The 72,089-nt window shown below is 45.6% G+C and overlaps 1 protein-coding gene across 1 annotated transcript; it reads left to right on the top strand.

Moving 5' to 3' along the window:
- Window positions 1-21,703: 21,703 nt before the first annotated feature.
- On the top strand, window positions 21,704-71,174 carry TNFAIP8L3 (TNF alpha induced protein 8 like 3). Its single transcript, XM_058540544.1, has 4 exons — window positions 21,704-21,854; window positions 22,967-23,053; window positions 35,890-36,369; window positions 70,368-71,174. Exons 1-4 carry the CDS (start codon window positions 21,704-21,706, stop codon window positions 70,928-70,930), a joined length of 1,281 nt encoding a protein of 426 aa, XP_058396527.1. The 3' UTR covers window positions 70,931-71,174.
- The last annotated feature ends 915 nt before the right edge of the window (window positions 71,175-72,089 follow it).

Below are 72,089 nucleotides of genomic sequence, written 5' to 3'. Positions count from 1 at the left end.
CCCATCACCAACTTGGGGCACAGAGACCCAAAGAGATAGAGCTCTCGTACAATCTTGCTTTACAACAGACCATCCCTTCACATCCTTAATTGTTACTTTGGGGCCTAGAAAGATAAGCCATTGTAATGGACGCTCCATAATGTGATTTGACCAACAAAAACATTGGTACACAAAAGAAGAAACCAGAGCAGATTTCTGCATTAGTTTCTATTTTTGTCGTGTTCTGCTTTTGTTTAATAATGAGGGGGAGGAGACTGAGTTTGAGCACTCATCCGCAGCAAGAATTTTTTATTACCAGGGCCTGCAAAACAAAATGAGTTTTAATTTCTTCCAATTTTATTTCAACTTTGCCAGTGGACATCTGTGCTCATGGGCTTGGAAGCCATAATACACGGCTAACACTTTCCAATAATTTTCTTTTGATTATTCTTCTGATAGTGTGAAAAAAAGGGCCCAAACATGGATGAAACATCACACGACAATACTTTCCCAAATCTCTGTGGCAAACTGATACTTTTCTTTTTCTACCAAGATAATAGGAGAAAAAAAGCAATTCATCGGAGTGGAAAAGCAGTGGGCTAGGCATCAGGGGACTCGGGCTCTCATCTTGGCTCTCCTACCTACTCTCTAGCTGTGTGACGTGGGGCAGCCGACTGCACCTCTCTGGGTGTCTGTTTCCAAATTGCGAAATGAGATGCTTAGACTACCTGATCCCTGAAGTCCTGCCCAGCTCTGAAATTTCCTGGGTCTCTGAAATATTATGGTGCCGGGAGACCTTCATAGTGTCAACGTTTTGGCTTTAGGCCTAGTTTGAGTTAACCCAGCTCACTAGCTAACATAGCGGAAAAAACCTGCAGTTAATTGTGCACATTTATGAGCATAAAAAAGGTAACATTTATGTCAGGGATCCCACACAACACATCACCTAAGTGAGGGCATCAGGCTAAGCAAGTAGACAGAGAGAGCAGTGGGGACAGTGGTGAACAGTGTCTCTGAAGGTGGCAGCTGTAGCAATGCAGGCCCATTGTGACCAGAGTTTGATTTTTCAAGAGAAGATAGAAGTTTAGATTGTTATGTGAGATTCCCCACCCCACCTTTTTTTTTTCTTTTGCTGAGGAAGATTGGCCCTGAGCTAACATCTGTTGACAGTCTTCCCCTTTTTGCTTGAGGAAGATTGTCCTTAAGCTAACATCTGTGGCAATCTTCCTCTATTTTATATGTGGGATGCCACCACAGCATGGCTCAATGAGCGGTGTGTGGGTCCACACCCGAGATCTGAACCTGCGAACCCCAGGCCAACAAAGTGGAGTGCATGAACTTAGCCACTATGCCCCCGGCTGGCCCAAGAGATTTCCCGATTTTAAAACACTACTGGGGGCCTGCCCCATGGTGTAGCGGTTAAATGAATGCACTCTGCTGCTGGCGGCCTGGGTTCGGAACCCTGGGCACGCACCAACGCACCGCTTGTCAAGCCATGCTGTGACCGTGGCCCATATAAAGTGGAGGAAGATCCGCCAGATGTTAGCTCAGGGCCAGTCTTCCTCAGCAAAAAGAGGAGGATTGGCATGGATGTTAGCTCAGGGCTGATCTTCCTCACAAAAAATAAATAAATAAAATAAAATAAAATAAATAAAACACTACTGGGACCAAAGAAAACATATTTGGGGGCCCCAGTTAGCAAATCATGCACTGGGTTCCATGCCCTTCTCTTTGCTCCCGGAGCACCCAGTACTTCCTCTGTCAGCAGACCATTCGTTCTGTTTACTCATCCACCGTCTCCTTGCTGGGCCGAGGACATCTTAAGGGTCATGGGTTCTATGTCAGTCTTGAGCAGCATATTGTGAATAGTCAGTGGAATAAAGGAATCTTATTATTTACAACTAAAGCCTCACAAAATACCACAGACTGCATGGCTTCAACAACTGAAATTTATTTCTCACAATTCTGGAGGCTGGAAAGTGCAAGATCAAGGCTCCAGCAGGGTTCAGTTTCTGGCGAGCTCTCTGGAGTCTTTTCTTATAAAGACACTAGTCCTATCAGGTCAGGGCTCCACTCTTATGACCTCATTTAACCTAATTACTTCCTTAGAGGCTTCTCCAAATACAGCCACACTAAGGCTTAGGGCTTCAACGTATGAATTTGTCGAGGGACAATATTCAGTCCACAACACTCACCTAATTCCAATCCACAAGAATTTACTGAAGGGATGGGGCAGGGACAGGACAGGAAGCTGAGACCAGAGGGCGAGGAGCTAAGAGACTCAGAAGCCCTCAGCCAGGCCTGCCTGAGCCTCTGTCCTTTCCCAGCAGCCTGCACTTCCTGGAGCCAAGGCTGCCACAGGAGAGCCCCCACTCCTCTCCTTGCTGATGCTCCTCGCTCCTCCATTCCCTGCTGAGCTGAGCAATGGGCTCTCCCAGGACTGTGGCCCTGAGCTTTCCTACAAGCTGATACACATACAAAACTGGCTGGGCCACCGCCAGCATCCACATGCATCATCTCTCTTTCTTACAAACCTGCCAGGAAGACATCACTACCCTCACTTTCCTATCGCGACAACTCAGGCCCAGGCAGGGGGAGTAACAGGTCCAAGGTCACATGGCTAGAGAGCAGCGGGGCTCAGATTCAAGCCCCGGTCTGCTTGGCAACGGGCCTCTGCCCCACCTCCTGAGCATCACTGCTTTCCTGTCACCCGCCTCTCCACCATGCCCTGGTGGCCCTGACTTAGAGCTTTCAGATGCCAGGAGCCAGCACCCGAACCCCAAATTGATGCCTACCAGGAGTCAGCCCTCACATTCCCCAGACTCCACCCTTTCCAAAGGAAGACACCTCATGCCCCAGCTGATCTGCATTTCCCCTCAGAGCCAGTCTCTGCATTTCCCCTCAGAGCCAGTCTCCTACTTGCACACTGCAAGTAGGAAGTGATCCACGGGGAGTGGCTTCTGGGGTCCCAGGAGGGCCTCCTCTCTCAGAAGCCGTTTCTTAACACTCTGCTTTCTGATGCTTTAAATTCTATTTTTTGAGCTTCCTAAGTCAAACCCGGATGGTGAAAGCTGTTAATCATCAGAATCTTTCAGGAAGCTTTTTATTTTTTTTATATATTGAAAAAGCTCATTGGTCTCACCCCGTTTATATAAGTAATAAATGTTTTTTGTAAAATTTTGAGCAATATATAAAGATATAAGGAAGAAAATAAAACTTACCTGAAATCCCACCTTGAGATAACCATTGATACATGAATGACAATAAATTCTTGCATTTCTTTAGGAATATATATTATATATACATATAACTCTTATGAAGTCCTATCATACATGCTGTTTTTTCATTGCTACCTCTTTAAATATAGTATGGGGGGGTTACCTTCTTACTCTACCTCTGTCCCCTTTTACCCACAGTCCTTGGCCCAGGTCACCAATGTTAACACCCTTTCTCTTATGTTCATCAGTCATAAGTACATACATAGACAGGCATAGGTTGATGATGGTGATGATGATGATGAGAGGTTTAAAAGGGAGATACGGATTATCCTTTGATTTATCCTTTAAAAAAAGGAATTATATACATTTCTCTGATTCTTGATTTTCTCATTTAATAATACCTCATGGAAATACCTCAGCCATCTTTTTTTAAACTGCAAAATATTCCATAACATTTATAATCACAATCCATTAAGCTATTCTCCTATTGATGGGAACTTTATGTCCTATTTTTGTCACTATGAATAACGTTGCAATAAATATCCTAGGACATATCTGTCCATACACACTGCTTTTATTCTATGAAAGAGATTCTCTGGAATGGGACTGCTAGGTTGAAATGACGTGTGTTTTTAATTTTAATTGCTGATGCCAGATTGCTTTCCACGATGTTGTAACAGCCTCCATCTCCACCGACAGCGCATGAGCATACTCGCCTGCTTCCCACCAGCAGTAGGTGTTACTGCTCTTTAATTTCTGTCAACTGGGTGGAAATTGATAACCCATTGTTACTGTTTTTTGCATTTCCCTGTCTACCAGAGAGCTTGAGCATCTTTTAATGTTCATTAGTCATTTGTGTTTGTGCTTCTGTGAACAGTTTGTCCTTATTCTCTGTCCATTTTTAATTGAATCGTTTGCCTTTTTTTAATCAGTTTGTAAGATATTAATCCTTTGGGGGTAGAGACAGGGTAACAGTTCACCTAACCTCTTTCTTCATCCTCGTAGGAACAGCCAGACTACATGCCCAGCCTCCCTAGTGCTGAAACCCGTCCATTAGACTGAGTGCTAGCCAGCGAAGCGCGGGTGGAGTACGTGTTCCACTCCCAGACCCAGCACACAAAACCGCCCACTGTAGGCCCCCCTCCTGACTGTCCGTCCCCAGCAACCTTGGAAGCCTCATGTTAAAGATGAAGGTGCACAAGTGCAAGGAGCCTGGGTTCCTGAATGTCTGCCTGGAAAAGAGCTGCCGCCAGCCGGGATCGCCCACCGCGGACTTCCTCTGAGTGAGAAACTCATTTCTGCTGTGTTAAGCTGGAGAGAGTGATGGGTTTGTACATACAGCAGTTAGTGGCGCCCTAACTAATACACCCACCACTTGCCATATGTGTCACTACTATTTTCCCCAAACCAGCATTTGTGTATAGACTTTGCTTGTAGTAAAATTTAAATTTTAAAATGCCTATATTTTCTTGTACTCCTGCATTTTATAGCTTCTATATTTTCTGTCTAAAATGGTCTCTTGGAAGCTTTTCAGAAATACAGATTCTAAGATTCATCCTAGACAATTCTGCTATAAGCAGACTGGAGTGGAGCCAGAAAATCTAGATATTTGTAAAGCTCCCTGGGTGATTCTGCTACTTTCCCAGGATTGAGAGTATTGTTTAGGGCATTAAGGTGGCAGCCTCTTCCACAATGGAAGTAACTCTGGGGATAATGACTGGCCTTATCACTCACTCATGCCTCTGAGAATAAGCTCACCTGTCTTCTAAAGGAGATTCCCAGAGGCATCTGGAGAGGGCCTAACCTGAAGCTATGCGTTAGCCCATCATTGTGGGGAGGTCCTGAGTTCAAATCCTGACTTCTCCACCTGCGAGTGTGTGCCTTTGGGCAAGTAGCTTAAATTCTCTGGGCCTCCTTTCTCCTTCCCTACAAAAGTAATTATAATTCCTACTTTGAGATATGAATAACAACTTAACTTTCAGGATCAAGGCAAAGATAAAGATACACATAAAAATTTTTAATCCTAACTCTGGCACATGAGAACAACCGAAGAAATTGTTATTACTAACTCCAGGTTGGAGAGACACTAAATATCTTGCCTAATTTACAATTTGCCTGTGGATAGTTTTGCTGGACATCTTCAGGCAACAAGCCCTTTCAATTAGAGAAATGCAAATTAGAAACATCCATTATGCTAATAAGTACATATATATATGTGTATATATTTAAAGAGCAATTAGCTTTACATGCATAGAAATATTCCAGAGACTCTCTGAATCTCTCAAAGCCTGCTTAGTTCTCTGTGTGTTGTATTAGCGTTTTTGTGTACATGTGTCTGTTTTGTGAAATGTAGTGTGTTTGTGTGTGTGTGTATGTAAAATCATTAGATTGAGTGTAAGGACTGGGAGTTCTTCAGAAAAAATTTTAGATGCTGTGACAATGATTCTTGAATAACTGCTCAGGGTGATTCCTGACTAAATCCACAGAAAAACGACTGCCAACATTAATTTAAAGAACTCGAATCTATTGAGGGCCTACCCTGTGCCAGATCATGTGCTAAGGGTGTTATTTGCTATCTCATTCCCTTCTCAGTTAAGTCCATGAAATTGTGTGTTACTGTTCCCACCTACAACATGAGGAAACGAGGGCTCAGAGAGGCTAAGTAAGTTGCCCACAGTTACACAGCTAGGAAAGGGTGGAGTCACGATGTGCACCCAGGCACCAGGTTTCTTTTGGGGATGATGAAAATTTTCTAAAATTCGATCATGGTGATGCTTGCACAAGTCTGTGAATATACAAAAAAGCGCTGAATTATACACTTCAAACCAGTAAACTTTATAGCATATAAATTATATCTCAATAGAGCTGTTTAAAAAAATAGTACTCCCACGTACGTCAAACTGGTGTAAAATGCTTTGCAGTTTAAAACGTGCTCTCACGTGCATCAACCTGTTGATGTCCAAATCGCCCCTCTTCCGCCTCCCGACACCACGCCCTTGCTGTGGAAATCCCACAGGCCTATGGGGAGGGGAGAGATGGATAAACAAAACCAAAACTGTTGTGTAACTTCTCAGGCCCAATGGTCAGCAAAACCACGGGGGCCAGGGGTGGGTATCAAAGTGAGGAATCAGAGTCGGAATATGTGGGAGAGTAGGGCAGCCAGGGCAGCTGGTACCCTTCCATACACACCAAAACCTCCACGAAAACCTCTTCAGTGCATTTACAATGTGCGATTGCTAGCCTTTGTTTAAGACTCAAATCTGATCTTGTGGATCCCACAGGAAGCCCTCAGCAGCTCAGCTTTGCCTTTAGGGTTAAGGTAAAGACTTTAGCAGGAAACCCAAATCCCTCAAGACCCAAGGTGATATCACACCCTACACTCTAGCCCCACTGGAGACTGCATCAAATTCTCGGCTGCAAGCACGCCCTCAAGTCTCCATGCTTCTGTGCACATTGCTCCTTATCTGCCTGGAGCAGAAACCATTTGTTTCTTGCCATCTTCCTCTCTCTCCACAGCCCTATCACCACGGATCCACACAGCCAGCTGCCCACTTAGCCACTCCACTTGGAGGGAGCCCAGGCACTGTTTGGGGTTGAATTGTGTCCCCCAAAAAGATATGTTGAAGTCCTAACCCCAGGTCCCTGTGAGTATGATCTTATTTGGAAATAGAGTCTTTGCAGATGTAATTAGTTAAGATCAGGTTGTACTGATAGAGTGGGCCCTCACTCCGCTATGACTGATGTCCTTATAAAAAGAAAAGTCATAGAGTCACAGACGCACAGGGAGATGCCATAAGACGATGGAGGCAGAGGTTAGAGTGATGAAGCTACCGCGCAAGGAATGCCAAGGATTGCTGGCAACCACCAGAAGCTAGGAAAGGCAGAGAAGAATCCTCCCCTAGAGGCTTCAGAGGGAACATGGACCTACCAACACCTTGATTTTTAACTTCTAGCCTCCAGAACTGTGAAAGAATCAATCTCTGTTGTTTTGAGCCAGCCAGTTTGTGGTACTTTGCAAATTAATACAAACACTTTATACTCATCAAGGTGAAGGGTAGCAGAATATGCCACCCTAAAATATGCCACTTTGACAGAAGGATTATTTTTGGCTGAAAGCGGTTGAGAAGAAACAGATATAAGAAAAGCTCTCTGCACTCCCTCTATTTGCCCAAAAGCAGGACAAGACAAAAGTTAATTTTTTTACCAGGAAGGACAAAGGTTAATCACCAGAGACAATTCTAGATGCTTATCAGCCCAGATATGGCGCCAAAGGAATCTACATAACAAACCTTACTAACTAGCCCCTATCTTCCATTAGTCCCCCATATATTTGCCTTCCCACAATTTGCTGCCCTAGAAACTCAGAATCCTTTTCCTTTGTCTTGTCACTTCTCTAAAAGTTTATTGTTCTTTTGTTAAGATGCCATATCAGCCCAAGTTCTAACCACCCCTTGCGTTACTCATCTCTGGGTGCTCCCATGTTTATGCATGACACACAAGTTCATAAACGTCGGTTTGTTTTTCTCTTGTTAATCTGTCTTTTGTCAGTCTAATTTATAGGGCCCTACCCTTAAGATGAGTAGAAGGAAAAAAGATTTCCCCTACAAAAACCAAATCTGATTTTGTGATCTTGTCCTCCGAACTGGCCTCTTCCCCTGCTTTAAGCACACCTTCCATCCTGTTACATTAGCCAGAACCCACTAGCAGTGTAGGCAACTTCCTCTCCCTCATGTCCCCATTTCCAATTCCTCACTGAGTCTTGTTAATTTTAGCCTCTAAACATCTCTGGAACCTGCCCCCTTCTCTCCAGTTCCACCACGTCAACCTAGTTTATCATCTCTCACCTGGACTACCGGCCTCTCTGCCCACAGTCTCGCCCCCTCCAATATTTCTCCACTCAGCAGCCACAATGACATTATTGAAAAAGAGCTCTGATCATGGGTCCTCACTTCTGCTTAAAACACTTCCTGGCTTCCCATTGCTCTTAGGCGGGAGATAAACTCCTTACTTCTCCAGCCACAGTGGGTGCCACCCTCCTTCTCACTCTGAGACTAGCTACTCTTTGACCTTTTGGGGGTTCTTTTAATACACCATACTCCCTCCCACCACAGAACCTTGTACAAACTGTTCCTTTGCCTAAAGGTTTTTTACGCCCCTGTGGGCTCCCATTCAAATAGTCCTTGTTCGTCCTTGAGATCTAGCTTGGTCACCACTTCTTCAGAAAAGTGTTCTCTGACCTGGCCTTTCTGCTGAGGTCAATTGTCCCTAACCAATGCTCTCCTGGCACCATGTCCCTCTTCTCTGGTATCAGTGAAGAGTATTTTCTCAAGATTATGTTCAGCAATGTATAACAGAAACCCATCTACAGTGGCTTAAGCAAGATAGAAGTTTATATTTCTTTCACACAACCAGAAGTCCAGATGTAGGAAGCCCAGGCCTGGCATGGCAGCTCCACTTTGTCATCAGGGACCCAGGCTCCTTCTTACTCCCCACTCCACCATCCTAACAGAAGTCTTCCAAAATCACCTGTGGCTCAACGCCTGCTGAGGTTCCAGCTATCATATTAGGATTCTAAGCACCAGGAAGGAAGATAGGCCAAAACAAAGTTCTTCCCTCCCTTTAAAGAGACCTTCCAGAAGTCGCATTTGACACTTCCATTTATAGCTCACTGGCCAGAATGTAGTCACGTGGTCATACCTAACTACAAAGGATGCTGGGGAATGTACCTTTCACCCAGGTGACAATGTGGCCAACTAAAAAGTAGTGGATGAGGGGTGGCCTCTTCTTATAAAATTATTTCAGTAAATAAATCAAAATGAAATGATAGACTATCACCATCTTGCAACCTCCAGTGAATTAATGGATCAAGACATTGAACTAATATAAGAGAAAAAGAGTGAAAAACAGACATTATGTGCCTACCGATGAAAGAAAACATACAACTAACAATCCAGTTAAAAAGATTAAATGTGAGTTTCAGCTAACCTCTGTCGATCAGCAAAATCAAGACTGTGAGAAACCCTATAGGTTAAATAGATCAGGTTCTTCAAAAGATAAACTTTAAGAAGAAAGGGATAGAGGAGAATATGCAAGTTAAATGACATAGTTTTTTTTAAAGAGCAACATAGTTTTTTTTAAAGAGCAACATTAAACTTTAGTGTCTAGGAATGCACAATTGAGGTCATAAAACTGCGAAGACACGCAAGCAGGTGATTACCGTAAAAGTTAGGATCTAGTTACCTTTGGAGGGATGGAGGAGGTCAGCACTGCGACAGGTACACAGAAGGGCATCTGGGGTGGCTGACAGAATTCTATGTCATCACCTGGGGGGTGGTTAGAAGGATGTACGCCTTGTAACTATCCACCAAGCTACCATTTGTTTTGTGTGCTTTTTCTATTTGTGTTTTGCTTTACAATGAAAGTGTTAAAATGAGCAAAGGAAATGTTTTTCATTAAAAGATACTGCAGCCTTCAGTTGAGAAGTATGCCAGAAGAAAATTCAAAAGGTCATCAAAGTACCTACTATAGTCAAATAAATAATTGAAGAAATTTTTCCTAATCTGAAGACACTCTCAACAAGGCTATGGAAAGGAAGTATAGGCTGCTACACAAGAGTAATCCTTATAGAAAATAGTTTCTAGAAGGCCTTTTGACAAAGAAGGCTCAATGTTTCAGCTATTGCCAAGATGTTGCTCAGGGCAACCTGAGCTTGGGCCAGGAAAGGGACTGTTTCCTGATAAAAAGGAGGTGGCTGCCTGGTGTAGCCAGAGTCATTCTGTGAGTCAGGGGACCTGAGTTCCCATTTTAGCTCAGCCATTGCCTCCCTGTATAACCTTGGGTGAGTCACCTGAACTCGGTGTCTCTATCAGCCAAACAGGGAGTGAGTGTTGAATGAGGTAATCCAGAGGCCCTACCAGCTCTACCTTCATATAATTTCATGATTCTAAAGCAGGACGTCTCAGAAGGTGGTCTGTTAACCATCTGTATTAGAATCACTGGTTATTCAAAAGGCAGATTCTTCGGTCTCACCCCAGACCCAATCAACCAGACTCTTTGCGGATGAGAACCTGGAATCTAGTTTCTCCAAGGACCCCATGTGTTTCTAAGACATACTAGTTTGAGGGCCACTGTTCTAAGGTACTGTGTAGGTAGAAAGAGGGTGGAAAAGACCTCACATCTCTTAAACTCCTCCTATATGCCAAGCACACCACACCAGGGCCTTGTGACTATATATATACACGTATACATATAGTCTCATATCATTTTATATTATAATTCATTTATTATTCAGAGCTATCTGTTGAAGGTGGAATCCCATCCTACAGATGAGGAAAAGGAAGCTCAGAGAGTTTCAGTCACAGAGCTAGTAAGTGATGGATCTGTCTGAATTGGAGGGCTTCTTCTCAAAAAGTTAGGAAGGGAGAGAGGGATCTAAATTCACTGAGAAAGCGTCCCAGGGTTGGAAAGATCCTAGTTGGGTGGCCCTGTTATGCTTTCAGCACAGGCACAGGCTATATAAAACTTTCTATCTTTCCTTTAATATTATAAAGAGAACAGGATGGGAGTCACGGGAGGGATGATGTGGAGAGAAAAAGGCAAAGTAAGATCTTCCCTCTGGTTAACTTGGAAGCTGTCAGAAGATACTTAAACTGTTGAAGTTTCTGGTGCAGAAAAATAAGTAGCCAGGAAGATCTTAAAGCCACATGGCCTAAATATGGAGAACAAAACAGCCAGTAATAGCTTAAAGCCACATGGCCTAAATATGGAGAACAAAACAGCCAGTAATAGCTTTTGATTCCTGGAGGTGAAGGAGGGATTTATAATAAAGCAGTACACTGATAGAGTGATTTCTTTCAAAGTTGCTGTAAAATATGATCTTTAATTATTTGGGATTATTTAATACATTTTAAATGTCTCAATAAAGAAAAATTGTTATAAAAAAGGATTGAGAATGTCATGACTGGAAGCAGATCTCAAGCAGACTTTGCCTCAGTACAGATCATGTGGCTGAGGCCCCACTGCCTGGGGTCAGCATACCCAAAACAGGAGGAGAGAAGATGATAGTCTTCTTAAAGGTGAAATCCGCAAATATAAAACCAGCAAAGTGCTAGTCAATGGCACAACCAGGGAGGAGAGGAGTGGAATGTGTTCCCAAATAGCTGTTAAAAATTTTTAAGTAAATCAAAGGATGGAAGGGGCTGCAGTGTAGGTAGTGCCAGCTCTCTGGACAGGGAGAACTAGAGCTCAGAGAGTCTCTGGCTGCCAAAGTCAGAGTGTGGGAAGTGACACAAATGGGGCAACCCCTAAGATCACGGGAAGGTTTGTAGCCTACTAGTGTCAGCCACTGAGCTAGAGGCTGGCAGGGAGGCACTTCTGCCCTCAGGGAGCTTGTCAAGCCACTGGGAAGCCAGTGACACACAGGAGAAAGTAACTAACAAGAGGAGATGCTGGAATGAGAACTACATAGCAAGATGAGGCAGGAAGCACTACGGGCGTACAGAGGAATGAATACCCTCATGGCCTAAAGCTTCCAGGGAAGTGAGTTTTCAAGAAGAGAGACTTGTGGGCCGGCCCCGTGGCTTGGCGGTTAAGTGCGCAAGCTCCGCTGCTGGTGGCCCGGGTTCGGATCCTGGGCGCGCATCAAGGCACCGCTTCTCCGGCCATGCTGAGGCCGCATCCCACATACAGCAACTAGAAGGATATGCAGCTATGACATACAACTATCTACTGGGGCTTTGGGGGGAAAAATAAATAAATAAAATCTTTAAAAAAAAAAAAAAAAAGAAGAGAGACTTGTAATCCAGACTCCATATGGGGGCAAGATGAACAAAGGCACTGAGGGCACACACCACATGGCATGGCGGGAGGACAGTGAGTCAGCTAGTCTAGTTGGAGAGGAGGGTGCCCACAAGGGATGTAAGGTTGCAAAGGGCCCACCAAGGATGGGGTAGAGTGCTCAAATGACAAGATTAAAGAGTTTGTAAGTTAACTTATAGGCAATAGGGAGGTACGGGAAGATTACGAATAACATAACCCTTATGAATCCCAGATCCATGTGTGCAGTCTCTATATGTAGTTACAATAAAAAAGCACAATCCAAACAGTAAAAATTAACAATAACAAAAAGAACTCCAGTCTTTTACTTCCATCTCTCCATTTCATACCTCCCAGCAACCTTTCTTGAATCTCTTTCTCCTTCCCTCTCTTCCTCCAAACATACTACTCCAGAGCCTCTTATTTGCTATATGGCCATTTGCCCCCATGCTTTTTTCTTTTCCTCCTCTGCATTTTATTAAACAAACCAATTTCATTTGATTTGGCCAAGTTCTTCCTCTCCCCCTTCAGCCTCTCTGCTTCTATCTTTCTACATCACAAAAGTCCTGCAACCCTTCTGACAAATGGAAACTCTCCTAATCATGGGAGTGGGGAGAGAAGGGGCAGGAATGGGGTGTAAGGAGTAAAGGTTGATGTGCAAAGACAGCGTTCTCCCAATCAAGAGGAAAGAAGGGAATATTCAAGTCTAAATATATTTCATCCCATCACTGTAAGATGGGCAGATGAGGAAAAAGTGGACTTTTAGGAAAATGTCTACAATTATTGATCTAATCCTGAAATGTTGAGTATTCGTAAAGATCCTGACTGTAATGATCCACACAGAGAGAACATGACACAGGTACACACAAAAACCGTGGTCAGGTAGATAGGATGCAACACTGCTTTGATGTTTGGGAGCCATTGGATGGATGGACAAATTAAAGGAGAAGAGGGCAAACGTGGGAGAGAGTGGTGAGTTGATAGATGGTGTGCCATCAGGGCCAGTCACGAAAGATGGTGAGTGATCAGCAACACTGACAACGAAAGCTAATTTTTTGTGATTTTTCTGAAGGTTAATGAGTCATGAGTCAATCATTTCCAAGTAAACATTTCAAGCTGCATTATCTAGGTCTTTGGGCAGTAATAAAAGTAAAAGAATTACATTTGTATTTTCATTCAAACTGTTTTATTTTTTCTACTTTAGACAATTTCAGGCTTACAGGAAAGTTGCAAGACTACCTAGTTATTTTGTAGAATGTCCTCAATTTGGCTTTGTCTGATGTTTTGTCATCATTAGATTCCGATTATGCCCCTTTGGTAGGAATGCCATTAATGCTGAGTCCTTCTCAACATCTTGTTTAGGAGGCAGTATATCTTCATTTGAAAATAAAATATAACATCTTAAATGGAGTGATTGTTCTGAGAATGATTCTGCAGAAATTATGTTTAACAATAAAAATAAGAATAAACAGCTCCTAAAGGAATCATAGTAGGAACAATTGTGAACAATAGAGTTGTTTTTCAAGATGACACCAGAGCCTGGAGTTGTTTTCTTTCTGTCTTCACAAATGTCTCTGTGTGTCTAGTCTCGAGTGCATGTAACCCCATTTGGCCTTTAAAACTTTTAAAAATCACGTAATTTAAGGTACAGAAGTCTTTATGATATATCCATAAAAAGTAATGCTATGCAGCCTTTAAAATGATGAAAAGGTAGCAATCACATGAATAGACAGGAAAAGATGTCCAGAATAGGTGTTGAAAAGAAGTGTGCAAAGCAGTAGGCATAATCCCATTTTTGTAACAAAACCACCAGAGAGAGAAATAGAGAGAGGAAAAAAAAAAAAGGAAGGAGGGAAGGAAAGAAGGAAGAATGGAGAGGAAAGAAAGAAAGAGAGGGAGAGAGAGGAAGGAAGGAAGGAAGGAAGGAAGGAAGGAAGGAAGGAAGGAAGGAAGGAAGGAAGGAAGCAAGGAAGCAAGGAAGGAAGGAAGGAATGGATAGGTCTGGAAAGATAACACACCTAACAGTGGTTATTTCTGGGATGTGAGATCATAGACAAATTTCAAATTACACTGTCATCTCTCTATATTTCTGAATAATTAGAATTTTCATAAGTATTATTGCTCTTATGATCAACACAAGCAATAAAGATGCTTCCATTTTGGAAAATACATGATATAAAGTGAGTCTTGGGAGCTTGGTGGCATCTTCTCGGAAGCACCTCTCTTCAACATCCCTTTTTCGTCTTCTGTCTCCTTACAGACGCCTTCACTGTCTATCTCCCTAAAAAGAAAGGGAGCTCCCTCCGTTTTCCTGCCTTGCACTTCACAATTTCTCTGCACTACTCCCAACATTGCCTGCTGCCCTCGTCTCAGAGGAGGGGGCCTCCTTTCCCCTCTTCCAGGCCCCTTTTCTCTGGTATCTTCCATCTCCCTCTTACCTCTGACTTCCTTCCCTACAGAGAGGTTCTGAACTCTCTCCTCTAAAACCCTTCCCCCACTCCCTCCCATCCAGCCACACTTCCCAGAGAGATGTCTACCCTTGTTAGCTGCATTGCCTCTCTAGGTCTCGGGGTCAGCTTCTACTCTCCCATCCGATAACATTGTGCTCTAACCCCCAGGTCAAATCTAATGGTGGCTTTTCCTGTCCTTTCCAGAAGACTCCTATGTGGCATTTGGTACCTGTGATGGCCTTCTTGAAACACCCTCTTCCATGGCTTCTGGGACAGGCTGCAGCCCTCCTTGCTCCTCTCTGACTGCTCATCTCCAAACCCTCCCAAATGGGTGGTTCTCCAAGACTCTGCCCTGAGCCTTCTGCTCTGCTCTTTGATACCCTTCCCCCAGATGATCTCACCAACATCAGAGACCAATCAGCTTCCCTCCAAACCTCCAAGGGCTCTCTTTCAGCTTGTAGCATCTAGTCTTTTCTGCCACACGGGAGAGACAATACTGACATTTTCATTTCCACAGACACTTACCTGCTAAGTCCAAGTAATTCTACTGCTGAAATGTCTTGTTATGGACTGAATGTTTGTGCCCTCCCACCAAATTCATATGTTGAAGCCCTAACGTCCACTGTGATAGTATTAGAAGGTGGGGCCTTTGGGAGATGATTAGGTTTAAATGAGGTCATGAAGGTGGAACAGCATGATGGGATTAGTGTCTTTACAAGGAGAGGAAGAGACACCAGAGCTCTCTCTCCTCCATGTGAGGACACATGGAGAAGGCAGCCATCTGCAAGCCAAGAAGAGAGTCCCCCAGCACCGAACCTGCCAGCATCTTGACCTTGGACTTCCTCTCCAGAACTGTGAGAAATAAATGTCTGTTGTTTGAGCCACCAGTCTGTGGTGTTTTCTTACGGCAGCCCTAGCAGACTAAGACATGCCTGTTAAGTCTCTTGTCCCTCTTCCCCTCATCCCGCTGTCACTGCCCCACTTCAGGCCGTTATCACTGCCTAGACTGTGACAAAATCCTCCTCCCTGAGTCTAATCACTCACCTTTACAAACATTCCCTCAAGCTGAGACTGGAATTCCCTCCCTGAAACACAGGCCTGACCATGTCATTCCTCTGCTCAAAACCAAAATTCAGATTTCCCAAAGGTCATTCCACAGGACACTTGTTCCATGGGATGTTAATAGCTGATAGGACAAAATTTTTAAAAAGCGGCAATGCCCGAATAAGTTTGACTTATTGAGAAACATTGGGTTAAACAAAGTTCAACAGGTTTCTTTACTGTAGAATTCATTGGAGTTCTTCATATGCTAATGGACACTTTGAATCTCCAAGAAAGAAGTTATAAGTACATTATTTCTCAAATTTATTTGACGCAAGAAGTCTTTTTTTTTTTTTGTGGAGGGCCCACAAAATGGAAGAGACTTAGGTCCCCAGGAGAGCAGTCCTGCCAGAAACACCAGTAATGGACTATTGGGTATGTGACAAATAAACTTTCCTTGTGTTTAGCCACTTAAACTTCAGGGTTGTGTGTTATAGCAGTTAGCCTACGTTGCCTAATACAGAATGCATGCAGGTTTTTATCTGCCAAAGAATTGATTATCTTTTTCAAAGATAAGAGAAGTTTTTGTCACAAACAATAATAGGCCACATGGATTGCAGCCTTATTAACTGTCAGGTACTGTGATAAGCACTTTTTGAGCATTATCTCATTTAATCCTCTTGACCACCCAGTAGAGTAAATACTGTCATTGCCACATTTCACAGATGAAGGAAGTAAAGCTTACAGCGGTTAATGATTTGGAGCTAGGAGGTCCAGGATTTGAATCCAGGTCATTTGCCTTCTGGATAGTTGATCTGATTCACATCGAAGTCCTGCCTCCTAAGCCCAGGTCATGGGGTCAGAAAAGCTGAGTTTCAGGTTCAGTGTGTTAGTTGCCTAGACCCAGAGATCATCTAGACGACTGACTCTCTTCCAGTCTTTTTATTTAGACCAGTGGTTATCAACCAGGGGTGATTTTACTCCCCCAGGGGACATTTGACAATATGTGGAGACATTTTTGGTTGTCACAACTGGAGAGGTACTACTGGAATTTAATTGGTAGAGGCCAAGGATGCTGCTAAAACATCATATAATATACAGGACAGCCTCCCACAACAAAGAACTATCTGGCCCAAAATGTTTTAGTGCCAAGGTTGAGAAACCCTGACTTAGACATCTTACATATTTTATTGAGAGACCAAAATGTCCAGAATAAATCCACACTCTTGTTTGGAATAAGAACCATGCTAGAAAACTCTGCTTTCTTCTTTAATACCTGAAAGAGCAGAAAAGGCAGTAGCCAACAAGTGACTTTTGGTTCTCAATGGCCACAGCTCATTGTGGGAGGGAGTCTGGCCACGGATAAGAAATTTGGTTTGGTACGACCTCAGGAACAATATATGGCGGCAGAAGAGAAATTCTCTTGAAAGAATGTCAAACCTTTTTGGTTTCCTAGTAACATAATTTTCCTCAGATTTCTCTTATATTGAATTTGCAGTATCCCTACACCTATTTTAAATCAAAGCAACAAAGGAAATTAAAAAAAAAGATGACAATAGAATCAGAGCTTCTGATTCTGAGGAGGGAAGGGAACCTAAAAGACATCTGTCCATCCCCTGCCCACCCCTCTGGTGTATGGTGCCCTGTTTCAACATCATATGACTGCAGAGCGGGGCTGTCACCATTACAAAAATCCCATTCCAATTCCAGAATATTCTTTCAGAAAATTTTCCTTCCCCTGGGCAGAAATCTGCATCTCTAAACTCTGCTTGTTACCTCCAATTCAACCCATTGTCCAAGGTTGGGGCTGGGGGGAATGGTTACAAAGAGGACAAGAGAGGATGGAAAGTGTCCTTCAATGAAAGCTTCCTGGGTCCCAGGCACTGCGCTTGGCACTTTACACACATTATTTCTAATCCTCCAACAATTTCTCACAGCAACCTCAGGTTAATGATCATGCACAGCCTCGCACCCCTGTCTATTGTCTCTTTTCCAGATGAAACATCATGAGATCTATTTTCACATGGAAACATCACTTTGGCACGCTGTTAATTCATTCATTCATTCATTCATTCATTCATTTATTCAGCACATATTTACTGCACATCTACCAGGTTTGTGCCAGATATCATAGGCAGGCTGGCTTCTCAGGAGAGTGGGACAGTCATATACGGTTGACAAGGGAAACCCTCAGTTTGGGTGAATATTATTATAATCTGCAGCAAAAAATTCGCAGGTCAGGACCCTAGACGGTAGCCTAGGAAGTCAGGAACCCATCCCAGAGGAAGTGCTGTCTAACTGGGAGGTTAAGCTGAGACACAGAGCGCTTCACCAGGTGATGGGGATGGAGAGTGTTACAGGCAGATGGAGTAGCCTGTGCAGCTACCACGAGTGCACGAAGGGCACTAAAAACAGGTCCACATGGCTGGAAGGAAGAGCGAGGATCTGGGAAAGGTGAGAGCGACGCTGGAGAGGTGGGTCCGGACTGTGGCGGGCCCTGCAGGTCATGTACAGGATCTGGGTCTTTAACTGAAGGACAGCGAGGATCACCAAAGCTGGGACAAGAAGATCAGATTCAGCTTTCAGGAAGCCAATCTTGAAGGCTGTGTGGAGAATGGGGCAGAAGGAGCAGGGGGGCCGGGCAATGCGGGTGGGAGGCCATATAGTCATCCTGTGTCCCGTAGTGGCAACAGTGGCAGTGGGTGTGTAAAAGACAGAGGACAAAGGGGTAAGCCTGACGGCGGAGTGAACTCTCCCTTGATCTCCACGAAATCTCCAGGGATCTTTGCAAAACTCACAAAAGGCTTGCCACAATAGGTGTCGTGTGGAAACTGGAGAGTGGCTGAGCTCTGCAACAGGGTGGATGCGAGAGAAAATGGGACAGAGGAGCCAGAAGCTGAGCGGACCACAAGACTGTCACATCCCAGGGCTTCATCAGGCTGTGGAAATAGGTAGGATGGCAAGGAGGGGTGGGATGTCTAGGGAATTTCACCTAGACTGCAAGGAGAGGGAGACCCCTGATTCACCTCTGAGTTACGTACGTCCAGGCCTTCAGTACAAGAACTCATTTGCAGAAAGAACTCCATTGCATTACCATCATCCCCTCAAAAAAAGTTTGAAAACAATGTCATCAAAGGGAATAAACTCCTAATGGTGGAATCTTAGTTACTATAGCAGGTTATTGGGGCCAAACTTGGTGGCAGAGGGAGTATTCTGGCACCTTCTAAACCACACTCCCACTGGCAGCTGACTCCCTTGTGCCCACAGATGCCACTTGAAGCAATGATCTCCCCACAGCACCCTCTGGGGATGGCCCGACCATCTCCCAGCTGGTCACGAGCCTCACCAGCAATCCCTGGAAGCAGGAAGACCCGAATGAAACAGCAACAGAAAGCAAATTACACTAAGCCATCTCTAAACGAACTGAGGGAAATCGTGTACAATTCTATGCTTTTGCCATTACTCCTGGAAATGGGGGGTCGACTTTCCCTATGAGTTTTACATCTGGAGACTGAACGAAAACAGACTTAAGCAATTGCACAGAAACTTCATAATCTCCTGGAAATCTCTTTAAAAATTATGTGAGGTAAACGTGGAAATTTTTCCAAAAAAACCAGTTTACTGAAAAATAATTTGCAGTTTGAATGTTATACAAAAAAAATTTTATATCATGTGCATTTTCATTTCAGGCTCATCTTGTTGAAATAGCACTGCCTTTATTTAATTTTTGTTTTGTTTTGTTTTTAAGCACATAGCTCAGCAAGAAGAAGCCTATGTTCTGCCTGCTAGCAGAGTTTTTTGGTACTTGTCTTGCACACTCCCCATCTCCCCCCACCTCAGTCTAGCTAACTGACTCCTTCCTACTGAGAGGGTCCCAATTCTCACTGTGTTCTCAGCAAGCCCGAGACCATACTGCACAGAAAGAGGTGCTCAGTAAGAACCTGCAGATCTGAAGGGAATTGTGGGGGAAGGCAGTGGCACGCCTGTCCCAAAAACAAGATCATGGGGCAGCTGTCTCAAGAAGTCACTTGATCTTCTGTTCTGGGTGCCCCATGATAGCAGGGACCAGGCCGTAATTAGTTTTGGGTCCCCCGTCCTTGGTACCCAGAAGACACTTAGCGAATGTTTGATGTAAGACATTAGGGTCATACATTGGGACAATTTATGCTTTTTTCTCTTGGCAATCAGGGAACTCCAGACCAGAGGAGCAGCATCTTTCTGGATGCTGGCATAGCAGATCTGTCACCAGTGAGGGATGGCAGGAGACTTTCCAGGATCTTCATTCCTGGCGGGCCAACAATGTGGGCAAGATGCACCGATCAGCAACTCCATGCCTGGAGCTGCAGAGCTGTCCCTGTTATAAGCCTCAGTTCAGAACCCCATTCTGAGTACACTCAACTGTTACTGTTTTTCTGGGAAGAGCTCTGGGGAAACACAGATTTGAGTTTCAACCAAAACTTCACCGTTTACCAGCTATGTGACCTTGGGCAAATGCCTTAACCTTTCTGAACCTTCATTTCCTCATCTGTAAAATGCCTTTCTCATTGGGACATCTTGACACATGTAGAGCACAGAGCCTAGCACATACTAAGTACTTAATGAATTTCCCAAGGGCGGGTGAAGCTCACCCAGGGTGGGCTCTGGCCAAAAATGTGAGGTGGGAGGTGTTTGCACACCAGCCCTCTCATAGCCCCTTCCCCCTGCAGTGATTCCACGCAAACAGGCCCAACCTCAGGAATGCGGGGTGGGGCGCAGGGGGTGGCAGAGAAGCTGGGACAGGGCAGGGCTGGGGCTAAGGGGAATCAACCTGCGAAGTGGCCTGCTCCCACCCAGGTGTCAGGGGTGGGGGATGGGGGTCGCCAAGTGAAGACTATGGGGCCATCCCCAGTAGAGGGATGGTACTTGCAGATGTAGAGGGGAGGGAGGGAGTTACAGCCCCAGAGGAATTGGCAGGCAGTTTCCAGGGCCTTGTCCAGGCAAGCGGGGGCTCTGGATGGAGCTCTCTGGCCCTCTGGGAGAGAGGCTGCAGCGTGGTGAGTGCTCATCCACCAGGTTTACTCCAGGCCTTCCAGGCACTCGGACTGGGAATCAGGAGTAACTGCTCCCGCCCACCCCCTCTCTGTCCTCCTCACCAATCACCCTTCCCATGCCTCTCCCAGCTCCCAGGCCTCCAGCACACCCTTCGCACTAGCTGCTCCCTCTGCCTGCAATGCCCCTCCCTATGTCTCTGGCTCACTGCGTACAGCTTCTGGCCAGATGTCACCTCATCCAAGAGAACTTCCCTGTCTGCCCCTGTAAACATCACACACGCCCTTTCCCATCCCCATCACTCTCCAGCCCACTTATTTTCTTCTCAGCAGTTATCACCATGTTACCCATGATTCACTTATTGGCGAACTTGTTGTCTATCTCCTACATCATAACTTGTGCTCCATGAGGGCAGGGACTGTGTCCACTCCAGCATCCCCAGAGTCTAGCCAAATGCCTGGCACCTGAACATGTAGCTGCTCAATAAAAAAATTTGATGAATGAATGAATGAATAAATGAGTGAATGAGTAAACTGCCAAACCCCATCAGCTGGTAGGTGAAGGACACTAACATTCTGAATCGGCTCCAGGACTGGCCAGGACTGAGCCAGGACCTCATGAAGGTCCTATGGACTGGTCGCCAGTGCATTGGGAATGGGAAGGAGGGGCTGGGCGTAGAGAAGGCAGCAGCTCACCTTGGGCCTCCCGTACACCTGCTACAAGTACCCATCCACGGATATTTTTGTTAGGAGACTCTTGTACACTGAAAACATCCTTTGATTCAGTGGCATGAATCCCTGGTGGTGGCACTTCAGACACCAGGGCCAGCAGGGGAGAAGGTGTCGAGCTGTCTGGTTCACCCAAATCACACCCCTTGAGTCACTTCATGCCTACTTATAAGGCCAACTCCAACAGCAACCGAAAGGTCATTTATGCAGACAAGTCATTAGAGAAATTTGAGAATAAGTCATAGTTTCAGTGGCATCACCAGACAAATGACAGCTTGTGGCTGGAGCTTGGATGGAGTTCTTGCCCACAGGTCAGGGTTTTTCTCTCTGGGGCTTAAAATCACTGTCTGGCAAAGGACGCAGCCAGTAGGGTATCATTATCATGAACAATTCGTGACACGAAGCGCAAGAATGTCCAAGCCCCACCCAGCAGCCCATGGTCACGATGCTTGCCCAGTCTGCCCAGGCTGATCCCATTGAGAGGAATTATTTTGGTACCAAGAACACATTCCTCCCGTTCCCGTCCATACGTGGGGAGAAATGGCAAATGCCTCTCTGTGTGACAGAGCCCCAAAATGAGCGGGCCTGCCACCCTGGTGAGTGGGACAGAAACCTCACCCACAGCCTGGCCAACATCCGAGAGGTTTTCCAGGGAGCCTCCTGGAAGAAGTAACGATAATTTCCAGAGGAGGGCGGGGCATGGTGGTGATAATACGGAAGGAGGGAAAGAAAACAAAACACCCCATTCTGAAAGCGTGAGCTCAGACATGGTGGTTGTGTAAGAGGTTGTCCTTATGGGCGTGTCACTGCTCCCTCTCCTGCGGCTCAGCCTTCCCTGCCTGCTGCACCCCAGAGCACCGAATCCTTCAGCCGTGACTAGTTACAACAAAACCCCACTCCCATGAAAGAGATGCATCTGCACAGTGGGCGCTGGAATAGGATTTGATCTATGCTTGGGGAAGTATTCTAACTTACGTGGGCCTCAAAGTTGTCATCAACACCCACCATAACTGGAAAGTGAAAGGAGTTTGAATCTCAGCTCTCTCACTTAGCTGTGTGGCCTTGGACAAGCTTATTAACCTCTCTGAGCCTCAGTTTCTTCATTTGCAAAATAAGACAAGTTTATGCCCGTGGAGTTGCTTTATCAGGATTAAATACAATTAAATGAAATTGTGTACATAAAGGATCCAGGAAATGCCTGGGAGCGCTCTATAAACATTACTTTCCCTGACTAAGTGCCTCATTGTTTTGCTTATGAAATGAGCAAACGTGGTGGATTATCATTTCTTTCAACTTCTGGTCTAGACTGCCCCTTTTTAGCTTTTTGTATTTTTGTTTTAGAGAATGTAGAGTATGTTTGGTTTTTAGTTATAATAAAGCTTTATGTTGGAACTAGCTCAGTTTAATAACATTCTCAAATACTAGAGTGATCTGAAGGACATTTATTCTCCCATTAATTCATTTATACCCTATGTTGTTTCAAAAGTATTTTGAGGGGGCTTACAAAAATAAATACAGCAGGATACAAAAAGATAAGATTGGTTGTTCCAAGTTGGTCACAAAGTTGGTTCTGAGCTTTCCAGAAGCCAAAGTAAAGAGGGAAAGCTGAGCGATAAGCTTCACAGTGTTTGCAAGATACCAGTTGTTTCTAGGAAACACAATTTTTCCTGCACTAAGCTCTAAATGAACTCTGTCCCATCCTCAACAGTATCTCTACAGAAGCTGCCTCTGATCCTGCCTGTTGGTACAAAACAGGGCACCACACCTGAGGGCTGCTCAAGAAAGATCCAAGAAGGTAGGTTTCTGTTGGTCTGGCTTGATCCAGGGGTGAGATTTTACCCACAGAGAAATCAATGAAATGTACATCTGTTTCAGTTACTATAGATGCATAACAAATTACCCAAAATGTAGTAACTTACAACTACCATTTTATCTTGCTTCCAATTTTGTGGGCCAGGAATTAGGACAGAGTACAACAAGGATAGCTTACCTCTGCTCCACGATGTTGGGGGCTCACCTAGGGGCAACTCAAAAGCTGGAATATGGAGGCATCTACACTTACATGCCTGGTGGTTGATCTGGCTCTTGGCTGGGACAGGAATGCTCACACGTGGCTCTCTACATGGCTTCCTCACTGCATGGAGGCCTCAGGGTAGTTGGAATTCTTATACGGCAGCTCAGGACTCCGCAGGTGGGTGTCCCAGAACCAGCTGCATAGTCTTTTCTGGCCTAGCCTCAGAAGTTACGCAAAGTCTCTTTCACTGCATTTGGCTGGTTACAAGCAAGTCAGAAGCCCACCCAGATGGCGGGGAGAGGACATAGACCCCACTTCTTGATAGGAGGCTTGTCAAGGTCACATTGTAGAAGATCATGTGGATGGGAGATATTGTTGCTGCCATCTTTGGAAAAGACAATCTGCACAACAACATTTATGCAATCACACATAAACACGTATCCCGCAACTAAGCTTTTGATAAGAATTAAGTAGATCTAAGGGGCTTTAAGGGTGTCTTTCTGGTGCCAAACACCAGGTGAAGAGGTCTTGCCTTGGTCTAAATGGGTATACAGCAGGTTTGAGAGTCACAATAACCGTATGCTAAATGGATTAACAGATCTGGGTCCTCATATGTATTATTCTGCTCAGGCTGCCCTAACAAAATACCATAGACGGGTGTCTTAGACAACTGAAATTCATTTTCTCACAGTTATAGAGGCTAGAAGTCTGAGATCAAGGTGCCAGCATGGTCAGGTTCGGGTGACGCCTCTCTCTTGGGTTGCAGACGGCCCCATCTTCTCACTATGCTCACATGACCTGTTCTTTCTGTGAACACAGGAGGAGAGAGGGAGAGAAGAAGAGAGGGAGGGAGAAAGAGAGAGCACGCACTCGCTTTCTGGTGTCTCTTCTTACAAAGGCACTAATCTCATCATAAAGGCCCCACCCTCAGGCCTCATTTTACCCTTATCACCTCCCAAAGGCCCCACCTTCAAATACCGTTACGTTGGGGGTTAGGGCTTCAACATATGAATTTGAGGGGGACACAAACATTCAGTCCATAACACCATAGTTACAGACGTGCCAGCATTCAGTGGAAAATGAGGTCAATTCGTGAATATTTCCAAATATCTGGAGTCTTTAATCAAGTAGACAAATCACCCACACACGTGAATTTTTCACTTTCTTTCCAACATAGTCTTATAGCTAACACTCAAGCCAGAGACTATGACATAGATATAAATAGACCCAGAGCATCATTATATATAATTTGGAAAGGATTTCACTGGCGTACATCTGTAAGCAGTTCAGGAACACTTTCAAGCTGTGTTTACATGATATCAAACATCTGGATGAAAATTGAAAAAAATAATCAATTTGGATTGGAAACAAAACAGAAGTACAAATCTCAGGGCACTGGCCCTTGGAATACTGAATGCAGAGCCTATCCCCATATCCCAAGAATGAGATAATGGTGCATAAGCAGGGCCACTGAAGTGGCCGAGGGGACAAGGGGGCTTCCATGGGAAGGCAGAATTTAAAAAAAGAACTCCATTATGCAAACGGGAGATGGGAAGAGATGAAATCAAAGACTATGAAAAACATGAAGAATACAAATCTTAAAGAAGCAAGCTGCTAGAACTAGGAGCTTTGAAGCTTGAAGGCAATGATTTTAGTTCAACAGAAAACCCAATAAATCCCGGCTATCAGGGAACAAGGCATCCGGGAAACTCAAGCTTCTAGATAGCCAAAGAATTATTCCTTTAAGCATCACAACCTATTTTTAGTCTTAGAAAGGCAGAAACCTTTCTAAAATGTGGTACTTATTTTTCAAGCCTCCTAAAGAGAATACACTATACCCAGGTCACCACTATAGCCCTCAGTGTGTACAGTAATCATGTCACATACCCTCAAGTCCCAGTGGCCCCTGCTAAATGACCCTGGGGTCCCAAAATACTTTAGTTCTTGTCTCTGCTTTTTCTAAGATCTTCTATTGTCTCTTTCCATCTTTTGTGGGCTTTCTGTTCTTGCGACATGACTTAGGACAGGTTCTGGAGATGCAGACCCTGAGACAAGGATTTGACGGCGAGTTGTTGGTTTGGGAGGTGATCCCAGGAAGCACTCGTAGGGGCTGGGAATGCGACAGGAAAAGGGAAGGCTGCCAGTACAGGTGCAGAACTTACAGGTGAAGTTACTTACCCCGGGGGTCAGCTAGGGCTCAGGGCACTGGGGCATCTACAAGACTGTGCAGAGCTGTCCCACACGAGGGCAGATTTTATCCCCAAATCCTGGCATCTTTCTTTGAGGGCTGGTCCCCTCAGCTCCCTGGCACTTCCAGAAGCCTGCAGGTATCCGCAGTAGGAAGTCAGCAGGACACAGGGTAAGGTGAGTGCCAAGGGGACATGGGCGAGGACAAAACCTCCTCCACCCTCGCTCTGGTGCTGCTGGAAGTAGCCGCTCCATGCCGTCTTCTTGTTCTCACACCCGACAGAATTGAAAACTAGACTATGATTGAGAGCCAAAGGGACTCTCCTCTGAGTAAAAGACACCTTTTCTGATAGCTCAGGGGCCTTTATTTTCTGACTTCTCCTGGTCTTGGTTATGTTCTTAAAAGGTGCTGTAAAACAACTGGTAGTTAAAAAAAATTGGGGGGCGGCACTCAAAAATACCTAAGCAAATTAATTTTTTAAGCAAAGTAAGACTCCACAAATGGCAAGTTGTATTAGACAAAGTCTCTGGAGATGAAAACTGACTTAAGTTACCTCAAGTAATAGGAAATGGCCAGACCTCAGAAAGAGTCAGTGTTCAGGGGGCTACTGCCCCAAGAAGGACACATGAGTGCAACTGGGGAAACTGAGGCAAAACCCAAGCACACTGGTTTACACACTCTGTGGGGCAGAGCCAAAGGGGAAACTGGGGTCAGTGGATATGCAGGGGCCCAGTGTACACTGGATGCCAGGATACAAATAAGACACATCCCTACCCTCATCTCGTGGGGGAAAGGTATTTGGTCAGTACAGGCTCAGACATCAGCAGGAAGCAGAGGGCATGTTCAAGGCACGCAAGACGGCAAGCTGAAGGTCTTCAGAACTGGCATCTGAAGAGCTGGGACAGGCTGCCCTGACTTATTTAAACTCACATATCAAGTTCACAAACAGCCAGCACAAAAATCCAGGTGTCTTCATTCCACCACGGCAGAAATTACCCAACACTTTGTGGTCCAGAGGCAAAGCCAAGAAGAGGATATGGGTTCCAGGAACACCAGGGCATGCTGGCCAAAAGTTCCCAAGAGGATAATTCCAGTGAGAAGAGCCCAAGGCCAAGCCAGAGAGTCAAAACCTCCAGCCCTCACGGCTAAGCTCCCTGGCTGGCAGGAAGGAGACAGGCTTTATGTTGGGGGGAGGATAAGCGAGGAGCCCAACACCAGGGTTGGGGCTGCAGCAAACAGAGAGCCAGAGAAATTAAATGTGGGGCCAGGCAGGAAGCAGGGAGAGACCGAAACGGAATGGACATGGGACAAACCCATCACTGCTTAGTTCTGGCTAGTTCTTTGTTTTGATACGTACTCAGGGCTCTCCTGTGCGTGGGGAGCAGAGCAGGATAGTAAAGACGCAAGATCTCAGATGAAAAAGAGAGGCTCAAGCTCTGGCTTGGGTGCGGCGGATTTGGGCAAGCCTGGGGAAAGTGTTGTTGCAGCAATCAGGACACAGGTGAAGAGCTGGGAGGAGGGAGACGGTGGATTTGGAAAGGAAACGGTAAAATCAAGAGACTTGTGGAAGAAATAGCATTAGAATTTGATAGGACTGTGCGTGCCAAAGTAGAAGGTAAGACAAAAATCAGGGAACTAATCTGAAGACTAGGAGCCTGGAGAACTGGGAGGTTTTTGGCACCTTGGGTGACGACGGAGACTTTGGAAAGATGCAATTGTTTGGAACTGAGAATCAGCATTGCTCTGACCCCACCCTCCACTCTGTCTCTAGGAAAGGAGAGCATAATGGGGTTAGGATCCAGTGTCTAAGGCTGTCCTCTCTCCTCTGGGTCACTCCTCATTCTTGTTAACTCTTATGGCAATATCACTGTACTAAGGAAGGAGACAGGTGTCCCCTACACTTGCTTTCGGGGACAGAACCAATACTTGATCTTCTGACTTACCAACTTCATCAAGAAAAATTAAATTATGAGTTACAGGAACGTGAAGGGTGAACTGAGTTCCCGGACTCTTGACAATTATGTGACTTGACAAAATCCACATTGGAAAAAAGTAACACAGAATTTGAAAGGATAGAAGAATGTAATCAAACCAACTGGAAATATCGTGTCAATGTGTCTGTTTGTGGCGAGGCTTACTTCATTTGAACAAGGTTGCTGTGACTCAAGTACTATATTGTAATGATGTTATCCTGAAAGAGCTTCAATAACTAACCACTCACAAATGTGTAAATAACACAAATTTGGAAAGATCTAAAAACCAGCTAAGACTGATACTGACAGCCAAAGGAGAAAGTTATTGAAACACTGGAAACTCCCATGGGATGATATGCGTTAACGGTTTGAACTAAAATAAATGGTTTGATGTTCTTTGCTATGGGAGGATTTCCCACCGATGCCATAACCTTTGAGGTGTTAAGATGCTCACATCCACAGTCAAGAGGCCAGGGAAGTAATAGAGATAGGCCCAGGGGTCCTGCCAAGGGATGACATTAATTTATGGCTTTCTTCAGAGAATGATCAAAGGTTTATGGCAACCAGGAATCAGATCCAGTGCTTGAAAGATTCTTTCCTTAGAAATGTTGATGGCTTCAGGAGCTGGCCCAGTGGCGCAAGCGGTTAGTGCGCGCACTCAGCTTCGACAGCCCGGGGTTCGCAGGTTCAGGTCCGAGGCGCGCACACACGCACTGCTTGGTAAGCCATGCTGTGGCGGCGTACCATATAAGTAGGGGAAGATGGGCATGGATGTTAGCTCAGGGCCAGCCTTCCTGGAGAAAAAAGGGGAAGATTGGCATCGGATGTTAGCTCAGGGCTAGTCTTCCTCACACACACAAAAAACAAATGTTGATGGCTTCAACCAGCCAGATTGGTTTTGAACACAGAAGAGAGGGATCAATTAAAGAACAATGCCAGTGGAAGACTTGGTAGGATGGAAAACGTTGGCTAGAGAGGAGAGAGAAATGGAAAGTTTGAGAATCCAGAAGAGACAGGGAGGAGAGGGGAGAAGAGGGAAAGGAAGGAAACGAAGTCGTTCATGAGATGAAGAAATTTAAAAGAAGGGTTGGTCAAGTCCTGCTTTTGATGATTCTATTCCAAACAGTGGAGATGGGCTCTAGAACATCGGTATGCAGGAAGTGAAAAGAGAGGAAAGATCAGTACTGGGGAAAGAGATTTGGGAGCTGAAGGCAGAAGCAGATTGAAAACTGGTTGTAGTACAGGAGAGTAAATGGCCCATAAAGGAGTGTGGCAGTATGATGGGTGTCCTGAACTAGGGCTAGAGACCTGGGTCTTGTCCCACTTCTGCCCCTAACTGTAGGCAAGCCACTCCATCTTTCTGGACTTGTTTCTTTATATGTGCAGTGATGGGGTTAGACTAGTTGACCTTGAACATTCCCTTCCTCTTCTACAGCCCTTGAATCAACATAGATGTTACAAAATCAGAGACTTACATAAATGGAACCCTCCAGATTGGAACATGTACTTAGCTCTTCTAAGTAGAAAATGCTCTGAAGGGAAGAAAAAAAGATTCCACTCACCACTTTGCAAGTAGTATTTGTTCTGTAAAATAATTAGCGAGTAAGCATTATCAAACTGGGTTATCACATAATTACAAGAGAATTAAAAGAAAAAAAATTTAGGAGACTCAGTTTTTCCTCCCATAGATCAGAAGAATGATTAACATAAACTATAAGTGGATGGTTAATGAAGATATATGCAGGAGGAGAGAGCTAACATCAAATGAAAAGAGTGCTGGTCTAGGAGTCAGGAGCCTTGAATTCTAGTCCCAACTCTGCCACTTCCAGGGTTTGAGCATGTCATTTCCCTTCTGTGCCCCAACTTCCAAAGGAATCCTGAAGATCATGGACTCCAGCCTCCCACAATACAGTCATCCACCTGTAATCATTAAAATACTTTCTTCTTTCTGTGTATCGTACTAATAAGGTCCAACTAGGAAAGCAGAAATTATTTTATATTTTTTCGAAAAGAATGATACAAGAACTGGCTACAGAGGTGATGGAAGAGTTGAGAAGCCAAACAGAGGACAGTGAGGCAACCTAGATATTAGCAACAGCAGGAAGCCATTGCCACTCTGGGCCAGAGGGACAAAAGGGAAGAGGTGCTATTACTGGAGCCCAGAGGCTGTGGTCACCTGATGGAAACTGGAACCATCTGGATCCATCTGGCGGGAGCTGGAGCCACGGGGGAGATGCAGCCACTGTCAGAGGTGCTGAGATCTGAGGGAGAGAGGATTGGAGAGAATATCCCAGCTATTCCTTCCCTTGCCCTCCAGTCTTCTGCCAGCGCCTCGCACTGGCTGGATCCAGCTAGAAACCAGCTGGCACAGGAGCCTGGAAAATGCAGCCTGCAGGGGTCAGCCTGTCTTCCATACAGAGCAGGGAAAGGGCAAGGAATGGATCTGAGGACAAGCAGGACAGGGCTGGCAAAAGATCCACATTCTATTTTCTCACAACGTCTACCTATTAATCCTGCATCAGCCTAGAGTCTAGGTCTTCACACATTTGAGGCCATCCATCCTATCAGGCCTTTTCTTTCTTCCCCAGCCTGAGACTCAAACTTTCTCATACAGAATGTTTTCCAAACCTCTTTCATTGTCCTGGTTCCCGTCCTCTGGGAGCAACCTGGTATGTCTCCTTAAAATGTGGCACCAGATGTTCATAAGACCCCATGTGAACATAACACCAGCTCGAATACAGGAGGACTATTCTGCCCTTCTTGTAGCAATGCAGCTGTTATCCCACTGTTGACTCATGCTGACTTTATGGACAACCAAGACCCACATATCTTTTCCATGTGATTCCAAGTCATCCCTGACGTGCCCTAGCAGGATAATCTACACATTTGATAAGCACAACCAAATCCATCCTCTAAATAATTGATTTTTTAAAAAAAGTAAAGTAGGGGCTGGCCCGGTGGCGCAAGCGGTTAAGTGCGCACTCTCTGCTGTGGTGGCCCGGGGTTCACCGGTTTGGATCCCAGGTGCGCACTGACGCACCGCTTGTCAAGTCATGCCGTGGCGGCATCCCATATAAAGTAGACAAAGATGGGCATGGATGTTAGCCCAGGGCCAGTCTTCCTCAGCAAAAAGAGGAGGATTGGCAGATGTTAGCTCCGGGCTGATCTTCCTCACAAAAAATTTTAAAAAAATAAAAATAAAAGGTAGAGTAGACCAGAGCCAAGGACAGAGCTCTGTGTCACTCCACTGGAAACCTCCATCCAAGTTAACTCAGAACCATGAATCACTGCTCACTGGGTAGGGTTGTTCAACCAGCTCCAGATCCACCTAACAGCAAGGGGATTATGCAAGACATCATCAGATCCCTTACTTAAATCACAGCCTATGGTACCTGTAGCAGTCAGTTCCCTTCACTTTGCACCTGAAGCACAGAGGGTTTTCAACTCCTACTTGCTACATTGAAGTTGAATGAAATTATCTTGATTTATACACCTAATGACCCCGTTTAAAGAAAGTTAACATTGTCATTCTAACGGGACATGATAATAAACCCATATTGGCTGCTGGTGATCACTGTTTTCTTCTTAAATGTTTACAAATCTGTTTGTTCCAGATTTTTGCTAGAGAAGTGACAAAAATGCCACCAATCTGTTATTCCTGGAATCCACTCCTTGCTTCCTTTTGAAATCTGGGGCAATACTGCCCCTATCCAGTCTTTGGGTACTCTCCAACCTTCCTGAAACCTGTAAGAACTCTAGTTGCTGCTTCAGCCTTGTGGATCTTGACTCCGGCTTCTCCCCTGTGGGAAGAGTATTGATCCTTTCCATGCCACAGAGCTGTGTAAGAATCCAGGAAGTTGGGAAGGCACTGGGCACAGCTAAAACAGTCACTTAGGGTGGGAGCCTTGTGGATCCTTGTAAGAACAGCTCCAATACAGCACAGTAATATCCTGCAGCCCCCAAAGTGACGGCCACAAGAGGGACCAGACACCATATGCAATCACAGGCTGAACCTATGATCCTGGTCCTGCTGTTTAAAAGGCTTACAACAGCCCCACAGGAAGCTGGGCCAGAGCACAACAGAGATTGGACCCGTAGAGTTTTCTTCTCTCTCCCTCTTTCTCTTCCTCCTCCCTCTTTCTCATTTCCCTCTGCCCCTGAATCAGTGCTTTAGAGTCACTCTAACTGCATTAGCTGCTCAGGAAGCTGTCCCATAGGCAGTTCATGAGGGCAGAAGCTAAGAACCTGGGAGAACAGCCTGATGCCCAAGTTGCCAGCCTCATCCACCCCCTGCCTCCCACAAGGTGTCTGGACTTGGATGGGGCTGTGCAGAGGACACACCGCCCACAAGAAAATGGGAAGAAAATTTTCCACTCCTCTCCTCAACCCGTAGGAACCCCCTCTGGACTCAATCATCCTTGATAAATGCAAGAATGAACTGAAATAACCCACCCTCTGCCAAGAGGGGGTCATGCCCACAAAAATTCTTGATAACCTTAAAGTCTCGGGATACATACAGCAATTATTGTGTTAGCTACAATTTTCCATCTTGTTTCTCTCTCCCAAGAACAAATGAAGCTGCTGAAGGTTCACAGACATTGATTAAAGGTATGTGCAAAGATTTAGACACGAGGATGTTCACTGATGCTGTCTATTATAGCAGAAATTGGAAACAACCTATACGGCCAACAGCAGAGGGTTGTTTAAATACATTATGGTATATCCATACAATAGAATACTGTGCAGGTATTAAGAACCATATTGTCAGAGAGCAGATGGAATGACATTCACAACATATTGTTAAAAGGAAAAAGCAAGTTACAAAAGCAGAATGCTATACAACAAAGAGGGAAATTTTTCAAAAGATATGTTAACAGTTATCGCCACTGGTGGAATTATGAATGGATTTTTAAATTTTCTTCTTTCTTTGCTCATATGTGTTTTCCAATTTTTCTACAGTGATGTGCACTGCTTTTGAAATAAGGCGGGGGGGGGGAACAATAAAACTTATTTTTGCTAGCCAGGAAGAAATAGGAAAAGCCCTCTCTTTCAAGGCTGTCTTCTGGCACCTTTTTTGCCAGATGGATATGAAGCCGGCTCAGACCCCGCTGTCCAACTTGCCCAGAGCCCCTCTGGGCAGAAGCTCCCTTGCATCCCAGCATTGCCTTGAGACAGGTTACTAAAAATGGGACTGTCCCAGCCAACCTCTCACCCCGAGTACCAAGGGCCACTTCAGCCCAGAGAAACGGCAGCTCCAGAGCCCTGTGGGGTTTTGAAGCCCTAGCTTGTCAGAGGAACCGCCCTGGCTCGGCCCGGCTGCCTGCCGAAGGTTTGCAGACAGCTGCCTTTCCACCCCACAGGAGGAGACAGGCAGATGAGTCACAGCACTGGCTCAGGTTAAAGCAGTATTATTGTGTTAGCAGAAATGGATCTATTTTATTATCTGTTTCTTGACACCTTACAAACAGATATGTTTTTCCCACCAGACAGGCAAGTTCCTTAAAAAGCCAACGATTTCGTTAGCTGAAGCTAAGAAATGACCAATAAGAGTTAGCAACTCGCGGGTCTGAAGAGCAGCCAGGCTGAAAAGATGTAGTGGAAACATTGAGGAAAGTGGTTTATAACCCTCAGACTCTAGATTCAAGTCTGTGAAGTGATGCCATACTTCTAAAAATATGCAGAGGAACTACGGAAATCCTTTCCTCTTTTCTAAGAGCTTTTTCTCTCTTTCTTTTTTTAAGAAATATGCTAGGATGGGTTTGCAAAGGAGATTCACCACCTCAGATTTCACTGTTTTCACGGAGGTCGTGGGATACTATTTTAAGGACTTCCTTCTCTTATACAGATTTTTCCACACTGGGAGGACAGATAAGGTATGTTTCACTAATGTTCCTCATTAAACAGACATGCATGCCAGCAGTCATTTCCCCTTGTCTTGCTATCCCATGACAACAGACTGCATCTCATAGGAAATTGGAACGGAGACCTTATTTAGTTTGGATCTCTCTTCTCCATTGTTTAATTTCACATTCAATTTTTCTTTCTACGTCTGCCTCCTTTTGCAGAAATACGCTATGACTGAATATAGGAACAGAGAAATGCATAAGTGTTGTTTATCTGAAAACTCACCTCATAGATTTTTCAGGAGCACTTTGACCGGCCTCACTCCCCTAACCCCCCCAACTCCTCCCCCTCGCAGCATTTTATCTCTTGCAGAAATGTACTCATTACTCAGTGAAGATCGAATGACTGATGGGCTTGTATGTGTCTTAAACGTGCGCTCCCAGTACTGTGTTCACTGTTGATCAAGTTCCAGTAGATCCTTTATGGCTGTGATGCATAGATGCCTCAGTGGCATTTCTGTCTTCCCCGCTCTTCAACCCATATCACCTGCCCATTGAAACAAACAAACAAAAACAAAAAAACTTCCACCAAGTGCCAGGAAAGGAGAGCTAAGGGAGCAGAGAAAGTTTTACATTTCCTGTTGTTGAATCTCGGCTTGGCCTTGAGAGGAAGCTGGATGCCTTTTCAATCCAATATGCTCTGTTCTCTGACGCTATCATCGTTGTTTATCCTTAAGACTGCCAAGCTATCATGGCAAACTTATAAAATGATCCCAGCTATTCTTTGAGTATCAACTTTTATCCAAATGTTGCTGTTAACTTTTTTCTTCTTGTTTAAAAATGTGATTTTAAAATATTTTGTTTTTCTAAATGGGATCCATTAGATCTAAGAACTCATGTTCTTTCCATTTATTAAACAGTAACTGTGTGCCAAGCATTGGGTAATAGCTTCCACACTCATTATTTCGTTTACTCCCTTACAACCACCCTATGAAGGAGATGCCAACACATGAGGAAACTGAAGGAGGTTAAGCCATTTGCCCAAGATCAAACATCTAGTATGGGGCTCTTTTGACTGTTCCATGGAAATCCATCCAACTTCTGTCAACTATAGTCCCTGAGTTTGGCCATCCAGAAAACGTTTTCTGAGAACACAAAGTGGAGCTGTATTTGCACTCTGTAAAGCCCACCCATTCACTGAAGGAGGCAGGACCCAGGTAGCCCAGAGGCCAAACTCACTTGTGACACCATACCTTACCGGTTATGAGCAGGTCTGGACCTCAAACAGCCCTGATTTCAAGTCCCAGTTCAGGCACTTGCTGGGCCTGGGACCACAGGAAAGTTATCTACTCTGAGACCCAGTTTCCACACCGATAAAATGGGGACAACAGTACATATAGGTTGAATTCTATGAAATTGCCAACTTCCAACCTTTTTTTTTTTTTTTTTTTTTTGTGAGGAGATCAGCCCTGAGCTAACATCCGCCAATCCTCCTCTTTTTTTGCTGAGGAAGACGGCCCTGGGCTAACATCGGTGCCTATCTTCCTCCACTTTATATGGGACGCCGCCACGGCATGGCTTACCAAGCAGTACTTCGGTGCGCGCCCGGGATCCGAACCAGCGAACCCCGGGCCGCCGCAGCGGAGCGCGCGCACCCAACCGCTTGCGCCACCGGGCCGGCCCCCCAACCATTTTTAACCTCCAAAAAAGCATTTTCAAATTGTTCGACCTAAATTCTTCATTGGGTCATCGTACAGATTAAACGAGTGCACATAGGAAACAATAAATGGCACTTTTTAGTAGACTTTCTCTTCCTGTTTTCATTTTGCTCAGGTCAATAAAGTTAGTCTGCATTCTCTGTGTGCACTTTATATGCAGCAAAGCCGGCCTGAGGTTAAGTGTTGGAGCTGATAATTCAGGGAAACAATAAGACTGTGTAGATAATCAAGAATTAACAACAAAGGATCTCCTGCGGTCTGACTGCTCCTGCCCCCTAGTTTAGTCTCTTACTTACTAAATAAATTTACAAATTCTTTTTTTAGGAAGTGGAAGGTAGGGGGATATTGAGGAAGTTTAGCGCTCTACGTTACAGACAAAGAAAAGGTTTTAAAATCAATTCTTGCCTCTCCAGTGGGGGCCTCACGTGGCCGGGCTCCTCGACTGGCAGGGCGGGTCCTGCCCTCGATGCGAGCTAGGGCTCCGAGCCCTCGGAACCGGCTCCACCGCGCTTGCCCAACCCGCCCCGCCCGCGCCAGGAGAAGAACTGCCAGAGTTAGCATTATCTGCCGGGTGGTGTTTACTTCCTCGCTAGGTGCCAGGCCCTGCTCTTGGCCCCTCACAGGCGTTACCTGACTCCCCCACAACATTCCACACAAAAGGGGACTCTCATTTTCTCCATTTTCCAAGTGAGGAAACACAGAGGGTCTGTCACTCGCCCAAGGTCTCGGACTGGTGGAGTCGGACTCGAACTCCGGCAGCCCCAGGACTCCCACTGGGAGCCTCTCCTTTTCCTACTTCGGTAGAGGCGCTTTTTCGCCTAAGAATCCTCCAGACTTGGCCACACGCAAGGGAAGGGGCCTCGCCGACGCCCACGACCTCGCTGAGCTCCGCAAGTTCAAGGCTGCGGGCGGCCGGCGCGGGGCGCGGGTAGGAGGAGCGGCGCCGCCCCCGGGGTATTTAACCTCAGTCTGGAGCCCGGGGGGCGCGGGGCGCGGGGCGCGGGACGCACCCGCTCCTCCCAGCTCGCGCCTCCCCTGCCTCCTCCCCGCTCTCTCCCGGCGCGCCCCACCCTCCGCCCCGCGCTCGCCTCGCGCGCAGGCACCGGCCGGCGGGCGCGGGGAGCGGGGCGCGGGCGGCGCTCGCCTCTGCGGAGCCGCCCCCTGGCCGCGGCCGCCGCGCACTGCCCAGCCCGCGCCGCCCGGGCTGCTGCCGCCCGGCTGTCGGCACCGAGTGCGCCGCGGCAGCTCCAGCCCGGACGCCGACCCGAGCGCCCCGCAGACGGGCGGTGGGCAGCTGCGGACGCCCGGCCAGCAGCCCGCAGCATGGATTCGGATTCCGGCGAGCAGAGCGAGGGCGAGCCCGGGACCGCCTCAGGTACCGAGGGGCTGCGGACGCCCGGCTGGGAGGGCTGGGCCGGGAGGAGGGGAGGCCGGGGCAGGAAATCGCGAGTATTTCTCGGAGCTGCCAGGCGGGAGGCCGATCCCCAGCAGCCCGATCCCTTCCAGGCCGGGACTGGGGACTGCTCCGCGCCGCGAGTTTGCTTCGCGGCTTTCTCCTCCGTTGCACTTGGGCGCGCGGGAGGGAGAGGAGGTGCGTCTGCGGCTGGCTCTCAGCGCTGCCGGGCTCCTGCTGCGGGCTCAGGTCGCCCGGGCCGGGTGGGGGCGGGGAAGGGTTCGGGAGATCCGCGTCCTGTAGTCTGCTGCAGCGAGGGTTGCAACACGTCTGCCTTTTGAAATAACTTTCCGAGCGCCAGCCTCGTCCTCGAACCCGGGGCGCCCGGGATGCTGCGGAACAGGTGACCCTGTTCACGAGGGCGTGACAGGGGACTCAGGGAAGGAAAGACCCGCAGGTGGACGACCAGGGGTCAAACCACAGGTCGTGGCTGCGCGTCCCAAGGCTGCTACACGAGCCGGTGCAGGAGCCTTCGCGCATCGCTGCCCGGCCCCGCGGAGGAGGGCCCGGCGGAGGGTCCCGGAACGCAGGCGCGGGGGCGCGCGGGAGACGGGCTTCGCCTTTAAGAGGCGCCGCCGGCTTCTCACAATCGATAGTTATCAAAGCAATGGGTGGATGCTTCCTTAGGAAAAAATGAATGTCCTCCCCCGCCTCTCCCTGATACTGAGCAACAGGAGGAAGCCACCCACAGCCTTGGGTCGACTTACCGCCGGGCTCTGCCCACCTCCACCGGCCCGCTCCGCCCGCCGCCCGCGGGTCCACGCACCGGAGAGCCGCTCGCCCTCCTGCCGGGTGCCCGCGGCTCCCCGCGCCCGCGCGGCCCTGAAGGCTAGCCCTGGCCGGCAGACCTGTGACCTGAGAACTGGGACCCTCCTGGTACGACTCGAGGTCCCAGACTAGTCCCCATTCTTCCCAATGTCAGACCAGAGTCCTGAGGGTGGGGACCAAGTGACAGGAGGCACCATCAGCCCAGGCGTGGGTGTAGGAAAGGCAGGCTCAGGAACCAGGCAGGACAGCGCCAGGCGCTGTGCCAAGGGCCTACATATTTTATTCCCCTTCATCCTCACAGCTCCTAGGCAGGTGGTTATCTCCATTTCACAGAGGTTCAGAGAGGCTAAGTGGCTTGCCGACGTCTCACAGTCAGGGAGTCGCCGAGGGCGGAGTGACTCCCTTTCCACTGCATCATACCCCTCAGCCTCTCACAGGGCGGCTGTGGTCAACACCTTTGGGTGGGTGGGAAGGGATGAGGCTGTCAGAAAGGAAAAGCGGCATGAGGATTCCTGTGCGTGTGCAAGGGCCCCCTGCTTTGTGTAGGTGTTTGTGGATATAATTAATAAACATGAGCCCTCTGCCTACCTGTATGTTTCTGAGACTATGAAGCACCAAGATTTTGTTTCACAGGTGGCTTGTGGATCTCCTCACGTCATTTAAAAAAGTTCAGTGGTGTTTTGTGTGTATCTGAGTATATCTCCAGAGCTCAAAAGGAGGAGGGACATTGACACTGACGCTGTTCTCTCTCAAAATCCCAGGATCTAACATGCTTTCCCTGTCCCCACTCTCAGATTTCTGCGGGCTGATGGAGAGGGGGAGGAGGCTTAGAGAAAGAGGGAGGAGGAGGAGAAGGGGGAGGGAGGAGGCTCTCCAGAACAGTTGGTGCTTGGGTGAAAGGGGAGGGAAGGAGTTCTTAAGGGCACTTGTGGTTTCTCCCGCCTCCCCTCCCCACCCCCACCTCCTGCCCAGTTGGGAGTATCCCCATAGGTTTTCAAGTCTGTTTGTGTCCGAAGGCCTCTGCACAGCTAATAGCAAAGGTTACCCCTGAGATGAGATGGGTCCCCTGAAGAACAGGGCAGCCAGCTCTCCTGAGCTGTCACCATTTGTTTGCACCTTACTGTCATTTCTTCATTCTTCATGTGCTTGAATCTCACAAGTTGAACATTTATTTGAATGTCACAAGCCATTCTGCTAAATGGCATTCAGTCTCACTCATTATTTTCAGTCTTCAAGTATTTTTTGTGACCAAGCTTCAAAACTAGATGCTAATTCATTGCCTTGCTGTGGCTGCGTCCTGTCCAATGGAAACCCTTGTTGCAGCTTCAGATACAGGTTAGATGACAGGTATGTTATCCATAGGGGTTGACCTTTGTCCCTATAAGGAATGTGGCATTCGTCTGTGTTCCTGTATCTGTGCAAGCTGGATGGGTTTGTAGCTGAGGACAGCAGAGTAAGTGGGGTCTCTTGGAGTATTCATGTGTGTGGCTGTGTGTACCTACCCCACAGGGGGTTGAGATGTAAGGGCTGCTTGCCCCCAATGCCCTTCCCTTCCTGAACTTGTAAAAAAGCCCTGCCGTACAACGGACCTGATGAAGGTCAAGAGCCTGGACTCTGGGATCAGAGAGACCTCAGTTTCAATCTCTACTTGATGGACCTATTACTTACCCTCTCCAAACCTCAGTTTCCCCCTCTGTAAAATGGGGATAACAATAGTACAAGGCTGGTGTGAGGACTAAATAAAATAACACATGAAAAGTGTTCCTGGTAATCATTCAGTAAAAGGTAGCTGCTATTTTGATTATCACCTGATTGGATTATTTGTTGTAAGAGTACTGCTAAATAATGTACCCCAGTGCTTTTAAGATGTAAATCACTAGGCATGTGTAAAACAATTAGTATTGTTGTCATTATTATCACATTAATATAATTGCCTAAGGAGATTTGCTTTGAATTTTCTCCTTCAGTCTCTCATTGTCTCTCTGGTATGTCTCTGTGCGTTTGCATGTGTGTTTGTTTGTTTGTTTATTTTAGGGAGGTTATTTTTAATTTATCTCTTCTCATCCTCATCATCTTTCAGCTCAAGGCATGAAGATGAGGACTTTCAAACCTACTGCTTTCACCGCCTTTTCCTCCAGCTCTAGGGAAAGTTGTAAAAAGCAGAGGAGCCCTTACCCAGTCCACCTGCTAACCTGGAGATTTGTCACTTTCATGCCACTTCCAGTGGAAGAAGAGGGGGTAACAACCCCCACCATGTGAACCTTTTCTCTTCAAGGTAGCAGGAGGCACAGGAGGTACTCACCCTTCTCCTTTCCATGTTTTTTTTTTTTGTGTGTGTGTGTGTGTAAGGAAGATCAGCTCTGAGCTAACATCCATGTCAATCCTCCTCTTTTTGCTGAGGAAGACCGGCTCTGAGCTAACATCTATTGCCAATCCTCCTCCTTGTTTTTTCTCCTCAAAGCCCCAGTAGATAGTTGTATGTCATAGTTGCACATCCTTCTAGTTGCTGTATGTGGGACGCGGCCTCAGCATGGCCGGAGAAGCGCTGCGTCGGTGCGCGCCCGGGATCCGAACTCGGGCTGCCAGTAGCAGAGCGCGCGCACTTAACCGCTAAGCCACGAGGCCGGCCCCCTCCTTTCCATTTTTGCCCATTTCAGCCACCTTCCTGGTCACAAATTGGCAGAGGAGTGAGGAAATCTCCCAGGACCACCAACTCTTTACTGTGCTCCTTTCAAGAGACTTTTCCAAAGGTCTCCGAGTGCCTGCTGTGCAGCTCTCTCATCAAGCAATACCTGCTCCCTGCATAGGAGGGTGAAGAGAGGGCAAGAGATTTGTCTCAGTCTGCATTTTCTGTTTTTCAGGATGCACAAGATGATGCTTCTGTGTCATTCTGCTGCCTGCAGCTCTCCTCTGCCTTTCTGTTGTTTTATGGTTCTTTCTATGATTAGGAAAGAGGCAGGGTTTATGGAACACTGGATTCTTTCCAGAGACCCAACTTGGCAGTCTCTCCTTTGGCAAACCTACCATCCCTCAGAAATCCTAGAGTTTGGTGTATTAACTCGGCAGCGATTGAGAGTCTTTCCCAAGAAGCAACAAGCGGGTAAACATTAGCGGTGTCAGCTTTTTCCCTTTCTGGCTTGTAAGACCGAGATAGTCTACCAGCTAGAGGCAGATAAGCTCCTCCTACCCACAGCTAGATGGTCTAGGGCAGTCAAGCTGCTGGGGCATCCTTGTGGCTGGGTAGGTACAGCAGAAAAGCATTTCCATGTGATGAAGTCGGGATGCGGTAGGGGAACTTCAAGACAATAAAAGAAGTGGGAAAACAGCAGGCCCATAACTTTGCCTTCCTGTCCTTCCCATCCCCTAGGTCCTAAGCTTGGTCTATGTAAACAAAGTAGCCAGGAGTGGGTAGGATTCAATAGGCGGCCAAGAGGAGAAAAGGCATTCTAGAAGTCAGACACCGCGTAAGCAAAGGCACAAATAAACAGAGAGGTGACTGGCGTGGAGGGCATACTAGGAAGTACTGGGAAATAAAACTAGATGAGCGTAGGGAAGGCCAATTATAAGAGGATCTTAACTTGGTCCAGATGCTGCCTAAGGAGCCCCCATTCAGCTGATTGTTGAGCAGAGATGTGACGACCGAGAGCTGGGTTGTCTGGCAGATGTGAAGCGCGGGCATTGCCTGGGCTTGGAGCCTCAGATACCAGAGTGTGGCCACAATATCAGAGCGGGTGGTAGCACCTAAGGCAGGCAGAAGAGGAAGGATGCGAATGCCGTTTCAGAGAAACAAACAACAGAAGTTGGTGACAGATTGTACGAAAGCAGTGAAAGGAGAGGGAGAGGGGAAGGGGACAGGCGTGTTGAGTTGGGGTGAGGGCAGGGAAATGCAGGAGACGGGCTCCTCCACCCACCAGTGCTTCCCAGCCCCTCTTCCCATCAGGCACTTAGCAGTATTTTGCTTAAAGGCACTTTTCCCCTGTAGACAGTAAATCATGCCAGGGCATTGGTTTCAGGGGATCATGAGGTTCTGGAGTTTATTGATTCTCATTGTTAGGTTCCTCATGGAGGCTGTTCAATAATCTCGTCTACTGACAGATTGATGATTGATGGACTGGCCAGCCGAGGGCAGGGACTGCCTGGGGATAATGTACCACTTGGCTATTAGTCATAGTCCTGTGTCTTGTTCCTGTTGGTGGACATTTTCCGGGGCCTCTGCGTCGTCCACACAGTGGGCTGTAGCTGCTTTGCGGGTCAGGACCTTGTCTCATGCTTTCATGTTCTCGAGATTTTATGGACATAATAAATGAATGAACATCTTGAGGAGCCTCCTGAGAACTCTGCACTAAAAGGCCAGACAGGCAGCCAGAAACCTGTCCTATAAAGTGGAACTGCCAAAGCTTTCCTTCAATGTTTTGTTTTGCTTCAGTGTTTTAAGGTTTCTTGTGCTGTCTGGGAGTCTGTGTTGGGAAATAGGGAGAATGTGGAAAGAGATAAGGACACAGTCCATCCTGTCCTCCAGGGCTTGAGATCAGATGGGGAGATAGGACGTATATACCGATGGCCACAGCCTAAGCCAGGGCATGAAGACTCCTGACCCTTGCCCTGGGATTACTCCCCAGCCACGTCTCTGCTTATGTGTTCCCTCTTGACACCAGCCTTTTTCCATTGTGTGCTTTATGGTTATTCCTATACATGTCTCATCTCTTGTACTGGACTGTTAGCTCCCTAAGGGCTAACCTGTATCACCTCCCACTAACACCACCCATGTGCCCAAAACACAGTGCTAGGTTGCTAGCTGGCTGGCTGGATGCGTGGATAGAAGGATGCATGGATGACATTGTAGGTTGGTACCCCAGGAAGCAGACTCTGAGATGGAGGTTAGCACGCAGCAGGTTTATCTGGGACTGTTCTTGGGGTCAATACCTGGGGAAGAGAAGGGGAGGAGAGGGATGCTGGACTGGGCAGAGCAAGAAGCTGAGCTGCAGTGCAGACCCAACGATAGCCTCGAGCTCTGGAGCTGGAATAGCCCTTCAGAACTGTCTGAGTTGGGGCGAGGGCCAGGCCTTTATATCCCCTGGTCATTATATATATATATACACATACATCCCGATTATTTTCTATATAGACCCTGATATATAATGATCAGCCGTTAGATGCAGGCCATCCCAAGGAATGGGGTATGACTTTGGGTGAAGCTGTTCCCTTCAGCAGAGGGCTGTGCAGGCAGCACTGCCAGCAGCTTGTGCAGTGATGGGTCCTTCATTCCTGACGGGGAACCTGGGCAGTGCATCGCAGCATCCACCACAGGTGGCCTCCAAAATTCTTCAGGGATGTTTCATTACAGATGGCAGCCCTGTCTACTGGCAGAGTTTAAGGGATGGTTGTTGAGCTGTAAACTTTATCTAGACCTCATCAGGGCAATTTAAATTGCCAGATGAAATTAGCCATTCTAGACTTCATAGCTCTCCACCCAACTGTTCAATCCATACAATCCAATAGGTATTGGTTGGCTGATCATCTGCTTTGTGTTCAGAGTGGTGCAGGGTGCTATGGTAGCATACGGAAATGGAACTCAGTGTGGCCCTGCCTTCAAGAGGCTTGCAGCCATGGTATGGAGAGAAAACACCCACCCCAAACTGAATCTGCCAGACTGGGTAGCGTCAGCAATAAAAAGTGTTAGATTTGGAACATGGGGTATCGTGGTTTAGAGTTCTGGTGGGAAGGCTTTATGGACGAGATGGGCCTTAAGGATAGCATTGAAGGAGTGAAGGATTTAGATGGGGAAGAAGAAATAGCAAGGGGAAACAGAAGACGGCAATGCAAGGAGCCTGTGAGGAGCCTTGCCTGGCCCAATGGGAGCCCCCTTAGAGGGCTAATGGGAGAAGAGGGCTGTCGTACGCAAAACGTAGAATTGGGTGTGGTGGTGGTTGTAGCCAACATGTGCGTTTCTGGAGATGGAATGAGAATGTGTATGAGTATGTAAATATAAAGCTCTCTTTCCTATGTTATTTTCTTTAAAAATAAAAATATGGCACCCGCTTTTTTATTTGTCAGCAAAACCACATTCTAGTCCGACTTTCCATTAGCACTTTTCTCTAACTGGTTCATTTTCCTCCCGTTTCCATTGGCTCCTGTTTGAATTTACATGTAAATCTTTATAAAGACACTATAAACATAATTTTGTTCTGTTTTTCAGTCACTTAGCTTCAAACCCTTTATGTAAAATGCCTGTGTAGGTGGGTGTTTGGGCTGTATTCTGTACAAGTATAGAAATAAAGGATAGAGAAGAAGAATTTAAAAATAAGTTTCCTGTAACAACCCAATTCAAGAAAACATGTGAGGAGAGTAAATACCCTTTTCCCCAACATGCATTAAGGCATGCCAAAAAAAATAGTATTTTTTTATACATCAGAAATGCTCTTTTTAGGCAACTTCATGGGACAAATCCTGAGGCTGCTTTAAAACAATCTTCACGTTCATATTGGGTTTCCTAAACATCATTGCCTGGGAATAAATTTGAGCCTGTTCATGGAAAATCTACTAGTGTGCAGACTATAAAAATGGAAGGCTTGACGGCACAGAAAGTGCTAGACACACCCTAATAGAAACCAGTATTTTGTAACGCAGTTCTCCAGGAAAAAAATGAGACGCTTTGGTGGTGTCCAAATATTGGTTTAAACTGTTGAAAAACCACAGGAGCATTCACTAGCTTCTCGGTTCTCTTCTTAAAAGTAAAATATGCTTTCTGTGAAAGTGTCCTCGCCCTGAAAGGAAGCATTTTGGTGATACGTAGCTTTATGGAGACTCCTAGTTGATACTTTTATGGTAGAGGCATCCAATTTCACGTGCGGGAGGAAATTCTATAAGGGCTTCGCTGGTGAGCACACGTCCCGCCTTCCAGATTTGGAGCCTGTGGGTTATGCTGGGAAGGTAAAGAGATATTTTGGCGTAGACTATGGGAGGGAGGTGATGGGGGCCATCTGCAGGGCAGGCCTCTGCCGCAGCTCTCTCCTACCATGTTTGAGTCTGGTTCCTTGGTTTCCTTGGGATAACATGGAGAAAGGCAGGGAGAGAAGACTGGGATTGGGGTTCCAGGGTGAGAGAAAGTAGGATTTAAGAAGTTGTGGCAAATATCAAACAAGATGAGAAACTATGGGGATGGTCTTTGCCAGCCAAAGTCCAGCCCCAAAGGGTTAGTACTGAATGTAAAATGATAGTGATGTTTTTGATTTTTACTTATTTATTTTATATTAATTAAGCACATACAATGTATTTGGGACAGGGTTGACTGTTTCTATGGTGTTTAGCCCTTATACTAGCCTGTGGGCTAGGTACTATAAATAGCCCCATTTTAGAGACCAGGAAACTGAGGCACAGAGAGCTTAGGTAACTTGCTCAGGGTTGTGCAGCTTATCAATGGATATGGATATGAAGCCAGTCTAACTCCAGAAACTCTGCTCTTGTACCAGGTAGACTATGTAGGTAGGTCAATGGATGCTGCCATTCGTCCTTTGCATCCCCCACCAGCTCCCATGGGACCCAGATCCCTGACCGTTAGGTTCCTCCGTTAGGCTCTTTCTGTTAGGTTAGAACATGACATCTCCTGAAGGCCCTGTTTTAAGCTGCAGACATTACCTGCATTCGCCCAAAAACACGTGGGCAGGGAGGCTGGCCTGGGTTCCAGAACAGGGGCTGATGAAGGTTGGGAGGGAAGATGGGGAGAGCTGCTGCCAGGGAGAGAAGGTCCTGGAAAGACCCTGCAGCCACGCACATCTGCAGGGTCCTGGGGACCTGGTGGCTGGGGAATGTGACAAACACTGAGAAGAGAGAAGGGCTGAAAAGAGTCCAGAGAGGTGCCGAAGACAAACATCTCTTCATCCGAGTGTACTTAAGCTGGGTGCTAGGACATTTTTTTCCACTCCAGCATTTAGAAGCATTTCAGATATAGAATTCTTAGGACATGGTGACCAGTTGGATTCGAGGGCGAGAGAAAACTCAAAAATGAGACTGTAGCACAGTGACGAGAACTTTACATTCAGAGCTAGACGATTCGGGTTTGGGTTTCTAGTGCTGTCTCTTGTTGCTTTTTAGTAACAATATTTTCTGACCAAAGGAATGCAAGCTCATGGTGGAATATGTGAAAACAGTACAAAGAGGAAAATTAGATTGAGCCCTAAGAAAAGACGTGCTTTTCCAAAGGAAAGAGTGCAGTCCAAAAGCAATCCTGAAAAGGTGTAAGAGAGCTTTACTGGGGGAGGGCAGCGGGGAGGGTTGCTATATAAGAGAACAAGAGCTCCCCTTCTGAAACGGGCCCCAGAACTGGAAGCCAGATCCTATGGCTGTCCTTCCCCCAAAACGTATGTAATTTAAGAAAAAGGATCAGAGTTATTCTGGGTGTTGGGATATCAAAAGGACCCCTGCTCTGTTTCCTTCCGACACCTTCCACTGTGTCCTTGCTGCCGCCTCCCCTCCCCTCCTTTTCATCTCCTGAGGTTTCTCCCTCTGGGACACATCTGCCCAGAGGTCAGCCCACCACAGGCCTAAACCAGGCCTGCTCCTCTTTTTCAGGAGAGCCCTACATGGAGCCCTCAGAAGGTTTTTACTTTTTTTTTTAATTCCTGAGAGGTATTTGGTAGGTTTTACAGATGCCTATGAGAATTGCAAAGGTTAATTTACTTTGAGTTTAATAGCTCCCAGCTTCAGGAATAAATTTATTGGCCTCTAGTTCTCCAATTATGTTTTATCTTTGTTTAGATCCATCTCTTGTTTTTGTAAGGAAACAGGGAAATGTGTTCATCTGTGTTAGCCTCTCTACCCTTAGGATTTAACTTCACCAATCAGTGATTCAGTCTCAGTCAAACAAGGCAGGCAGAACTAAGTGAATACAGAGACAACTTCTAGAGAGCCCAGAGCAGTATATAATGGGCAATATACCTTAATTTTCTTGACTTTTTTTCCCTTTGACTTCTCTGATGGTGTATAATCCTGGTTTCCCTGCACCCTTCCTCCAGTGCCCCTCCTGCACCCTCATTAATACCTTTTCCTACCTGTGTCTCCTGAGGCTGAGCCCTTGGCCTTGTTCTTCTCTGACAATACACTTGCACTTGGAAAAGACCATCCATTCTTACAGCACGAAGCTAAGGAAAACCAAAGCTGTGGTCTACCCAGTTCTCTCGCCTGAGGAAGAATCCTGCCTTTTAAAGGCCTCCAGGCCTCTCCTCCTCACTGTCCAGGAGATATCTCCACTCAACACCTCCACACTCAGGCCATTACCTTTCCCTTACCTTTTCCCGACTCCTCTGGTGGCCTCACCAGCCACCAAGTCATTCCAAGTTAAACAACAGTGAAGTCATAACAATGAAATACCCTAGCAAAACCAGGACACAGATACAGCAGGTATTAGCCTCAGTTTACAGATGAAGAAACAGATTCAGAGAGGTTAAATAACCCCAGATCACAAAGTAAGTGGCAGATTTCCACTATTTAAAACTGCTCAAGGTTGGGGAGAGGGGGTGTGGGGAACAAACCTAGATATCCAACCCAAACAAACAATTTAAATATGCAGTCAAATATTTATTGAATGATTAAATACATAATGATATTTCCACACAGTGTAATCTTATGCAACTTTTAAGAAAAATTAATTCGAAGAACATATAATGATATAGGGAAATGTTTGCATTATAATGTGTAAAGAAAGCTTAATAATCTATGATCTCAATTTTATACATTTATTTGTTTGTATATATGCACACACACACACCCCTAGACATACATCTACTTACACCCCTTTTTATATAGAGAAGGGGGAGAAATCCCCTCACATTCACAGACAAACACTTGTAAGAAATTTTTTTGTGATGCTGGAACAAAATTAACCACTCTACGTGATGAGTTTATAGGTGATTTTAATTTCCTTCTTCGTACTTTCCTTCCAGATTTTTCCTCAGTGAGTATATATAGCTCTCAGCAGGAAATGTTATTTTAAAAACAACAACCAAGTGAGATCCAGTGGGCTGTTCCACTGCTCATCCTTCTGACTTTCTTGCAGTTTTCTCCCAGGTCCCTCTGTCCTCTTCCTTGACTCCTTCCCTCAGTTCCCTGTGATCCTGGGCCCCCTCAGACCGGTCCTCTCTCGTGACTCCTCCTGGCCCCCTGGTGGGGGCGTAATCCAGGCTTCTCTCCTCAGCCCTCTTCCTGCTCACCCACTGGCGGGCGTCCACTCTCCGCTCTCTCTGGAGCCTCCACCGCATCACACCCTCCCCTCGGAGCCCGCCTGGCCTGGCCCTTGTGGGCCCTCATACCTTGGAGAGAAAGTGTAGACAGTCAGGTGGGTAAGGAGCTTGTAGATTTGAGGCCGACAGACCGGCCAAGGGCACCAGAGCCTCGCAGGCCAGACGGACCTGCTGGGTGAGCTTGCTGACTCAGCCAGCTCGGCTGTCTCGGACGCGGCCTTGCAGTGGCTCGCTGACCAGAGAGTGTGCAGCTGGCAGCCCTGACCCTCACTCCCTCCGTGACCTGTCTCTGTCCCTGACCCCATCCCGAATATGAGTGACCTTCACTTTCTGCTTTTTCACTTACATATCGATTTTGTGTCTTTATTATTTTTACAACTAGAAAAAAAATAAGGGCATTTAAAATTCTGTTATAATAGGATTATTAGCTTTTAGGAATTATTCGTCTGCCACCATCACCGTTGGTCTGCCATTCTAAAAAAATTCATTATTGAGGAGTTAAATGATATTAAATATAATGTGTATCCATTTCTGAAGGAATTAGACAGAAATTTAATTGAGGATTTCTTGTGCATCTTGGAGCTGAAAGTAAGAGATCATATCATGGCTCCAGTATTCACTGACTCCCTGTCTCCACCCCACTCTATTCCAGTCCACCAAACAGGGGTAGCCCAGGCAGGGAGCTTGTAGGAAACAGAAGTGCTCACCCTTTAGATTCACACTTAGAGTTTTTAACCCAGCTTTAAATTAGCCCCAATCACCTTTAATGATTGGTATTCCCCAGAAGCCAGGATTTTGACTATTCTTACTTTGTTGGTTTATATTATGAAAAGTGATTACTTTTACCCCTTTTCAGTTATAAAATTTTATATTGACTATGCATTTTCACCCTTCTAGAAAATTCCTCCTTCCATTAAAAAAAATTACTTTCCTTAGTTTTTGAGTGGAAAGCACTATCATTTCCCTTATTGATAATAGCAGTCATATCTCCTTATTAATTGCAGGTAAGTGAATATGACCTCTGTGATTTTTAGAGAAGACATCAGAGAACATGAGAGGCACAATGGTGGAAATAGGAGTGAATTCTTAGAGAAAGCAGGCATTGATGCTAAGAATGGTGGATGGCATATCCTAAGACCAGCCAGTGTAGTAAGCACCCAGGAGTTATCTTCAGACAGCTGTCACCAAACACCCCCACCTCAGCTTTCTCTTCACCCCAGAAGAGAGGTCAGTAATGGCTAAGGCTTACGGTTGGGGTGAAGAAGTCTGGTTCTAACCATCCTTGGTTTTTTGTTTATTTGTTACATTTAAAAAAAAATACATCTCCACATAAAAATAACTCTACCAAATTATCATAACCCAGTGAGAGTGGCTGAGATCTGAGCAAAGTCTGAAGCGGGGTGAAAGTTGATGGTAGCTAGGGGCTGTGACTGTGCTACAGGCAGGATGGAGGCCGGACAACGACTAAGAGCAGCTGGTCCGGTCGTCAGGACATCGCGTTTTGTGGCAGCGAAGCCAGAGGGGCAGGGGGCCATAGGACAGGCCCATTCTCTTGAGAGTCACGTGGCGTGCAGTGGGTCTGTCAGTCATGGCTGCCCTAGCCTTCTTGGGCCTCTCCACCTGGAGGGTAGCCCCCCCTAACCTTAAAAAGTCCAAAACTTTGAGAAAAGCTGGCTCCCCAGCAGGGGCCTACTGACCTCTCACCTCCACCCCAGAAATAAGTCCTCTTCTTCACTTCTCCCTTCCACCCTGTCTCCCTCGCCCCAGATCTCTGCCTTGTCCTTGATGCTTCCCTTCCCTGCAGCCTCTCCCACCCGGATGCTCCTCTCCACTTTCTCTGCCTTGACCCCACCCACCCGACAAGCCCTCCTGGGCACTGGAGGGACTAAAGCAATAGAAACTCTGAGGCCTGTGGCTGTGACTGGAGACTGGTCATGAAGCAAAGATCTTAAAAGCTTCCAGAGAGAAAAACCAGGCCCTTACCATTGTACCAGTTTTCTAAACAGCAACGCCAAGAGCTAAGCAACAGTGGCGCGATGCCTTTGAATTCTCAAGGTGAATGATTTCCAATGTAGAGTTCTGAGCCCAGTCAAACTATCAATCAAGTGTGCGGGTGGAAGAAAGTCATTGTAAGACACGTTAGATCCCCCAAAAAAATTACCCTACCATGGTCCCTTCCTCAAGGAGCTGCTGGATCAGGAGTCTGGGGACTGGGGCCCCCAGGCCAAGTCCGGCCTGCCACCTGTTTTTGCATGGCCCTGAGCTAAGAGTATTTTTACTTTTTTTAATGGTTACATTGTAAATGTTTATAGAAGTACCTTGATCTATTTTGCCTTTTGGCCCTTTGTTCTCTGGCTCTTTAAGGTAGTTGCTGATGCCTGTGCTAGACAAGGTGTTCCACTGAAATGGGGATAAAGAAGGAGGACGGCCGTGAGAGCCGAGCACCAGGAGAGAAGGGATGGAGGATGAAGGGAAAACCAGAAAGACAGCCTGGAGCAGGCTAAGAGGGAAGTGCACCCAGACTTGAGCCAGGGCCCGGAGTGCTCCCAGAGGTGTCTCCAAAAAAGAAAACTGAAGTGGCAGATTCATTGATGTGTTTGAACTTATTGAGAAGAACTTTATATTCTGCTGGGAACTTTGGGTGTGAATTAGTGCTAGCTAGATAGAAAACTAACCAAAAGGAGAACCAGGCGGTGTTCAATTCCCAGGGGAAACAAGATGAATAAGAAAGGAAATGCAGTCATGGAAGTGATAGAACATACATGACTCAGCGATGAATGATATGTAAATCATAGTAATGTAATCGCTGAAGTTTGATTTAACCAAATATTAAAATCGAACCAAATTGGAAGGTGGAAGGAGAAATGGAGAAGAGAGCTAAATTCTGAGCTTCCATAATAGGAAGTTAAAAGCAAATAAAATCAAGAACAGTATAAGCATGTAACTTAAATATAGACAGGTAATTACTAGTTGAAACAGCTAAAATAGTTTAAAGTATTTTGCCTCTGAAATGCCAGCATCCGAAGTGGGCCAGAGGATGCTGCATTTTGTTATAAGCCTTACAGAATGACTTAACTTAAAATAACGTACCTCTATTACTTTGAAAATAGATTTTTTTAAACAATAAAACTTTTCGAAAAAGAAAAGTAACTGGTCAGCCCATCAGAGTGGTGTCTGATGACCATGCCCAAGTGGGGAAGGGGTATAGTGGGGGGTACCTTAGGCCCATAGGTGGAGGAAGCAGGCTTCAGTCCCAAGGCCATGCTAGCTCTGATCATCCTTATTGTTCCTGACATGAGTGTGAATGCATTTCAATAAAATGTCAAGACTGATAGCGATTCATTCATGCCATGAACATTCTCTGGGTTTCAACCCCTTGCTTGAGTTGCCAGGATGAACAAACCATGATTCCTGCCCTCAAGGAGTTCGCAGACTGGTGGGATACAAAGTCACTCATCCAGCTAATGGATGCTTGCGCTACACGGTGATAAGAATGTACTAGAAGGAAAGGTGATTGCAGAGAAAAGTGCTCAGAGGTCGGAAGTCCTTCCGTGGAGCCCTGGAGGTTGAACAAGAATTGGAGAAGGTGGGGTGAGGGAGGAGCAGATGTCAAAGTACAGGGGGACAGAATGTACAAAGGCACAGAGGGGACCCAGGCATGACAGAGCCTGGTACGGGTGACGCTTGCATGTGGCCTGGAGTCAGGAGCTCAGAGTTTGTCGAGGATGAAGCTGGAGAGGTGAGCAGAAGATAGATCGTCAGCTCAGCAACCTGGCATGCCATGCTAAAGAGTCTGGACTTGTCTTCCAAGTTATGGGAAGCCAGTCAGTGTTCTCACTAGAGGAGTAACGTCATCAAAGCCAGTTCTCAGCCCAGTGTGGAAAACAGCATGGAAGCTGCGGCAGAGAGATGAGTGAAGAGATAGACAACCATTTGGGTGAGAAGTGATGAGGGTCTGAACCAAGGTGGTGTCATTGGGGCAGAGAAAGGCAGATGCATTTAAATATATTAAGGAAGCTGAATCTACAATTTGATGCTCCCTCATTAGATGTGGAAGGTGAGGGAGAGAAAGAAGGCAAGGATGGCCCCCAGATTCTTGTCTGGACACTGGGTGGGCAGCAGAGCCACATATAACACAAGGAGGAGGACTGCAGGGGGGTTAGAGAAAGGAGATGTATGAGGTTTTGAACATGCGGAATGTGAGGGGACTGTGGGACTGCAAAGGGAAAGGTCTGGCAAGCAGTAGTATATGTGGCAGTGAGCCTCAGGAGAGACTCCTGGGCTGGGGGACATATCAGGAAGGGATCAGCACCTGGGCAAGGGGTGACATCTCACACTCGGGGAGGTGTGTGGCAAGAGAGAAGAGGGCCCTGAGTAAACTCAGGAGAACAGCCAGGCTTCAGGCAGGGACAGAGGAAAAGGAGCCCTGGAGAGGCTGAGAAGGACCGGGAGTGGGTCCCATGCTACTAGAGTTCGGGTAAGCCAGGGACTGAGGTGTGTCTTGGGGGTGCCATTAGCATTCCCTGTCCAGAAATTACAGAATAGTTAGCATATCTGGCCCCACCCACTAATGCCTGTAGAACCCTCCACTCACATGCTGTGACAACAAAAATGTCCTCCCTTGTTTCCAAACACTCCTCAGGGACAATTAGAAGGACACTGGGTGACCTTGGCGAGAGCAGTTGCCGTTGAGTTTGGGGTGAAACCAGGGAAGGACAAGACCACAGCTCCCCTGTCCTACTGCGGCCATCCCTCCTGCAGCCTCTTCCTGAGCCCCAGGGCTCTCCTCTCAACCCATCCTCTCCCCATGACCTCACTCTCTGGGCTGACCAGCCACCACTGGTTTTGTGAGGTTTAAATTTATGATTGAGCTCCTACTATGTGCCAGGGATACCACAGTGGACATGGCCATCCAGGTCCCCCCTCTCCTGGAACTTGCAGTGAACAAACAAGTGAAGCCAGGTTGAAGTTTGTTCTGGATAGAGGGTGGTGCAGGGGAGAGGTGGGAGGGAGAGGTGGGAGGGAGGGTGCAGGGGATGCTTAGATCTGAGGAGAAGATGCACAGAGCAAAACAGTGAGACTGGGGAAAGGACGAGTCACTTTCTCTTTGGGGCAGAGAGGTGGGACGACAGGGGTGCGAGGCCTAGCGGGAAGAGTGGGCCCTGGGGTTTTGGACACAGCTACCAAGCGCAGCTGCGTCAGCACAGGCGGCCTGCGGGGGCTGGCAGTCTGCGGCTTGTCTGTGGGCCCTGAGGCCAGCACAGGGAGAGGGCCTGGGGGGAGCCTGTGGATCGCCTGCTCCGTGGTGAGCACAGGCCAAGGTCTGACGGAGGAGTCAGGGGCCCCCGGAACTCAGGGGAGGGGAAGGCATTTTGGAGAGAAGCCACAGAAAAGGCGAACTGGAGGCTCCAACGTCAGCGCCTCGGGTTTTTCAGGAGGGAAAAGCAGGAGGCATTCCACTGCTGGAGCATGCCGGTTGCAGACAGTTGCAGAGCTGGGAGAGAGCCTGCTGGATGGAGGGGACTGAGAAGGAAAGCTGATAATCCATCCCACAGGCATCGGCTCACATCTCATGGATGCCCAGGGCTGTTTTTTAATGGATTTAAAACTCACTTCTGATTCTGAAGAAGTTATTATTGAATTGAGAATATCAAACAAATTAGCATAATAATTTCGTCCAGCTCCCTCCATTAACAGACAAGAAACCAGGAAAGTGAAGACCTGGGCCCATAGCACACAGTTGAGGGCACTGGGGCTGAGCAGGGGCAGGCCTGGGGGTTCTCTCCTCCACACCCTGCTGCGGGCTCAGTGGCTAGAGATAGGACCAGGGACTGGCTTTCCAATTTTCCCTGTATTTGGGGTTTTCCTTGTATTTGGGGAGCGACTCCCTGGCCACAGCCTTGGCATCCTGACTCCATGGGACAGCCATTGTCAGCATCTGGGAGTGACAGCACCTGGTGACTTGATTTGAAACGGTCAAACCTTTTGGTGGCTCTGTCTTACTTTACCATGAAGTATAAATAATTTTATTTGGAGACATTTACTGCCTTGGAGACAAGTATGGGGAAAGTTTAATTGAGAAAGGAAGCCTCAGAGAAAGACACATTTATGAGTAACTTCCAGGAGGGCAAGTCTCCACGGCTAGTTTAACTGTTCCCTGTGAGTGTTGTGAGTGGGACTCCCCCAGCTCAGAGTAGTTCCCTCAGAGCAGGGGTCCCTGCAGCACTTAGGAGTCCAATCTTGGGGCACCTTGCAGGGGAGCCAGCTTTTTGCCTTCCCACCTCCCATCTGCAAACTGCATCCCTCAACACTGTCATTCCACTGTGCCACATATTGACCGTGGCAACAGTGGATATCCAAAATGTGGCTTGACTCATGTCTCAGATCTCAAATCCATGAACAAAAACCAATTATTACAGAATATACTTCAGGGGTATTGTAAGCGATATATTATATGTGCCCCTTTCCTGCTGTTCTACTTTCAAATTGACTGAAATCCAAAAAAGTGACTGTACAAAATTCATATTTCACTAAAAAAAATTAAGTAGAACATTGAGCAAGGCACCATGCTGTCTGCCAAATCGTGTCTCCCATCCAGAAGTACCTTCTGGTTTCTTCTCCCTCATGTGTTCCAGCCTCTCTAGTACAGCTAATCATTTATCTTTTTTTTTTTTTTAAGCTCAGTAAGCTGAGGGTTAATGCATTACTGAATTAATCTAATTACAGCACCTTTTAAGAGCCTCAGTTCTTTAGGCTTAAATACCCACCGTCTCAGGCTATATTTTGTTTATTTTTTCCTGTATAGACTGGAGTTTGTTCCATTTTATTGCCTACTTTTTAAACGTTTTAGGTTTTATATCTACACTCCAAAAATTGAAGAATTCCAAAGACTGACATTTTTATGCATCGGTCTATTTACTAATTTTGCATCTTACCAAGTTGGCGTCCTCCCCCGGCTCTGAATGTGGCATCCTATCGCTGTCCTTGTTAGCAGTCTGGCGGCCTGAGCCTGGGGTTTGAGCGCCTGCCTGCCGTGGTGAGCGATTTGGGAGCTGCCAGCAGAGAGAGAGGATCACCCAGAGAGACAGACGTGCCCTGTGCTGTTCTGATCCCCAGCAGCTCCTGAGCATTAAAATAGCGTGTGAGCGTGAAGGGACGTGAATGGGAAGGCTCCGGGGATGGCAGGAGGGATGGGTGCTGCTGCCATGGAGAGAGGGTTCCTGCTGGAATTGAACACCAAGGCCGTGGTGGGCAACGCCTCTGGTCCCCCGGGTGATGCTGCTACTTGCAGGGGCGCAGGCAGGCAGAGCCCGACTGGGCCGGGCAGGCAGCTCCGTGGCAAAGGCGAGGGGCAGACCTCCTGCTGAGTTCAGAAGGCATTTGAGTGCATTCAGTTCAGCCTGTGCTTCGTGAACATGCACCTCATTCCAGTATGTGTCCTGAACAGATAGAATGTGGGCCTCAAAGAATGAGAAAGAACATGCTAAATCATTCATTCATTCATTCATTTAACAGACATTTTTGAACAACTTCTACATGGTGAACACTGCCCTAGTTGTGAGGATACACAAGTCCTCTGAGCATCAGGCCTATAAGAACTCAGCACCAATCAGCGCAGCGTGGGAAGAGGACTGTGCTGGAGTTGGGTGCGAGGGCCACCCTCCCTGGGAAGAAGGATGTGAGGGTTGGCCAGGGGCTCACAGTGGGAGGCCTTCAGCTGGAACAGACAAGCTGTCGCTGTGCCTCTTCCACCTGGGCCAGGGTCCATTGGATTCATCTGTAGGCACGAGAGGGCCAGGGCAGCCAGAGGCAAGGCACTACTCTCAGGGAGAGCCGACTTGATTTCTGGTACTGTTTGGTTCTCATCCTCCTGACTATCTCAGCCACTTGGGCTAGGGCAGAGCCATTTTTGTGAAAGGGTGAGCCCTTTGGCTTCTGATTTCAGCAAGTCCTCTGACATCGCACAAGCAGGCCTCTGGTGGGAGGATTGGGTGGGGGTGGGCAGAGCCAGGGGGGTCTGTAGGGCTCTCCCTCAGTGTCACCTGCCACCTCCTGGCTTAGGAAGGAGCATTAGTAGGGAATTCTGCTATGTGCCAGTAGATACCTTTGGACACCCTTTCCCCCAACATGCAGCCTAGTGCTGGGTTATTTGTTACTTTCTGCAGACCCTTTATAGCAAAAACTATAAAGTTTGAAGTCTATCAAGAGAGGACTCATAAAGGAAATGGTGGCACAGGCTGTCATCAAAAAATGATGAAGTAGTGCATTTATTGACATGGAAAGATATCCTCAGAGTGTTGAGTCACAATGCAGATTAGAAAATAGTGTTCATTGATCCCATGTTTGTGGATATGAAAGTGCGTATGCCTGGGAGAATGTTTGGAAGAACATATGCGTGCTAACCATGATGCATGGTGGGATTGTAAGGGACTCATTTTCTTCCCTTAGCTTATCTGTCTTTTCTGACTTTTCTCAGTGCTCATGTATTGTTTTTTGTAATAAAAGTATTTAAAAAAGAAAATATTTTCAAAAATAGCTCCTCAGTTTCCCCTCTTAAAATAAAACAAGGAGGATAGTAGTGAAAATTATACCAGTGGATGGTGTTTATCACTTTATTCCTGAGAGTGATCTACCATTCAGAGGAACTACTTACTTTGTGGATGCTCTAGGGAAAGAAAAAAAAATCTAGAGAGCTTAAAATAGTTGTTAAATAAATTGTAAGTGTTGTTTTAGGGGATTACTACTCTTCTACACCTGAATAAACGTTAGAGAAATTGATTCTCCACTCATCCCCTCTCAAAATACACACTAGTCTTAAGTGGCTTTATGAGTGAGTTTTACTAAACCTTCAGAAAACAGTTAGTCTTCATCTTACACAGTCTCAAAGAACAGAAAAAGAGAGAAAGCTACCCAATCCAGTTGAGGCTAGTTTACTCTGACGTCAAAATCAGACAAGGGCCGTACTAGGAAAAAGTTATAGACCAATCTCACCTTTGAGCATAGTTGCAAAATGCTAAATACAATATTTATTAATATAATTCTTCAGTGTATTAAATACATATGCATCATGACTAAGTAGGGCTTATCCTGCAAAAGCAATGACGATTTAAATCAAGTCCTTTAATAACTGGTCACATTCACATATTAAAAGGGAAAAACCTTATGATCATCTCAATAGGTACAAAGAATGTGTTCGATGAAATTAGATACACATTTCTACCTTCAAACAAAGAAAGCATTAGCAAAACAGGAACAGAAGGAAGATTCCTTAACTTGATAAGTGGTATCCATCAAAAACCCACAGCAGACATCATACACAGGGGGCAAATTTTAGAGGCAGTTCTGTTAAAGTCAGGAACAAGACAAGGATGCCAAATAGCACCCTTACTATTCAACATTGTACTGGAGGGTCCCACCAGTGTAATAAGGCAAGAAAAAGAAATAGGACATAGAAGAAAACAATCATTTTGTACAAGCAATGTAGTTGTCCACATAAAAAAAATCCGAGAGATACTACATAAAATCTATTAGAACTAATAACAGGACTCAGCAAAATTTCTCAATTGGAGATAAATATACAGGAATCAGTTGGATTCCTATATATCATTAATAACCACTTAGAAACTATAATAGAAAAAAATTATACTGACAATAGCAACCAAAACTATATGGTACCTAGAAGTAAATCTAATGAAAGATATGCAAGAGCTTCATGGAGATGACTGTAAAACACTGAAGGACACAGAAGAAGATCTGACGAAATGGAGAGATATATCATGTTAATGAATGGGAAGCTTAATATTATAAAGATACCAGTTTACCTCAGATTAGTACAGGGTATTCATGGCATTTGGTCAAATGATCCTAAAATTCATTTGGAAGAGTAAAGGCAAGAATAGTCAAGACAATTTCTAAGAAGAATAAAATTGGAGGAGGGAACTTCCCCGTGACTTATCAAGACTTATTGTAAGTGACAGTAATTAATACAGTGTGGTGTTGGTACTGAAACAGACAAATTGATCAATGGAACAGAGTAAAAAATTCAGACCTGTGCAATATGGAAACTTAATAAGAAAAAGGTGGCCTAACAGATCAGTAGCAGAAGGATGAATGATTCAATAAATTGAATAAATTGTGAGGAGATAAATGTACCTCATACAACATGCACAAATAAATTCCAGATGGATTAAAGACCTACATATGAAAAGCAAAACCTTGAAACTTTTGGAAAATATACAAGATTCATTTATCACATCGTGGCAGGAAAGGATATTTTAAAGCGAGATACAAAAACCACAAACCATAAAAGAAAAGATTGATAAACTTGACTATGTTAAAACTTTTAATCTCTGTACAACTAAAGACACCACAAATAAAGTTAAAATGTAATGCTTCAGACTGGGAGGAGATAGTTACAACTCATGTGATCAGCAGAGGATTAGAATCCATAATATATTGAAAGCTCCTACAAATTAGCCAGAAAAAGACATACAATCCAATTGAGGGGAAAAAAATGAGTAAATTATATGAATATGCAATTCACAGCTGACAGACCTGAATGCTCAATATACACAAAAATATATTGAATCGCACTAACAATCAGAGAAATGTATATTAAAGCAAGATACCACTTTGTACCTATCAGATTGGCAAAAAATTAAAAGGTGGACTATTTGAAGTGTTGATGAGGAAGTGGAACCATAGGAACTCATACACGGCTGCTGAGAGTGAAAATTAGAGCAATCTCACCAGAGAGCAATCGGCAGCCTCCGGTTCAGGACCTGGCAGTCGCGTTCTAGGTATAGAATCCGGGAGACTGTTGTGTGTGCGCAGAAAGAGACACCTCTGTGGACTTTTTTGCTTGCAGAAAGTGCAAAGAACTTAAATGTCCATCAACAAGAAACATGGATATATGGTATATTCATATAAGCAACTAAATGACTAAATTAGATAAATCTTGAAAGCATGATGTTGAATGAAGAGTTGCGGAAGAATCTTTGTAGTACGACACCTTTATCTGAAGTTTAAAAACACTCTAAACAATACAATGTCGATGGATGCATACTCCTGAGGCAAAAGTATAAAGACATGAATGAGACAAACACACCAGCTTCTGAAGTGCAGTTAGGTCTGGGGAGATAGAAGGGAAATGGGAGGAGTTGAAAACAGAGGACTTTTCCTCACTCTGTCTCTGAGGACAAACTATTAAGATTTGTTCCATCTGAGTGGTGGCCACACAAATAGAGTTTGTTACATTGTCTTCTGTTTTGTCTATATATTTGAAATGCATCATAGTTTTAAAAAAACATAATTATTCTGAGGAAAAAAACATGCTCAATTTCCACCTTAAGGTGGGCAATAAGTCAAAAAAAATTTAAACTAATTAATATTTGTCACCTCATGAATGGCAGTTTAGTACGGCAGGTTGACGCACAGGACTCTGGGGCAGCCTGCCTGGGGCTGAATCAAGCTCACCACTTCCTAAATGGTGGCTTGAGTCAAGCGACTTCCTAAATGGTGGCTTGAGTCAAGCGACTTCCTCTCTCTCCGCCATGGTTCCCTTGGATGTAAAATGCTGCTGCTGCTGATAATGAGTGCCTACTCATAACATTGTTGCAAGGATATGATGAGTTACTGTGCATGAAGCACTACAGAAGTGGACGCTATTATTGTTATGCCTGAATATGATCTACCATTCAGAGAGATACTGGTTATTTGTTAGATGCAAGAGCAAGTGGGGGAGGGGATGAATAAGCTTTGTTACAAGAAATCATGTAAGTAGATGTTTTTAGTGAAGGTTGCTCTTCTACTGCAGTGAGACAAAAATATCTTTCAGATCTCCAAAATTAACCTGTTGAGTTGGAGATGATTCACCCCCCAGTGACTTCACAAGTATCTGCTTCAGTTAGCTCTGGTAAATAAAAGGATCACTCATTCACTTTTCGGAGCTGGCTGTAAAATCAATATGAAAAACAAGATCAATATATAACTCTGTTGAAATGTATAGAATTCTGTCTAAAAATGAAAGCTACATCTATCTTCAAGTTTTGATGAATATATAGTGTTGTTCTATCACATAATAAGACTGGCTTTTTTTGTATTTAAAAAAAAATGATGAAATGTAAATCTCCTTGCCAGATGGGGATTTAAACTGAGTCCTATTTAATGTCTTAAATAAGTGAGAAATCAGTCATCAGGGAGCCAAGGACAATTTTCCAAGAGCAAATGCAGGAAGGCAAAGACTGCGGGTTTTGTCTGGAGTTGATTTGAACTTGGGCCCAGCTGCAGCTCTGCTCCTTACTAGCCTTGTGGCTTTGAGTGAATTACTGAAATCAGCTGTGCCTCAGTTTCCTCATCTATAAAATGAGCCTCACAGTCCCTCCCTTGCAGAACTTTTGTGAGAACATGGTGTGCACTACCTCGGGTACATACTCTGTGCTCAGTAGTTAACATTCTCTCTGACGTGATTATTAGTTGAGTTACGGAATGGATTCCTCGATGCTCCCTGGGTTGGGGAGGTCTAAGATAAGAAGAGATAATGAGCTGGAAGGTCTTACAGCTGACCCTGCCAATCCCTCTTGGCTTCACCTGAAACAATGTTATTTCAAGGCCCAGGAATTTCTTGAAATGAAAAAACTTGGTCTTCATCTTAAAGATGATTAAATGCTGCTTTTAAAGTGTAATGATTCAATGCAAGGGATTGCAACGATCTGAATCTGCTTTCCTATAGGAAGTGTCCTGTTTTGACTTCCTTTTTTTTTTTTATATATGTCCTTACACAGCACTCTAAAATGTCCAATATAGCTGGGAAGTTTCATCATGCCTGGTCCCCCAAAACACTTGAATCCTCATTCCTGACCATGGGATGAATGAATCTCTAGGACTGAGCAGCCGTCAAGGGCAAAGCCAAAACCCTGTGTCTGCTCCCAGTCCTGAGCCACAGGCAAGAGTTCCGGGGCACCCAAGCCTGAGCTGGAGCCAGGACGACTGGCCACGTGGCAAAGGGGTGAAGACTGGCTAAGGCAGCACCCCCTCCTCTGTGTTTGGTTGTCTCTGGCAAGTCAGTCCTTCCTCCTTCCACCCTCCACCCCAGTCCTACTGTACCCAAGCCTGCCTCTCACTTCTCACCCTCAGTTTTAGATAATCCATTCTCTTGGTAGGGGAGGAGGGGCGGTTTGGTGATGTGCTCCAAAGGGGAGAGAGAATCCCTAGGAGGGATACAGTGTGGCTCTGAGTAAAGTGGAGGACTTTACTCTGAGGACTGAAGACAATACACGAATAGAATATTGAGACTACACTTTCGCCAGCTAAATAGGTCTTTGCATTTTAAAGAAAGAACCATTTATCCCTCAGAATCCCTAATTGGCTAATTATTTAAGGAAGATGAATCTTTTCACCATCTCTTGCTTGATGGAAAGGTTTGGATGGGAAAACGGGAAGCTCAGGGTAGCACAGGTTGAGTTGGAGGTGCCTCCCGCACAGGCTCGCGTGACTGTCTCCAGCCAGATGCCCCCCAGGGCCCCTCGGACTCAGCGTGCTCAGGACTGAAGCCATCTTCCCTCCACGCTCCCAGATGCCTGTTTCAGTTGGTGCCTTAATGTCCCCCTGACCCATCTCCTAAGCTAGAAGAAACACTCAGCGTCATCCTTGACTCATTCCTCTCCCCATCACCCAGAAGACAAGCTAAGATCAAAATCACAATACATTTCACTGTCTTGTTAATTGTCATCGTTTCCTACTGCCTCGGGGAATATCTCAAGGTAAGTAAAAGTGTTTGAAATCCGTATTTCAAATCATCTTATTAGAATTTTTGGAATTTTTATGGCCCATTTCTTGTCAGATCTGATTAGATCATTACTCTTACCTTATAATTTGGCTGCGGAAAAGCTCTGACGATGAGGAAGATAATTGTCAGCTCTGCCATTTTCTTGCTATTCACTTATGCTGGCGTGATTAGTGTATTGTTTTCAGTCCTCAGTTTTGTTTCTTGCAGGAATCTTTTGAAATCACTCGTCCATTTTGTGAGGGTTAGTTTAGTTAGAACTAAATAATATAATCAAAAAATCAGTGAGTCTGTTTAACCAAGCACACATAAACATGCTGAAATAAATCAAAACTGCTGAGAGGGAACAAATAAGTGAAGGATACACTAAATACCCTCAAACCCCGGGTGGGGGACCTTCCCCTCCTCCTTTAGAATGCCACACGCCAGTGGGTCCCAGGGTCAGCCTGTGTGTTAAATATTAGTAAAGCTTAATTTATCTCATTAGAAAACAAGGAAACAGAAATAGACATTCTAATATTTTCATTTTGCACACCCTCTAGTGGCACCTGGCGGAGGCTGCTACCCTCCAAGTCATAGTGACTGCACCCTTAGGACGCACAAGCTGCTTGCTTCTTATTGCACGTGGTGGAAATTTGGGGACCTCAGGTCTCAGCAGCAGGGGTGAGCCCAGGGGATATGTCCCCAAGGCAGGTGGCTCTCATGGAGGGGAGGGGAGGGGCTAGTCCCAAGAAGGCCTCAAGAATGTGCTGGATTAACCCACAGTCAGAAAAATACATTTCCTAACTCTCCCAAGTCATCTAATGATGCCTTTTAAAGTATCCCAAAATACCTTTCTTAAGCCTTTAAAATGCCACTTCATTCAAGTATGAAAGAGATTAGACCAACAAAAGGCATTTTTCATGAGCCTCTAAGCTTTGGTCATTTCTCCTTGGGGGAGGGAAGGATCAAGGTTTTTGCTTGTCCCTAACTCAAAGGCCCCACCATCGCTTGACAATTTCATTTCATTGTACTTCCTCCAGTGCCATGTTTTTCTTTAATACTCCAGTGGTGTACAAACCACAGTTTTATATATGGATGGAAAATGCTTTCCAGTTTGACTCCACTGGAGATGCAACAATTCAGTTAGTCTTTCTGGAAACTATAACTATGTTAGGTTTGCATTTCAACACACTACTTAAGGTTCCTTAATAATTTCATCCCCACAGCTACATGGGAACAACCAAGAACTAAAGCAGAGGCAATGTCTTCTCTAGAAGCTGTTTTATCATTGTCATGGGTATCCCATCCTGCAGACCACCTCACACACACACATACACAACATGCACACGCAGTGAACTCCTTCCTCATCATTCAGACAAGGAAGCAGGAAGTGGAGGAAGAGGCTGTCACTCTCCCCACTGGCTCCTGGTCCCTTATCAGTGGTGAAGGATGCAGCATGAGGTACATGACCGATCCAATCAGCTTTTCTGGGTGCGTATGCAGGTGAGCAGAAGGATGGGTGCTCATCGTGAAAGTTCAAATTCAAAGTAGTTTGTGAGGCTGTGCCATCTCAAGGAGGTTTACTTGAGCATTTTTTCCAACAATTAAGTGTAAGTGATTGAGTGCCAGAAACTTGGACTACCCCAAATCACCCTCTGCCCAGGATCTTACCCCTCCACATGCCGTGGGGACTCCTCTCCCACCTTCCTTATACTCTGGGTCTCCTACTTTGACAGATGGTGCTTATTAAGTACCACAGATTGTTTTTCTCTGGGTACCATCTCCACTCCTAACTTCTACTTAATGCTTTTAGCTACCTCTCTTCTTGCTATCATCTTAAGCTGTTTACAAAAGTGAAGTGACAATGTCTGTGCACTGGCTATTACAGCTAATTTCCAATTTTATAATTTTGACACAGATATCCATACTCATATACAAGTTTTCCATACACTCCTTAAGTAGAAGTAGAGAAGTTACTGAGTCCTGAGAGGAAGGAGAGAAGAGTTGAGGCTGTCCCCCAGCCTCTTTCTACCACCACACATCCTGGGGTGATGCTCAGAGCTCTTCTCTGACCTGTAGCTGACAGCTCAGAGCCCATCATCTCTCATAACCATCATTTACTTTATTTTTCCTGAAATTTATTACCTTGTTCTTACCATGCTGAAGTTCATCTGCCTCTTTTCTGCCCACTCACCCATCTTGGGAAGATTTTCCTGCTGTTTATCACCACTAGCTTGTCATTTCACCCTCTGGGAAAGCTTAGTGTTTTCTAGAAACGTGGAAACATCACTTGTACTATGGCTGACCATCACTTCTAGAAGCATCAGCTCAGACTGGCCCCAGGACCTTTCCATTCAGTGAAGGGCCCACTTAACTGATCTTCTGCTTTCTCTCTCCAAACTGGTTCACTACCATTGTCATGCTCTTCTCCCAACGTAGTTCTGGTACTTTTCTTTCTTTGTAAATGCTCTAAGGGTGCTTATTCTCAGAGCACTGACTTCATATTCCTTTCTCTTGAGCTTCTCCGTCAATCTTGGTTTAGGAAGCCCCTATTTATTCTCCAAGGATGAATTTTGCAGCTTCCTCAAGCTTATCTATTGTGCTGGTCAGGTGAGCTATACAGTAGCCTCATAATCATGTTTTTATCTCCATTCGCAGAGATTCTGAGGTAGTGTAAACAATTCATTACCTTTTGTGGCTGGGGAACTTTTGTACAAACATGATTAAGATAATTATCCCTGGTCGAAAGAGCCTTCCTAAGGCTTGTACACAGGAATGAGAGAACAGTTTTTGCCAAGACCTAACCTAGATCTCTTTGTGTTTTGCCAAAACAACATGTGCCCACTAGATAGGCCTGTTTCCCCAAATATCCCAGGTGCACTCCTGACCTTGGCTTCCAAAGCTCTCACCCTTCCTCGCAGCTTTCCTGGTAGATCACCAACATGGTCCCTCTGCCAAAGGTTGAGACAGAAGGATGGATAGAATGAAGCAAGCCCAAGGTTTCCATGTGCAAAAAGTCTTCTGAACAGGACTGCCCCACCAGCTCTCCCTCAGTGCACACACTCTCCCTTTTTTTTCTTTTTTTTCCATAATTTTATTTATTTTTTCCCCCAAAGCCCCAGCAGATAGTTGTATGTCATAGCTGCACATCCTTCTAGCTGCTGTATGTGGGACGCGGCCTCAGCATGGCCCGAGAAGCGGTGCGTCGGTGCGCGCCCGGGATCTGAACCCGGGCCGCCAGCAGCGGAGCCCGCGCACCCAACCGCTAAGCCACAGGGCCGGCCCACACACTCTCCATTGAATCATGCATGTGTATTGGAAACAGTGGCATCTCCCCACCCCTCCTCCACAGATTCCTGGGAGTTGTAAAGGTTGACCAGAGTGTCCTGATTTTATTTCTCTCAATCCTATCCCAGAATTTTCAATAAAGTATACCACAGGAATACTACTCAGTCATAAAAAAGATGAAATCTTGCCATTTGCAACAACATGGATGAACCTTGAGGGTATTATGCTAAGCGAAATAAGTCAGAGGGAGAAAGTCAAATACCATAAGATCTCACTCATAAATAGCAGATAAAAACAGCAACAAACAAACACAGAGAGACAGAGATTGGATTGGTGGTTACCAGAGATGAAAGGGGTAGGAAGGAGGGCGAGAGGGGTGATTTGAACATGTGTGTGGTGATGGACTGTAATTAGTCTTTGGGTGGTGAACATGATGTAATCTACACAGAAATCGAAACATAATGATGTACACCTGAAATTTATATAATGTTATAAATCAATGTTACCTCAATTTAAAAAATTAATTAATTAATTTAAAAAATGTATACCACAGGATGGTGTGTGTGTGTGCGTGTATGTACAAATTTTGTGAGGTCCAATAAGTTTGAGAAGTGGTAGCCTAAACAAAACTACACAGCTATTTTTACCGCAGGACTTCTCAAAGCCTTTAATAAGCTACCTGATATGGCAAATCATCAAGAGCCAGCCACAATATATAGTCATCTACAAACTCATTTAAGGGACCACAGAACCCTCTTTCCTGGAGCGTCTATCAGGACTAGTGTTCTATAGGATACACGTCGGGGCATGTCATGATCAGTATGTAGCATGTCAGAATCATTTAGGGAGCTTGCCATTACTGGCCCTACTCCTGAAGATTTTGATAGTGGCAGTCTGGGGTAGAGTGTTTGTTGTTGTTGGTTGTTGTTGTTTTCTTAGAGTTTTCCTGATGGTTGTAATGATCCATATCACTTGGGTTCCTCTGCTCTAGACTCTTGATCTTTAAGGCTTCAAAGATGCTATGACCTGTGACCCTCCTGGACCCTCACCATAGAAGCATAGAAGCTTGTACCCCAAACCCCCTTGTAGGTAAATAACACTTTCTTATATAATACAGATGGCTGAAAACATCAGGAAAGCCACCCAAGGCCTGTGTGATTTGGGTAAAATTACTGGCCTGTATCCATGACTTTAGAAACCACTTCCTAACATCATAGTCATCCCCATCTACCCATATCCAGATCCACCTCCAGCTTCCCCCAACTGTTCTCACTCCTGCCAGTTTGGGTGATTTCACATATTTTCTGTATTTTGTTTCATTTGTCCATATCTCACATCCCCGCAGGACCGTATTCAGAATGGGACCCAACTGAATACTTTTTTGGGGATTTCCCCCATACCACTTCATACAGAGCCAAACTAATAGTAAGTGGTCAACAGCTGTCGAGAAACCAAGGAACAAAAGGGACTTTGGCCCAAAAGGGACAAAAAAGCTCTAAGGTTGACTCTAGAATTAAAAAGCAAATAGAGAGGGCTGGTAAATGTGGCAACATGGGTGTATGGCTTACCTGCTGAGATACTAGTATCTTAAATGTTAAGTATGTATCATATTCTTCCATCTTCTGAAATTTTTTGTTACTTCTCTTTTCTTCATTTTTTAGGTCAATGAATAGGGTGACCAACTTGTCCCAATTTTCCTGAGACTTTTCCAGTTTTAACACTGAAAGCACTATGCAGGAAACCCCTCAATCCTGGCAAACCAGGGCAGTTGGTCAGTCTACTCTGAAGACAAAAAGAGTTCTCTGACCAAAGAAAACTGGGAAACACTACATCAATGCACCGGTCATCAAGCCATGCTGTGGCAGGCATCCCACATACAAAATAGAGGAAGATGGGCACAGATGTTAGCTCAGGGCCAATCTTCCCCACCAAAAAAAAAAAAAAAAAACAAAAGAATATTTTAATACTTTATGTTATACCCAAAATAATAAAAATGATAACACACTCCAGAAGAAATTTTTCTTTTTTTAAATCTGACCACCGCTAACCTCCTTCATTATTCCTCATTCACGCCATGGTCTCTCCCTTTTTTTTTTTTTTTTTTTTTTGCTGGGAAAGATTCACCCTGAGCTAACATCTGTTGCCAGTCTTCCTTTTTTTTTTCCCCCTGCCCAAAGCTCCAGTACATAGTTGTATATTCTAGTGGTAGGTCCTTCTAGTTCGTCTCGGTGAGCTGCCACCACAGCATGGTAACTGATAGACGAGTGCTGTGGTTCGGCCGCCCAGGAACCAAACCCGGGCCGCTGAAGTAGAGCACGCCAAACTTTAATCACTAGGCAATCAGGTCTGGCTCCAGAAGAAATTTTTTAAGGCCTGGAGATTTATGGTCACTGGAATCTTTTTTTAATTTAAATTTCAATTTGTATGCATCCTTTGGCTGTAGAAAATAATGATGAATTGATCAAATAAAACATTTTCAAGCATAAAAATATAAAGTTAAGGTTCTCTGGGTGTCATAGAATAGCGATACAATTTCAAAGAGAAAAAAGAACAAGTAACATTTCTAATATTTAAAGAAGAGCTTTCTCCTGTCATTTTAAAATGGATAATAATGGGTATTAGATCACTGTAGTATTTATGTTATTTGGACACATTTGAAAGAATGATTTAATGGACTAATTTTAAAATATCAATATTTACAATATCTAGAAATTATATCTATTTACAAATTATAACTATTTAACCTTGAGGTGAAAAATACTTGCTGTCAAGTTAAAAAGTATGCAAGGAGGTACATAGTTTTTCAAAATTCATATGGGAATATATGAGCAAAAGGTGTGATGGCCACTGCTCCAGAGAAAAATGTTGGGAATGCTGGTGGTGAAAAGAGCAGTATTTGGAGTCAGGCCAGCAGGGAAGTCCCGCGAAAAATCGCAGCTTCACCCAGCAGTTAGGGTTAAAACCACGAAGTGCCTGGCACAGAGCCAGCGCTCCCTTCATCCCACCAACACCTGCCGGGTGCCGCCGTGCGCCAGGCACGGGACGTACAGTAGTGCTTACACACAGTCCCTGCTCTCACAGAGCTCACGTTCCAGGGGCGCATATGTCTTTGATCCTTTGCTTCTGTGTAGATGTATGTTTGCTGCATTTCTAGAGAACCTCTTAAAATACCTTATTCTCAGGCAGTTTTTAGGAGCTGTGTCTACAAGGGAATGACTCATTTTTTTGATATTCCAGAAGAGATCCATCTAGATTCCATTGTTCCCCTCGGAATAGTCACCTGAGGAGGCATCCACTATGTCAGTGACAGGGCCACTACTCAAAAGTCTTTAAGCTTCTCCTGTGGAATTGACTTCAAAGCATACAGCACAATATTTTGAACATCCTTAATGCTTGTAAATATTTGTCTTTGGAGGAGGAATTTGATGTTTTTAGAATAAAGGTTATTCACACAAAGGTCTGGTAACTATAGTAGATGGTCAGACTGGGCAGGGATATTGTTTGTCACAAATTCTGGGAGGGCATAAATCAGGCAGTCCGGCTTTCTCATGGTAAAAAAGAGTCAAGAGATACCCATGTGTTCTCTTTGCACTGAGGCTAAAGGGACAACTCCGCCCATGTCAGGGTCACTTGGCTGTGAAGTTGCTTGAAGAGTCTATGGTCTCAAACTTTAGGGAGCGAGCTTCCTGGGGCTGTGGGAGGCCCGTGCGACCACTGCTTTAGTTCTGCTGATCCCACTGCAGCGACCCCTCCAGGCCATGCCCCTCAGGCCTGCACCTGGAAAAGGCCCAAGAGCAAAAGTAGCTGCCTGGAAGGACCCAGGGCTGAGGGAGCGAGGCTGGGCCAGTGGGGAGCGGCATGCGAGTGGAGGAAGCACCTGGACCTGTGTCTAAATTGCATTTGAGTGTTTACTGAGTCTGTCTGTGAGACCTGAGCATCCAGGGATTAGTCACTGTCCACTGAGGGAATGAGTCCGGGGTGGGCAGAGGGGGTGGAATATGAGATGGGGAGGGACCAGACAAGGATAACAGAAGCTGGCGTAGATGGCCGTCTGTCTGTCCACTCTGCCTATCACATCTGTCACTTCCATGTGGCCACCGAGCACTGGACAAAAGCTCTAGGGATCCTAGTGGGCCCTCAATTCTCAAAGAAAAATTATTTTTTTAGTATGTGTTTGCACTATATTTTACTACTTTCTGATTCTGCAGTATTTCTCTGGTATTTTACTTAGCAGACACCATTCCACCCCTGTGCCCCGAACCAAGCTAGATGCTGTGGGAGACATTGTCTCTGCTCTCAGGCAACTGGAATCTCCTTGGGAAGACAAGAATGATATGCACACATACTGTAGATAGAGCAAGGGTGGCCAGTGGGTTTCATTTCAAATGTCAGCTCCAGCTAATTGGTGACTTCATGGAGTATTTCATCAAATCTAAGACACCATCAATTTAAGATGCTGTTTTATGTGCTCTTAAGAAAGAAAAAAAGTGCTTTCCATTAAATTGTGAATTATTGCTTTCTTATTACTTATAATTTTTGTTTTACACTAGTCCTCCTTTATCTGCAGGGGATACAGTCCAAGACCCCCCAGTGGATGCCTGAAACTGCAGATACTATTGAACCCTATATATACTATGTTTTTCCTATACATCCATACCTGTGAAAAAGTTTAATTTATACGTTAGGCACAGTAAGAGATTAAGAGCAATAACTAATAATAAAATAGAATAATTATAACAATATACTGTAATAAAAGTTATGTGAATGTGGTCTCTCTCTCCAAATATCTTATTGTACTGTATTCACCCTTCTTCTTGTGATGATGTGAGATGATACAATGCCTATATGATGAGATGAAGTGAGGTGAATGACATACACATTGTGAAGTAGCGTTATTTTCAGACTGCGATTGACCAGGGGTAACTAAAACCACAGAAAGCAAAACTGCAGATATGGGGGGACTACTGTATGCTTATTGAAAGATCCTTTTTGGACTTACTTAGACATAGTGTTATTTTTTAACATATTTTGTTTTTGTTCATTCATAAAGTGGAAAATAACAGGGAAGTAAACTGGCTTTGGTTTTCTAAGCATCTTCACATTCAGGGTACTACTCATTGGAAGCATCTTTGACTTGGAGTTGTTGATATCTCTGTTTCCCACACAGTGCGCTTCTCTATGCCAATCGAGAGCATCAGTGAGGCAACATTTCTTACAAGAGTGCTCTTGACTTTTCTCCCAAATCTCTGGCTCCTGTTGTGTAAATTGATGCACACGCAGGTCATGACAACCCCAGCACAACTGCCACCTGGCAACAGTGACTGTTAAGACACATCCCAATTTCAAAGATATCAAATGTTCAATGAAATATGGATTCTGAGACTCAGTCAAATAAATGACCATAATCAACCACCTATGTCTGTCCTGGGAATGGGGTTAGTGTTGGTGCTACATTCTTGTCATTAAGCAACAATTTGCTCCTATATAATTTGCAAAACTGAATGGTTTCCAATGCAGCAGCTATTGTAGGAAGTTCTCTGTGAGCTAATAGAGTCGGGAAGGCTTTATGCATGAAGTAAATCTAAAAAGGTGAGATTTGGCCTGGACAAGAGGAGACCACTTGCCTGGACAAGAGGTGGGAAGAGTGCAATTTAGAAAGTTCAAGAGGATAATCAACCGTCATGTGGAGAGAGAGGACAGTGGAGAAACCCCGGGCTGAGGTGGGGTTTAGTTAGGAAGTTGTGGGCGATAAAGGCCTGAGTTTTTGCTCTAAGAACATAAGTTCAAATTAGTGTGTTTCACTTGTAGAAACATAATAGACAGGTCTCATATTCCTATAACTTTTCTTTCTTTCCTTACTATAGGTCCCGACGTTTTTAGTTCAAAGAGCCTTGCCCTTCAAGCCCAGAAGAAGATTCTGAGCAAAATAGCCAGCAAAACCATGGCCAACATGTTGATTGATGATACCAGCAGTGAGATCTTTGATGAGCTCTACAAAGTCACCAAAGAGCACACCCACAACAAGAAGGAAGCCCACAAGATCATGAAAGACTTAATCAAGGTGGCGATCAAAATTGGGATCCTCTACCGGAACAACCAGTTCAGCCAAGAGGAGGTTGTTATCGTGGAGAAGTTCAGGAAGAAGCTGAACCAGACCGCCATGACCATTGTCAGCTTCTATGAGGTGGAATACACCTTTGATAAGAATGTGCTCTCCAAGCTCCTACATGAGTGCAAGGACCTGGTGCATGAACTGGTGCAGCGACACCTGACGCCCAGGACCCACGGGCGCATCAACCACGTCTTCAACCACTTTGCCGATGTGGAGTTCCTCTCTACACTTTATAGTCTGGATGGAGACTGTAGGCCCAACCTCAAGAGGATTTGTGAAGGAATCAATAAATTGCTAGATGAGAAAGTCCTTTGAATGCTTTCCCTCCTTCTGGACTTTGCTGTGTTCAAGTTACAGCATCCAACATGGTCCCAGTGAGAGTCAAGAAAACAAGAAGAAACCCTTGTCGAAGATGCCCATGTTCTGTCCTGTTCATCCCTCTGATGTTGATGCCAAATTGAGCTTGGGTGTGTTTATCCCCTGAGCTCACTGATGAGCTCACTTAACATCACCTTTGTTTGCAAGCCCAAAAGACATTTCATCTACTGTAAGCAGAAGGGCTGCTTCTGCTTACATCATCATCTTGTGGATGAGCTCATCCATCAAGATGAGCTCAGTCCATCTTGTGGAGTGGAAGGAGCCCTGGACCAGGAGTTGGAGGGCATGCATTTGGTCCCAGCTCCACCAGCTACAATTCCGTCCTTTAGATCCTGGAACCATCATGCCTGCCTGCCTGCCTCCCAGGGCTGCTGTGAGGATCGAATGAGATGATGCATATTCATGCTTTTGAAAACGCTGATGTAAAGTCTTATTATTTTCTCTTCGGAATGTGGATCTCTTCAACCTGGATCTAGACAATTAAGCAGCAGAGAAGAAAAGAACAATAGTATCTAATGGGCTGGGTTTGCAATCTGTCTCTAGATGTGCTGTTTCACACAGAACAAAAATGAATCCAAAGGTGTGAAAAAGTATAGCTGCAAATTGGAAAAATGTTTTTCAAGAGTTGTGTTTTTTAGGTTTATGATCCTGCAGAGGGAAACTTTCTGGGAGGGTGGAGAGTTTCCCGCCCATAATGTAGAAGCAGAGAACTCTGCTCCCCTGCAGTGCTGGCCCTCCCCCTTCAAAGGGGCATCATCCATGAGGCACAGGGAGGATTTATTCCAGCATGCACAGGAAAGTCAGGCAGAATGAACCCCTATCTGTCTTTCTTGGCCTTCCACAGTCATTTTGTGCTGTTATCTGGTTCATTAATAAATTGAAACTACCCTTCAAACAAGAGGTTTTGGAGTTGTGATTCAAAAGTAAAATTCCTTTTTATTAAAAATAAAATTCCTGGAGTTAGATCCAGTGTTAAGAATAAAGGATGGAAAGGAGGAAAAAAATGAAGAGTAAGAGCTGTGCACTCAGACCCTAAGGGGAAGGAGCCCCAGGGAGAGCGCCATGGGGTAGGGCTGTACAAGGGTCACTGGGGGGC

Source organism: Diceros bicornis, chromosome 5 (assembly GCF_020826845.1).
Source record: "Diceros bicornis minor isolate mBicDic1 chromosome 5, mDicBic1.mat.cur, whole genome shotgun sequence".
Lineage (NCBI taxonomy): Eukaryota > Metazoa > Chordata > Mammalia > Perissodactyla > Rhinocerotidae > Diceros > Diceros bicornis.
The sequence above is the reverse complement of the archived record's forward strand: the minus strand, read 5'-3'. Positions and strand labels throughout refer to the sequence as shown.

Coding starts and splice junctions, on each gene's coding strand:
- TNFAIP8L3 (XM_058540544.1), top strand. CDS start 21,704: ATGCTTGCCCAGTCTGCCCAGGCTGATCCCATTGAGAGGAATTATTTT. Junction 21,855..22,966: donor TGAGCGGGCCTGCCACCCTG/GTGAGTGGGACA, acceptor CATCCTCAACAG/TATCTCTACAGAAGCTGCCT. Junction 36,370..70,367: donor CGAGCCCGGGACCGCCTCAG/GTACCGAGGGGC, acceptor TCCTTACTATAG/GTCCCGACGTTTTTAGTTCA.